The 72,089-nt window shown below is 41.4% G+C and overlaps 1 protein-coding gene across 1 annotated transcript; it reads right to left on the bottom strand.

Moving 5' to 3' along the window:
* Positions 1-31,524: 31,524 nt before the first annotated feature.
* LOC133083693 (malignant T-cell-amplified sequence 1-A-like) lies at positions 31,525-62,302 on the bottom strand. The gene is given in 4 exon segments (XM_061179791.1): positions 31,525-31,577; positions 31,580-31,990; positions 36,111-36,125; positions 62,251-62,302. Coding segments are annotated over 4 exon segments (531 nt in total).
* Between the last annotated feature and the right edge of the window lie 9,787 nt (positions 62,303-72,089).

The following is a 72,089-nucleotide window of genomic DNA, read 5'->3' as shown; positions in this document are numbered from 1 at the left end:
CATCTCAATCGATGCAGAAAAAGCTTCTGACAAAACTTAACACCCATTTATGATAAAAAAAAATTCTCTAGAAAATGAGCATAGAGGGAACCTACCTCAACATAATAAAGGACATATATGACAAATCCACCACAAGCCTCATACTCAATGGTGAAAAACTGAAAGCATTTCCACTAGGATCTGGAAGAAGACAAGGATGTCCACTCTCGCCCCTCTTATTCAAAATAGTTTTGGAAGTCCTAGCCACAGCAATCAAAAGAAAAAGAAATAAAAGGAATCCAAATTGGAAAAGAAGAAGTAAAACTGTCACTATTTGCCTATGACATGACACTATACATACAAAATCCTAAGGATGTCACCAGAAAACTACTAGAACTAATTGTTGAATTGCGTAAGGTTACAGGATACAAAATTAATGCACAGAAATCTCTGGCATTCCTATACACCAACAATGAAAAATCAGAAAGAGAAATTAAGGAAACACTCCCATTTACCATTGCAAAAAAAAAGAATAAAATACCTAGGAATAAACCTGCCTAAGAAGGTGAAAGGCTTGTACTCAGAAAACTATAAAACACTGATGAAAGAAATCAAAGATGACATAAACAGATGGAGAAATATACCATATTCTTGGATTGGAAGAATCAATATTGTGAAAATGACTATACTACCCAAAGCAATGTACAGAGTCAATGCAATCCCTATCAAACTACCAATGGCATTCTTCACAGAATTAGAACAAAAAATCTTGCAATTCATATGGAAAGAAAAAAGACCCCAAATAGCCAAAGCAATATTGAGAAAGAAAAATGGAGCTGGAGGAATCATGCTCCCTGAACTCAAACTATACCACAGAGCTACAATAATCAAGACAGTATGGTACTTGCACAAAAACAGAAATATAGATCAATGGTACAGGATGGTACAGGTACCCACACACATATGGGCACCTAATTTATGACAAAGGAGACAAGAACATACAATGGGGAAAAGACAGCCTCTTCAATAATTGGTGCTGGGGAAACTGGACAGCTACATGTAAAAGAATGAAATTAGAACACTCCCTAACAATATACACAAAAATTAACTCCAAATGGTTTAAAGACTTAAATGTAAGACCAGACACTCTAAAACACTTAGAGGAAAACATAGGAAAAACACTCTTTGACATAAACTACAGCAAGATCTTTTTTGACCCACGTCCTAGAGTAACAGAAATAAAAACAAAAATAAACAAATGGGACTTAATTAAACTTAAAACTTTTGCACAGCAAAGGAAACCATAAACAAGACAAAAAGACAATCCTCAGAATGGGAGAAAATATTTGCAAATGAAACAACAGACAAAGGATTAATCTCCAAAATATACAAACAGCTCATGGAGCTCAATATCAAAAAAACAAACAATGCAATTAAAAAATGGGCAGAAGACCTAAATAGACATTTCACCAAGGAAGACATACAGATGGCCAAGAGGCACATGAAAAGATGTTCAACATCACTAATTATTAGAGAAATGCAAATCAAAACTACAATGAGGTATCACCTCACGCCAATCAGAATGGCCATTATCAGAAAAGCTAGAAACAATAAATTCTGGAAAGGGTGTGGTGAAAAGGGAACCCTCCCACATTGTTGGTGCGAATGTAAATTGATACAACCACTATAGAAAACAATATGGAGGTTCCTTAAAAATATAAAAAGAGAACTACCATATGACCCAGCAATCCCACTATTGGGCATATACCCTGAGAAAACCATAATTCAAAAAGAGACATGTACCACAATGTTCATTGCAGCATTATTTACAATAGCCAGGACATGGAAGCAACCTAAATGTCCATCAACAGATGAATGGATAAGGAAGATGTGGCACATATATACAATGGAATATTATTCAGCCATAAAAAGAAACGAAATTGAGTTATTTGCAGTGAGGTGGATGGACATAGAGTCTGTCATACAGAGTGAAGTCAGAAAGAGAAGAAAAAGTACACTATGCTAAAGCATATATATGGAATTTTAAAAAAAAACAAAAAAGGTACTGATGAACCTAGTTGCAGGGTAGGAATAAAGAGATAGACAAAGAGAATGGACTTGATGACACGGGGTGGGACACGAAGCTGGGGCAAATTGAGCTTAGCAATGACGTATTTACTCTACCGAATGTAAAACAGTTGGCTGGTGGAAAGAAGCAGCATAGCACACGGAGATCGGCTCGATGCTTTGTGATGACCTAGAGGGATGGGATAGGGAGGATGGGAGGGAGGCTCAAGAGGGAGGGGATATGGGAACCTGTGTATGCATATGGCTGATTCGCTTTGTTGTGGAATGGAAACTAACACAGTAATATGAAGTAAGTACACTCTAATAAAGATGTATTTTAAAAAATGATATGACTTTGAGATTGATCACATATTTAATAAAAAATAATGATTAAAATAACGATTAAGGAGGGAGGAGCAAGATGGCGGAAGAGTAAGACACGGAGATCACCTTCCTTCCCACAGATACATGAGAAATACATCTACACGTGGAACTGCTCCTACAGAACACCCACTGAACGCTGGCAGAAGACGTCAGACCTCCCAAAAGGCAAGAAAATCCCCACGTACTTGGTCTGAGCCGTGTGGATGAAAGTCTCTTGGTGCTCCAGCCAGGCATCAGGGCTGTGCCTCTGAGGTGGGAGAGCCAACTTCAGGACACTGGTCCACAAGAGACCTCCCAGCTCCACGTAATACCAAATGGTGAAAATCTCTCAGAGATCTCCATCTCAACATCAAGACCCAGCTTCACTCAATGACCAGCAAGTTACAGTGCTGGACACCCTATGCCAAACAACTAGCAAGACAGGAACACAGCCCCATCCATTAACAGAGAGGCTGCCTAAAATCATAATAAGGCCACAGACACCCCAAAATACACCACCAGACGTGGACGGGCCCACCAGAAAGACAACATCCAGCTTCATCCACCAGAACACAGGCACTAGTTCCCTCCACCAGGAAACCTACACAACCCACTGAACCAACCTTAGCCACTGGGGACAGATACCAAAAACAACGGGAACTACGAACCTGCAGCCTGTGAAAAGGAGACCCCAAACACAGTAAGATAAGCAAAATGAGAAGACAGAAAAACACACAGCAGATGAAGGAGCAGGGTCAAAACACACCAGACCTAACAAATGAAGAGGAAATAGGTAGTCTACCTGAAAAAGAATTCAGAATAATGATAGTAAGGATGATCCAAAATCTTGGAAATAGAATAGACAAAATGCAAAAAACATTTAACAAGGACGTAGAAGAACTAAAGAGGAACCAAGCAACGATGAAAAGCACAATAAATGAAATTAAAAATACTCTAGATGGGATCAATAGCAGAATAACTGAGGCAGAAGAGCAGATAAGTGACCTGGAAGATAAAATGGTGGAAATAACTACTGCAGAGCAGAATAAAGAAAAATGAATGAAAAGAACTGAGGACAGTCTCAGAGACCTCTGGGACAACATTAAACGCACCAACATTCGAATTATAGGGGTCCCAGAAGAAGAAGAGTAAAAGAAAGGGACTGAGAAAATATTTGAAGAGATTATAGTTGAAAACTTCCCTAATATGGGAAAGGAAATAGTTAATCAAGTCCTGGAAGCACAGAGAGTCCCATACAGGATAAATCCAAGGAGAAATACACCAAGACACATATTAATCAAACTATCAAAAATTAAATATAAAGAAAACATATTAAAAGCAGCAAGGGAAAAACAACAAATAACACACAAGGGCATCCCCATAAGGTTAACAGCTGATCTTTCAGCAGAAACTCTGCAAGCCAGAAGGGAGTGGCAGGATATACTTAAAGCGATGAAGGAGAAAAACCTACAACCAAGATTACTCTACCCAGCAAGGATCTCATTCAGATTTGATGGAGAAATTAAAACCTTTACAGACAAGCAAAAGCTGAGAGAGTTCAGCACCACCAAACCAGCTTTACAACAAATGCTAAAGGAAATTCTCTAGGCAAGAAACACAAGAGAAGGAAAAGACCTACAATAACAAACCCAAAACATTTAAGAAAATGGGAATAGGAACATACATATCGATAATTACCTTAAATGTAAATGGATTAAATGCTCCCACCAAAAGACACAGACTGGCTGAATGGATACAAAAACAAGACCCATATATATGCTGTCTACAAGAGACCCACTTCAGACCTAGAGACACATACAGACTGAAAGTGAGGGGATGGAAAAAGATATTCCATGCAAATGGAAATCAAAAGAAAGCTGGAGTAGCAATTCTCATATCAGACAAAATAGACTTTAAAATAAAGACTATTACAAGAGACAAAGAAGGACACTATATAATGATCAAGGGATCGATCCAAGAGGAAGGTATAACAATTGTAAATATTTATGCACCCAACATAGGAGCACCTCAATACATAAGGCAAATACTAACAGCCATAAAAGGGGAAATCGACAGCAACACAATCATATTAGGGGACTTTAACACCCCACTTTCACCAATGGACAGATCATCCAAAATGAAAATAAATAAGGAAACACAAGCTTTAAATGATACATTAAACAAGATGGACTTAATTGATATTTATAGGACATTCCACCCAAAAACAACAGAATACACATTCTTCTCAAGTGCTCATGGAACATTCTCCAGGATAGATCATATCTTGGGTCACAAATCAAGCCTTGGTAAATTTAAAAAAATTGAAATCGTATCAAGTATCTTTTCCGACCACAACGCTATGAGACTAGATATCAATTACAGGAAAAGATCTGTAAAAAATACAAACACATGGAGGCTACACAATACACTACTTAATAACGAAGTGATCACTGAAGAAATCAAAGGGGAAATCAAAAAATACCTAGAAACAAATGACAATGGAGACATGACGATCCAAAACCTATGGGATGCAGCAAAAGCAGTTCTAAGAGGGAAGTTTATAGCAATACAAGTCTACATCAAGAAACAGGAAACATCTCGAATAAACAACCTAACCTTGCACCTAAAGCAGTTAGAGAAAGAAGAACAAAAAAACCCCAAAGCTAGCAGAAGGAAAGAAATCATAAAGATCAGATCAGAAATAAATGAAAAAGAAATGAAGGAAACAATAGCAAAAATCAATGAAACTAAAAGCTGGTTCTTTGAGAAGATAAACAAAATTGATAAACCATTAGCCAGACTCATCAAGAGAAAAAGGGAGAAGACTCAAATTAATAGAATTAGAAATGAAAAAGGAGAAGTAACCACTGACACCGCAGAAATACAAACGATCATGAGAGATTACTACAAGCAACTCTATGCCAATAAAATGGACAACCTGGAAGAAATGGACAGATTCTTAGAAATGCACAACCTGCCGAGACTGAACCAGGAAGAAATAGAAAATATGAACAGACCAATCACAAGCACTGAAATTGAAACTGTGATTAAAAATCTCCCAACACACAAAAGCCCAGGACCAGATGGCTTCACAGGCAAATTCTATCAAACATTTAGAGAAGAGCTAACACCTATCCTTCTCAAACTCTTCCAAAATATTGCAGAGGGAGGAACACTCCCAAACTCATTCTACGAGGCCACTATCACCCTGATACCAAAACCAGACAAAGATGTCACAAAGAAAGAAAACTACAGGCCAATATCACTGATGAACATAGATGCAAAAATCCTCAACAAAATACTAGCAAACAGAATCCAACAGCACATTAAAAGGATTATACACCATGATAAAGCGGGGTTTATTCCAGGAATGCAAGGATTCTTCAATATACGCATATCAATCAACGTGATACATCATATTAACAAATGGAAGGAGAAAAACCATATGATCATCTCAATAGATGCAGAGAAAGCTTTAGACAAAATTCAACACCCATTTATGATAAAAGTCCTGCAGAAAGTAGGCATAGAGGGAACTTTCCTCAACATAATAAAGGCCGTATATGACAAACCCACAGCCAACATTGTCCTCAATGGTGAAAAACTGAAACCATTTCCACTAAGATCAGGAACAAGACAAGGTTGCCCACTCTCACCACTATTATTCAACATAGTTTTGGAAGTGTTAGCCACAGCAATCAGAGAAGAAAAAGAAATAAAAGGAATCCAAATCGGAAAAGAAGAAGTAAAGCTGTCACTGTTTGCAGATGACATGATACTATACATAGAGAATCCTAAAGATGCTACCAGAAAACTACTAGAGCTAATCAATGAATTTGGTAAAGTAGCAGGATACAAAATTAATGCACAGAAATCTCTTGCATTCCTGTATACTAATGATGAAAAATCTGAAAGTGAAATTAAGAAAACACTCCCGTTTACGATTGCAACAAAAAGAATAAAATATCTAGGAATAAACCTACCTAAGGAGACAAAAGACCTGTATGCAGAAAATTATAGGACACTGATGAAAGAAATTAAAGATGATACAAATAGATGGAGAGATATACCATGTTCTTGGATTGGAAGAATCAACATTGTGAAAATGACACTGCTACCCAAAGCAATCTACAGATTCAATGCAATCCCTATCAAACTACCACTGGCATTTTTCACAGAACTAGAACAAAAAATTTCACAATTTGTATGGAAACACAAAAGACCCCGAATAGCCAAAGCAATCTTGAGAATGAAAAATGGAGCTGGAGGAATCAGGCTCCCTGACTTCAGACTATATTACAAAGCTACAGTAATCAAGACAGTTTGGTACTGGCACAAAAACAGAAATATAGATCAATGGAACAGGATAGAAAGCCCAGAGATAAGCCCACACACATATGGTCACCTTATCTTTGATAAAGGAGGCAAGCATATACAGTGGAGAAAAGATAGCCTCTTCAATAAGTGGTGCTGGGAAAATTGGACAGGTACATGTAAAAGTATGAAATTAGAACACTCCCTGACACCATACACAAAAATAAACTCAAAATGGATTAAAGACCTAAGTGTAAGGCCAGACACTATCAAACTCTTAGAGGAAAACATAGGCAGAACACTCTATGACATAAATCACAGCAAGATCCTTTGTGACCCAGGTCCTAGAGAAATGGAAATAAAAACACAAATAAACAAATGGGACCTAATGAAACTTAAAAGCTTTTGCACAGCAAAGGAAACCATAAACAAGACCAAAAGACAACCCTCAGAATGGGAGAAAATATTTGCAAATGAAGCAACTGACAAAGGATTAATCTCCAAGATTTACAAGCAGCTCATGCAGCTCAATAACAAAAAAACGAACAACCCAATCCAAAAATGGGCAGAAGACCTAAATAGACATTTCTCCAAAGAAGATATACAGATTGCCAACAGACACATGAAAGAATGCTCAACATCATTAATCATTAGAGAAATGCAAATCAAAACCACAATGAGGTATCATCTCACACGGGTCAGAATGGCCATCATCAAAAAATCTAGAAACAATAAATGCTGGAGAGGCTGTGGAGAAAAGGGAACACACTTGCACTGTTGGTGGGAATGTAAATTGATACAGCCACTATGGAGAACAGTATGGAGGTTCCTTAAAAAACTAAAAATAGAACTACCATATGACCCAGCAATCCCACTACTGGGCATATACCCTGAGAAAACCATAATTCAGAAAGAGTCATGTACCAAAATATTCATTGCAGCTCTGTTTACAATAGCCAGGACATGGAAGCAACCTAGGTGTCCATCATCGGATGAATGGATAAAGAAGATGTGGCACATATATACAATGGAATATTACTCAGCCATAAAAAGAAATGAAATGGAGGTATTTGTAATGAGGTGGATGGAGTTAGAGTCTGTCATACAGAGTGAAGTAAGTCAGAAAGAGAAAAACAAATACAGTATGCTAACACATATATATGGAATCTAAGGAAAAAAAGGTCATGAAGAACCTAGTGGCAAGATGGGAATAAAGACACAGACCTACTAGAGAATGGACTTGAGGATATGGGGAGGGGGAGGGGTGGGATGTGACAGGGTGAGAGAGTGTCATGGACATATATACACTACCAAATGTAAAATAGATAGCTAGTGGGAAGCAGCCGCATAGCACAGGGAGATCAGCTCGGTGCTTTGTGACCACCTGGAGGGGTGGGATAGGGAGGGTGGGAGGGAGGGAGATGCAAGAGGGAAGAGATATGGGAACATATGTATATGTATAACTGATTCACTTTGTTATAAAGCAGAAGCTAACACACCATTGTAAAGCAACTATATTTCAATAAAGATGTTTAAAAAAAAATAATGATTAAAAGAGAGATCCTCTTGTACAGTATTCTTGAAAATGGTGTCCCATGGATGTTCAAATAAAATGTCAGATAAATGGAATTTTAAGGGGCGTGTGCAGCAGATTTTCTATTCTAATAAACACCATTATTGATTTTCAAAAGTTTATTTTCGGGGCTTCCCTGGTGGCGCAGAGGTTGAGAATCTGCCTGCCAATGCAGGGGACACGGGTTCGAGCCCTGGTCTGGGAAGATGCCACATGCCACGGAGCAACTAGACCCGTGCGCCACACCTACTGAGCCTGCGCGTCGGGAGCCTGTGCTCTGAACTAGAGAGGCCGCGACAGTGAGAGGCCCGCGCACCGCGATGAAGAGTGACCCCCACTCACCACAACTAGAGAAAGCCCTCGCACAGAAACGAAGACCCAACACAGCCAAAAATAATAAATAAATAAATAAAAAAGGTTTATTTTCGAATGCAAACAATGAATTTCAAAAATACTTATTTCATGATACAGTAAACAGGAAACCTGGCTCTTAGGAAAAGAAATCTACCTTTATTCTTCCTAAACCTTGCAGAGCAACTTTACAAAAGTTCAGAATTTTAGACAGTATTTTTAATAACCCAGCCTTTTTGAAAATATACAGCCTAATCAAGGATCTAGAATTGACAATGTTTTAAATGTCAACTTTATTTTATGAAGTGCCAACATTTCTTTGTAAACTAGTAGCAAAATTTTGGAATTATACAATGTGTAAACCCTTATTTACATTTAATTTTTAGCATCAGAAGTTTTATTTTGCAGGTAATTTAATTTACTTATTAAGAAGTAGAAGTCTATGAAGGTAAGGACATAGTATTATTTACCTTTCAATCCTCATAACAGTTCAAATTCTGAAATATTGGAGGTCCTCAGAAAATAGTTGTTAAAAAATGAAAATTTGATTAAGGACTGAATAAGGTGATTTAGATGATCTTTCTCCTGAATGCCACGTTTATGTGGTTGATTCCAGAGTCACGTTTTCCCGTAAGATCAGATGGATGCTATAGTCTTTCCTGTGTGTTTGTGTGTATATGTTTTAATTTTTATTTTTAGCACCAGTGGAAGTCCTACAACTTGCTATTTCCATTGGACAGTCCATCATCAACATCTTTCCAAGTCAACATCTTTCCACCTATAGATTTACCTCATTTAAAAATATCAATAACTAAAACACAAATTGATAATATTGCATTGTGTAGACATACTAAACTTTCCTTACCTGGTCCCTCTTAACGGCTATGCTTTCTGAATGTTCTGTTTTTATATTAAATAATTCTGATATCAGTAATCTTATTACACATGTATTTGCACAAATGTTCCTCACACACCAGTTTCTTATCATTGGACTTTGCTTGTGGAATATGTAAAGACGAATTTGTGGTCAAGTTTATCATTTATTTCTTTGATGGTTTCTGGACTTTTAAAAAAAATGCTTGACAAGGACTCCAGTTTGAAACCACAGAATAAAAATCATTCATACATATTTTCTACGAGTACTTTCATGGTTTCAGTTTTACAGTCCACGCAGCCCAAGTCCCCGCAAAATCCCTAAGTGCTCCCAGGAGCAGGGACCCGCCTGAGCCCTCTGGGCCGCTAGGGCGCCCGCCCTGCCAGGAATCGCGTGGGGAGCGCTTCTCCGCGGCAGCCTCCCGGCGACCTCTTCCCAGTCCCACGCCCTCTTCTTCTGTTGCCCGGGTCGCTTCCCGCGGTGCCGATCCAGGAACTAGCTCCGAGGCGGACGCCCCGGGACGAGTTCGGGCGTTTGGGCGGCCCGCGCTGTACCCTCGCCGGCCGGCAATCGGGATCCATCTCTCGGACTTTCCCACCGCTTGTCGGGCGCCAAGCGGCGGCCGCTTTGAGACCGTCCCTTCCATCCGGAGCTTCAGTGACCTTCGCGAGGGCTGAGACTCAGCCGCCGAGCACGAGGTAGAGTTCCGGGAAGCCGACGACGCTAGCGGCGACGGTCCCGGTGGCGCCGAGGCGTGGGCGCTTCATGTTGTCGCCGGAGATTGGCCGAGCAGGTCTATAGCTTCTGAGGCTGGCGCTGAGCTCTGGAAGTGGTTGGGTATACTGGCCGGGTCGACCAGCACCCCGTGGTGCCCCTCGGGCCGTGGGGACCGCTCGGGCTGTTGTGTGTGATCATGAGAGGGTGTCCGTGCCCGGCGTCGTCCTCCGTGCGTCCCGGTGTTCGTACTTTCTCAACTTTCCCAACTCGCCTGGAGGTTGGGAACAACACGGATGTACGCAGACATCGCCCAGTTTTCAACAGCCTCCCCCGTGGATGCCGATCACCCTAACACCCAAATGTTTACGTTTCTCCCTGTAGTGAGGATTGGCCCGGTTGGCCGAAACGAGGAGGCCCTGGGAAGGCGACCCCGGGCCTCCCCATCCTCCTTTCCACGGAGCCGCGAAGCCCCAGGCCAGAGGCCGCCCGGCGGGGCGTCTTCGCCGCCTTGGGCCCGTGTCGGTCCCAGTGCCGTCGCGGCGGTTGGGCTGCTCCCCGGTGGCCACTTTCATTTCTCCAGGTTCCACGCGAAGCGGCCACGGGGCTCCGCTGAACAGATCTCCCGCAGGTCGGGCTGCGCCTACGCGGGGAGCGCCCGGGGTCTCCTCTTCTATCTGCCCCGCGTCGAGAAACGGGACGGATGGTGGACTGGGTCGAGCCGGGGTGTCAAGGTGGCGGCGGAGCGCTTTTGTCGGTGTGCGTCACGGATCCTTCTGGGTGAGGTTCGCATCAGTGATACTCACCAGGTGGCTGCTTAGGCGAGGTCGACCAGAAGGTCCGACGGCGATATTGCAATAAAAAAAAAAAAAAAAAAGTAATGATTTTTTTGTGTTACAAGCTAGATTCACTATAATGTGGGCATTAGTTAAAAGAGAAATCCTGACACTGATAGTAATGAAAATTACAATTGTCGGTGTTACTCAAAATTACAGTAATTATTACCATTGTTTGCAGTTAATTTTGAAAACAGTGATTCAAGTTTCTTTATGCACAGAGTATGTGATTGAAGATGATGAAAGAGGGGTTTTGGAATGCAGAATTTTCTAAATCTTCCTGGAAGTCGGGGAACCTCTCCTCCAACCACAAGGCCCTGCGCCATACCTTGCAGCAAACAACGTGGAAAACCAGAACTCAACCTCGGCAGCAATAGGCCTCAAGTGTCAGTGTTTGGTCAGTGACTCACAGCTTCCTTATTTTTCATCCTTTCCATTGAGAACCAAATGGGGGAAAGTTGTACAAATATCAATATGTTCCCCTAAGCGATCACGTGGGATGCCCATCCTCCTGTCAGCCCACCTCCAGCTTCCCCACTTCACAAGCTGTGAGCAGGACATGCCTCCCTAGTTTTCCACCAGAAGGCTTCCCCACCCCTATGCCTGCCCTGAGTCTCAGCCGAATGTGACTGGTGGTGGCTGACTCCCGTGCTCTATAGACAAGTTCTGAGTAAATAGAGCTTGTTCTCATTTTGGGAGTGGCGGGTCTTTGTTCATGTGTACAGAGCTTAGAGTGGGAACCAAATCAAGCAATGAGGATAATATGTGTTTCCAATTATTTTTCAAAAACATTTTACTTATTAATCACCGGTTTTTAAGTTGAGATAGAAATCATATATCATAAAATTCTCTTTGAACACTCTACAGTTTAGTTATTTATTGTCTATTTACAAAGTTGTGCAACGATCATCACTATCTGTTCCAGAATATTTTATCTCCCTACAAAGACACCTAGTTCCCCTTAACCAGTCACTTCCTGTTCCCCTTTCCCATAGCCGTAGGCAACTAAATGTGTGTTTTTCATCCATGTGGATTTGTTCTTTCTGTATATTTCCAGTACATGGATTTGTCAAATCTGGCATTTATGTCTGGCTTCTTATACAGTGTCATGTTTTTGAGTCTCATCCATGTTTTATTATGTGATTAATTCGTCTCTTTGGCCTCAGAACTTTCCTTTATAAGTCCTTAAGATACACACACAGGGAATTCCCTGGTGGTCCAGTGGTTAGGACTCCACCACCTTCTCTCTATCAAGGGCCCAGGTTCGATCCCTGGTGGGGAAACTAAAATCCTACAAGCTGCGCAATGAGGCAAAAAGAAAAAATACACACACACACACACACACACACATACGTGCTACTATTGTTTTAATGTGGAAAATAGAGTACCAAAATTGCTATTATAACCATTTTATGCAGACAGTTCCAGGGCCCCAAATTGCCCCACCAAACCAGAGCTGCCAGCAAGCACAGAGGACACCAGCCCAGCTGTGCTGCCCTTTCTCAGAACTCTCCACACCACCCACCCTTTCCAAGACTCCACCAATTTGTGCCACCACCCAGTGACCAAAGAGGTGACCACCTGTGCAGGGGAGGGCGGCAGCAGTGGCAAAGGGAGACAGGGATGAAAGGAGAGACAAGTGGCAAAGCCTACAGCACCGGATATCCCAGTCGGTCTCACCACCAAGTACTAACCAGGGTCAACCCTGCTCAGATTCTGAGCTCAGAAGCTGGCAGTTGACTTCATTGTGATGCGGACCTGCATGATGGCAGCCCAGACCAGGCACCCAATACCCCATTCTGTGCAGCCCTGCCATGCCAGCTCCACTCCCCAGCCCATGTCAGAGCCTTGTGGCCCTAGCCTCATGTGGGCATAACTGCTCCTGACACACCCTCAGCCATCTGGTGGCCAGGCCACCAGGCTGTGACTCTGACTTCCTAGGAGATTGTTTTCAGTCAGGGTATGTGGCCAGTGGCAACAGGGCTGAGCAGCTGGAAGTGACTGGAGGAAAGCCCAGTCTTCTGTAATTCAATGCTGCCCTGACACCGACTGACAGTGTCTCTCTGATGCCTTCATGTTTCCATCTGGATATTCCACACACAGCCGTGTTGCAGGCTAGGATTCCAGGGGCAGCACTAACAGGGCGGCAGCATCCCTCAGTGACCAACGCCAGGCACCCGGCCTCCATCACCTCTGGACGTTCATGTACGCAGTCTCGTTATCACATTCCTTAAGATTAAAAACAGGGTATCCAAGGCACCGAAGACTTGTCCTAGGTCAGGCAGAGGGCTTTGAACTAAAGTCTAGTGAACTCTAATGTTGTCCCCTAAGGCCACGCCATCTGCCAGGAGACACGTCCACCTCCAGGTAATCAAAATCAGGCTAGTTCAGTACAAAGAGGGACAGGTGTGTCACGGTGGGTACGGGGTGGAAACTTCGTCCCTCTGCTTCTGTCTCCCTACTTGCTGCTGCCTGGGGAGCCCAAGCCAATTCCTCCTCAATATCCTGTGTTCTTATATCGTCCTGTTTTAACTCAGACACCACAGGAGAATGCCTGACCCTCAAACTATAATTTTCTCAATTTTGATTAGTACAACCATGAAATGTTTGCAAAGTGTTAAAGTACACAAAAGATAAAAATCATCCAGGTCATTGAAGTTCTACATGAGGTGAGGGTGAAATAAGAACCGTTGGGCTCCTAGTACTGGAAGAAGGGAAGGAAGAGGAAGAAAGAATTAAACTTTGGTGAACTTACTCTACACATGGCCAGTGTTTAAACCTTTTATCCATTCAGTTATTTAGTCATCACAGTTTTTTAAGATCCTTTCTCTCTCTGGCCCATTGTCTTCACAGAGCTCACAGGCAGAAGAGTTACTCAAAGCATGGTCATACCACTGGTGGGGGGTGGGGGGTCCCAGATGCGGCCAGAGGCAGCAGGAGAAGGGATGTTGATCAAGAAGGGCTTCGTGGAGAAGGTGACATCTGAAGAGGCTCCTCAAGGATGAGTTATCATCTAGCCAAAGACTGGCACTGAGCAGGACCCAAGTACAAGATCAATGAATGAGTGGATAGATACACTAATATATGCCACCCCCCTAACACAGACAAGGAGGTCTAGCCCACTGAGAGTTTGCAAACTTGGAAACAGGGCACAATGGGGGATCAGTGGGGAGGGGCTACAGCGTGATGCCTGCCTCACTCCTTTTATGGGTGTTTTGACACCACGATGCCCTGTGTTCTGCCTTCTCAGGGAGACCTCATCGGTCCTCTGGTCTGGGATACTGCCTGTCATTCCCAACAACACCTGCCTGTGTGGCCTCAGTGATCCCATGGGTAATTGTGCTCATCTCAAGGGGACCTATTGACGAGGGAGAGGGTGGTGGGCAGCTCAAGATAGAAAGTTGGAAGGAGAGAATGACAGAGAGTGCTGCAACAATGGGATCATGGGGTGGGATGCAAGGGGGGAGGTTGGGGCAGAGGTCGTGTCTTAGAGCTTGACGGTGGTGCCATCAAGGGATTCGCTCACTGATAGGGATTCAACAAGAGGAGACAAGGGGTGAACTCAGTTTGGGACCTAAGACTTTAAGAAGCCTGGGGGAATTTCGGGCAGAGATGACAGGTGAGCTATGCCTAGGAAATGAAGGTGTGACAGAGGGGCAGGATCAGAGCTTTGACCCAGATGAGATGGGGAGGAAGTGGAGCGGAGGGGGACTGAGGACACTGAGGAAGTTTATTAACTACAGTCATCATGGGGGTTCAGTCCACAGCCTGCTAGTTGCTAACAGAGTGCTGGGCCCAAATTCACATGTTTTCATTTTGAATCTCTGGAGTAGAATTTGCTGAAATAAATCACTGGAATTGAATTTATCAGATTGGTGTGATCAACCTCAAGCTAATGAGCTAGGAAAATGAAATCAAGGCTTCCAAATAAAAGCAAAACAGACTGAGCACAAGACAACGATTCCAGCTAAAAACTAAGACTCTCAAACATGCAGCCCATGGTGACTTCAGGGCCTTTGCACTTGCTATTCTCTCAGCCTAGAACACGGTGTCTTCTACATGTTAGCTCCCTAAACTTCTTCAGGAATTTTCAAAAGTTTACTTTATTTTTCTTTATGGTACATATCACCTCCTGATATTGTGGACCTCTATTTTTTAATCTGTTTTCCCCATGAGTCTGTCACCTGCATGTGAATTGGGTTCTCCCTCCACCTGTTTCACCCACTGCTATCGTCTGGTGTCTGGACCAGGTCAGGCACACAGTAGGGCCTCAGTGAATGTGTGCCATGTGCTGGGTGAGTCAACACTGAATGTATAGGGGTGACAGCTGGGGGTCATAGAGAATTGCCCTAGATCGAGAAAGAAGGGGTCAGAAGGACAATCTCCTGAAGGTCTTGGTATTTGTTCTTCAGGAAATTTCTCACTTTTACTATAAAGGTGCAAAATTAGACCCAGGGAAAGCAGCTGCTCTCCTGATGTGGGGACAACCGTAAATATGCTATGCTGCTACTTCCCAGAGCTGAGGTCTCATGGGTGGGTGTCAGGTCCAAGTGTCTCAGGGACATTTCACATCCTCCTAATCTCTCCTCCCATTGATGTAAGAAACTCCATGTTCAGGACACCGCTGACGACTACCCTCCACTTGATGGAGGCTGGGCAGAAGTAGCAGCATTTCCAGCCCGGAAAGTCCTCCTTCCCCTGTCTAGAACTTAAAAAACTCTTTCCTCCACCCTCAGTCCATCCAAGCCCCACCCATTCCTCACATCCTGCATCTCCAAGAGAGTTTCTGCATCTTTATTCAGCAAATGAGCCCCCACTAGGTGTTAGGGGTTGGGGCTCATCCAGGGACCCAGACCTCATGTGACGAGTCCATGGTCCTCGTGCATGGATAGAGAACCCTCCTGTGGGCGTCTTCTGGGACCGCTAGGAGCCGCCTATCTTTCTGTGGTCTCAGATTCTGAACCCTGCAAAGCTGAGCCCTGATTGTGCTAACTCCTACCCACCCATCCCCTCAATCTGAACATCACAGAGTTGCTCTTGTGTATTAGACAAATCTCAGATCCTGCTTAGACTCGCAAGGCCCTTAGTAACACAGCGCCAATGAAACAGCAATCTTGTCCCTGGATGCTCCCTACCAGCCCCATTCTCCTCTGCTTCCTATTGTCCAAAGACCATAAAAAGTTTTTTGGTATGTTTTGCCCAGTTTCTCAGTGTTTATAGTGAGGACAAGTCCCACACCATTTCCTCCTTCATGGAAGGTTCTGGAATTGTCTTTTTTCATGTGCTTCACCTTCTGGACTCCAAGAGCTCAGGTAGACTGTATTGGAACCTGGCATCTGTTGCTCAGTTGTAGCATTCATCACAGAATCTTCGTGGTGGTTTATCTGGAAAAGGCATCCACCTTCAATTCCTTCCTTCCTTATACAAAACAAGGCACCCTACCCCGAGGAGACAAGTGGTCTGTTTCTCCAAACTCCTACATCTGGCCTGGCCTGTGACTGCTTTGACCCATAGAGAATTATAGAGGAGACTTTGGGCCACTCCTGAACCGGCCTTATAAGAGATCTGGTCACTGCCCCTTTCTTTACTCAGACTGCTGCTGATACACTCTGGTCCCTGGAAACACAGGCTCTGCTGTGAAGAAACCAAGCCACGTGCGGAGGTCACATGCACACTCTGGCCCACAGCACAGGTGACCCCCAGCCAGCCCTGTGAGTGGGCTGTTGGAGCCTCTCGGTGATGCCGCCCCATCTGCCCTCCAACTGCAGCAGCACGAGGAGCTCTAAGCAAGAAGCACGCAATTAAGCACAGACAGCCCACAGAACTAGCAGAGATAATAATAAATTATATTTCAAACCACAACGTTTTGTAATAGTTTCTTACATAGCAGTAATAAACCCGACTGATTCTAGGACAATCTCTTAAAGGAAAATATAACCTTAAAATAAACTATAAGCTTGATTTAAAAAAAAAAAAAGGAAAATAAAATTCGACTGAGTAAAATTTTAAAATCACTGGCTTTATTTGAAGATGTATGAATCAGGCAGCATCCAATTTAGGAGATGGAAAGAGGTCTGAGGAGTTGCACAAAATGAAAGACGCTTATAGGCAGAAGGGAGCTGAAACAAGGAAGCTGTACTGGGCAAAGAATCCTGTGGGTTTTTGCAAGCTTTCTTTGCATTAGGGGATGCAGGGGTCTCCCAGGCAGATGACTTAGCTAGTGCTGATCAGAGGATTCCTGATCCACTGGATTAAGATTCCGTTTCTGGAGTAGCCAAAACTGCATTTAAGTCGCAGTTTGATGATATTGTTCTTAGTAAGCCACTCCTTTGGGCCTGTTGTCTTGATTTTAACTGTCCCCTGAGGGCAGCAACAAGGTTCATCATTGTTGGGTGCTTGTGTTAAGCACAGTGAGTGGCATATTCATTACTCAAAATGCTGATCCAGCAACTGCTGTGTGTCAGGCCGGTGCTGGGGGAAGGGATTCCCAGTCCCAAGGAGATAGAGACTCACCCAACAAGGAAATCACAAAAAGGCGCGTTCCGGGCTGTGATAGGAGCTGCTCATTCAGTGTTTATGGAGTCTCTACCTCGGGCTCCTCACTGACCTGGGCTGTAGGCAACGCAGAGAATAAAACATACAAAAACAAGAACAATTTTGAAAGAAACAACCCTGCTGCTCCCATGGAGCTGACGCTTTGCAGGGGGACAGACAGTAAACCGAACAGCCTGTAGAAGGGTCGGCGCTGTGCAGGGAAGGGCAGGTCTCAGGGGAAACAGGAGAGCGGGGTGGGGGAGGGGCTGGGGTGGCAGAGAGAGGGCACAGCGGTGGCAGAGGAGCTCGCAGGTCTGGGACCCCGTGAGGACAGTTCCTCGGGGTGGGGCAGCCACACTGGGTGCTGACAGAGCCGGCCCTGGGTGCTGAGCAGGATTGAGGTGGGTGATGGTTGGGACACGTGGGTGGGAGTGGCTGCCACTGCAGATGCACAGGCAGGGGACCTGTCTCTGAGGAGATGACGTTTACACTGCGCCCTAGTGTGGACCAAGTTCCTAGGTTCTGTAAACCTGACGCTTTAACATCTCCTCACTTGCACAGGCCGGGCTAGCCTTGTTCTAGACAATCCTTTGCCAGGCCCGGGTCCCCTTGCCTCAGCCTCTGGGTCCCTCTTCTCCTGCCTCCCTGAATTCAGACTAATCCAAGGCCTGCTTTTCAAATGCAAACCAATTCATCCAGAGTCCTCACCATCCACCTCCTCTGTGGCTCTCACGCTCAGGGCCACTGTCTCCCTTCCCTCATCACCCAGACACCAGGGACAGCCCCTGACATCCTACAGGCTAGTCAGTCCTGAATCTGCTCACCCTCCTCACTGTTCTTTCCTGGCGAATCACAGAAAAAGCACTTGTCCCAAATTCCCCTCGCTCCCTCTGCCTGCTGACCAATGTGTGGCCTGTCGCCTCCTCTTGGGAGCTGCAAGTAACCAACCATCTTTTCAGTGACAGTCGTCTAGTGATCCGTTAGCCTACTTTACCTCATATTCCTTATTAATAAACTATATTTTAAACCAGTCCCAAAAGAAAAGACACTCTGTAGATAATTAAGCATGAACAAATAAAGAACAAATGAACTATGAAACTTTTTACAGTGTTCTCAATCACTTTAATATTTTATTATATATTAGGTTGTCTTTTCAACATAAAATTTTGGGGTCTGTAAGGCTGGAGAGTATATGAGAAGTTACATGGACAAGACCAGACACCTGGGAAATCCCATACACCTGCACTTGAATGGGGAGCTCAGGCCAAGGCTTGAGTTGAGTCCTGCTTTGTGGGTGGATGACGCAATTGGAATTTTTTGGTTTTCCAAATTAAGCTCTTAAATGTATTGGTTTAGCACAGGACTTAGTTCTAAACTCATCTTTCCAGCAACATTCAAGTTACAACAGACGTAACATGGACTGTGCCCTGAGTTATTTATTTAGAATCTGCACGTATCAGCAGGGAAACAGCACAGCACGTTTCAAAACAAGCTATGTGTTTAGGAGAGCGCCGGGGTGCACGCTCTGGGGGAAAGAACAAGACCGTATCCCCGGAAAATATTAGCTCCAGATTCCTTGTGTAGGGAGCATCCATCTTCACCCAGTAGATTTCCGGAGAAGCGCCTGGAGAGGATATTGGATTGTTGCTGAGCTTGGCTGACCCCCACCACCCATGAAAGGGAGAGCTGAAAGTATCAGACAGCTGTGGTCCTTGGAGCAGCCTGACCCATGGGAAGTGCAGAGAGCAGCGCCTTCCAGGATTTCTGTATTGGTTAGAGTTCAGTTGCTGCAACACACCACCCACCACCACTACGTAATTATGCCAAACAGAAGTTTACATCTCTCTCACATTCTGATCTGGATGCAGGCAGTCCGAGGCTGCTCTCGCAAGCCTACTCCAGGAAGCTTCTCTGTCATCCCTGATGCTCTGTCATCCTAGGGGAGTTGGCCTCCTCCGGCGTGGACATGGGGCAGGATGGAGCTACAGTTTCAGTGTTTACATTTGTGAAATAGGAGAGAGGGAGAAGGAGAAAGTAAGGCCTGCCTCTCCCATGTAGGAAATATCCTAGAAGTTGCACAAATTTCTTTCCTTCCATCTTGGAGGGAGAGCTTAGTCGCACAAGTAACCCAGCTGCACAGGAGGCCGGGAACATCTGTAGTCTCGGGCAGCCCTGAGCTCAGTTAAATATCGAGTGTTCAGTTGCTCTAGGAGAGAAGTGGGCCAGGCTGTTGTGAGCGAAATGGATGTCTCTGCCCCCCCCACACACTTTTCACTGTTTTCTCTCATCACCCACCCACACCCTAACAGAGTTCATGTTTTTTGAGAGTTTTTCCAGGCAAATCACATTAATTCATATTTCAGGACCCAGATGAAAATCATCAGCCTGTGGGTGCTTTTCATTAGACTCGCTTGCAAATTGCTGATGGAACTCCATTACTAACAGTGTCTCTGGCTAGGGGAGGCGACAGGGCAAGGTAGTGGGAGAACAATAGTAAAGTACAAAGTGGGAGCAACAGGGTGGCAGGAAGAGGCTTCAATCCCCAGGAAGAAAATAAAGAAAGGCACGCTCCTGTATTCAACTCCCAAAATAATTTTGTAGGGAAGAAACAGATACAATTAACTAAAATCATATCTAAACACTTAAAATTATCCTCCTTAGAATTTCCCATTAGTCAGAATCTCCATAAGCACTTCATCCAGATGTGAAAGTAACTTTATTTATTTATTTATTTATTTTTCTATATCTAACTAGCAAGGTGTCAGTAAAAACTGCAAAGGTAAAGGTGGTGCGGATGCAGTGAAATCAGCACTCTTAGATGTTGGATTGGAAAAATGTATATGGTACCTTTTTTTCTGGAGCATCATTTGGTAATATGCATTTAAAATTGTAAAATACTTATGGTGTTTGAGCTAGTAATTCTACTTCTGAGAATACATATAAAGAGAGAGTGGCATAGACGTATATACACTACCAAATGTAAAATAGATAGCTAGTGGGAAGCAACTGCATAGCACAGGGAGATCAGCTCGGTGCTTTGTGACCACCTAGAGGGGTGGGATAGGGAGGGTGGGAGGGAGGGAGATGCAAGAGGGAAGAGATATGGGAACATATGTATATGTATAACTGATTCACTTTGTTATAAAGCAGAAACTAACACACCATTGTAAAGCAATTATACTCCAATAAAGATGTTTAAAAACAAAAAAACAAAAGAAAATAATCAGAAATGCTGGCAAAGATTTAGGTACATGTGTTTACAAAATAAATGGAAAGATATTCCATGTTCATAGATTGGAAGAATTAATGTTGGCAACATTTCCCTTCTCCCCAAGGCAATCTGCATACAGATTTAATGTAATTAAAATAATTAATGTAATGTATCAAATTTCCAATGGTATTACTCATGAAAATAGAAAAAACAATCTTAAGATTTCTGTGGAACCACAGAAGACTCTGAATAGCTAAAGCAATCCCAAGAAAGAAGAACAAAGTTGGAGGAATCACACTTCTTGCTTTCAAATTACAATGCAAAGCTATAGTCAACAAAACAGTATAATACTTGCATCAACATAGACACACAGACCAATGGAACAGAATGGAGAAATTTAAAATAAACCCCTGCATGTACAGTCAACTAATGTCTGACAACAGGGTCAAGAATACTCAATGGAGAAAGGATAGTCTCTTCAGTAAATTGTGTTTGAAAAAGTGGCAGCCACATGCAAATATATAAAACTGGATCTGTATTTTATACCACTCATAAAAATCAACTGAAAGTTCATTGAAGAAAAATTTAAGATCTAGAACCCTAAAACTCCTACAAGAAAGTATAGGGGACTGGCTCCTTCACACCGGTCTTGGCAATGTTTTTTTTTTTTTTTTTTTGGATTTGACACCAGAAACAAAGACAACAAAAGCCAAAAGAAACAGGTGGGAGTACATAAAATTAAAAGGTTTCTACACTGCAAAGGAAACCATCAACAAAGTGAAAAGGCAAACTATGTAATGGGAGAAAGTATTTGCAAATATCTAATAAGGGGTAAATATAGTGATTGTATAAAAACCTACACAAGTCAATAGCAAAACAATAATAACAAAAAGAAAAACAATTTAATTAAAAAATGAGCAGAAGAACTGGATAGATATTTTTCCAAAGAAGACATGCAAATGGGCAACAATACATGAAAAGATGTTCAACATCATGAATCAGCAGGGAAATAAAAATCAAAGGCACAGTGAGATATCACCTCACACCCATTAGGCTGACTGCCCCCAAAAGCACAAAAGAATGAGTGTTAGTTAAGATGTGGAGAAAAGGAAATCCTTGTGCACTTGTAGGTGGGAATGTAAATTGGTGCAGCCACTATGGAAAACAGTATGAAGGTTTCATGATTATACCACAATAAAACCGAAAAAAAATCTATTTTAAAATGAAAAGCAGGAACAAAAAAACCAAAACCACAGGGCTTGTAGGGAAATGAGTTTAGGGCCCAATACTCAAAAACTGTCATTGGTACATTAAAAAATAAGACCCTGCTAGGGACTGAATGTTTCTGTCCCCTGAAAATTAACATTTTGAAGACCAATTCCCAATGTGATGTTATTTGGAAGTTATGTGATGTTACTTCAGGAAGTAATTAAGTCAGGAGGGTGGAGCTCTCATCAATGGGATTAGTGCCCATATAAAAAGACAGCCTAGAGCTTGCTTTGTGTGCTCTTCACCCAGAGAATAGCTCTCCAGGAAACAGCTCTCACCAGACAAGTGCTGCCACCTTGATCTTGGACTCCCCAGCCTCCAGAACTGTGAGAAATAAATGTTTGTTGTCAAAACCACCCAGTCTATGGTATATTCGTTACAGCAGCCCAAACTAAGACAAACCCTATTAAAAATAGTAGTGTAATTATATGTGCTAAATCGTTAAATATTTACCCACAACAAATATGGCATTTTATCTTGAAAATGGCCTGCAGTTTGCTGGTTAATCTGGGTGTCATAAGGGTTTCAGTTTGTGGATGATTGTGAAGCAGTGAGAAAAGGATGATTTGAAATCCCATAAAAAGCTGTAACGTCTGATGTGAGTGGGGTAGCTGTTTGAGGTGTGTGCAAGTGTGTGTTTTGTGTTTTTCCACCTGGCTAGGTTCCTCTGGGTGCAGCTGTGCATCCATTCACCAACTGTTTCTGTGGACAAAATTACATGTGAACACAAGTGAGATTCAGAATATGTTCAAATTGTTCCCTGTATGTCAGGTACGTTAGGGAAATACCTTACTGCAACTCTGACAATGTATTAATATCTTTCTCCAACATGGCTATGAAAGAGCATATATGGCCTTAAATCTGGAGATCCCTAAGGATCACGAACTGCAGTTGGAGGAATTGAAGCAAAGGGTCTTTAACAATTATTTGTAAATAATTAATATAACACATTATGGAAAAAAGGAGTACTAAGGTGTAAAGCCTACCTTGGCTTCCATGTTCCGTTGAGTCATTTTCTCTTAATGAATTCAGTTCGCAGATTATGTAATCAAAAAAACTGTAGGCTTTTGTATGGTTAAATATAGAATATTATAATATAATTCTAAGGTAGTATGAGCTCCAATAGGTGTGGAGAACAACATTTTGAAATATGAAAATCCATAAAGGAGGGTTAGTAGTTCCATAGGCACTATAGTCCCTGTTCTCTAACTTTAGATTTTGAAAAGTAATGACCCTGACTATCTGAAATGGTTAAAGCCAGTTTTTGAACATTTCTTGTTCTGGAGCCCCACACTGTCTTAACAACATCTTCAACTTACTTTGATTAAACAACTCTAAAATAAATGCACTCCAAGAAATATCAATAAATTTTTACCTAATTAAAAATAATCACATATATACAGACCTTCCCCCTGCCTCTTTGGAGCAGTTTCTCAGAGCTCTCTGAAATGCTGTCTCCTGGGCTATTGTCCTCCTTTTGCCCCAAATAAAACTTAACTTGCAGCTCTCACGTTGTGCATTTTTTTTACGTCGACACTAGTTTATCTTTTTCTGTATTGGAACCACACTCTTAATTTAGCTTTATATATATAATTAGTAAGGCACGTTTCACTCATTCTTTTCAAAAAATTTTCTAGCTTGACTTTCAGCTAAATCTTAATCACTTTCTTAACAACACACTAGGATTTTGATTGGAAGTTTATGAGATTAAAATCGAGAAAGGTAGTTATCTCTATAATATTTGGTGTTGTACAGAATCATGGCATTTTCTCTTTTTTTTTTTTTTTGGTCTTTTTAAATGGTATTTTGTAAATTTGATGTTTTTCTACTTATTCATTCCCTATAGTCCTTTAAAATATGTTTATTTTAAATTTTAGTTGCTTTTTATGGGTGAGATTTATACATATGCTTTCTATATCTTAAAAGTAGAAAGTCAGTTGCTTTGTGCATTTTTTTAATGATTCTTGTCCTTTGAACTGTTATATTTTTAAGGATTTTCAGCGTCTTTTCATTAACTATTGAGAAATCTCATAATCTCTGAAAATGTCCTTTAGCATTCAACAATTCATGTATTATTAATTAGTATTTTAATAAAATAGGATTTTTAAAATTGGGGTATAGTTGCTTTACAATGTTGTGTTAGTTTCCACTGTACCGCGAAGTGAATCAGCTATATGTATGCATATATCCCCTCTTTTTTCGATTTCCTTTCCATTTAGGTCTCCACAGAGCATTGAATAGAGTTCCCTGTACTATATAGCAGGTTCTCATTAGTTATCTACTTAATACACAGTACTGTATATATGTCAATCCCAATCTCCCAATACATCCCACCTCCCTTTTCCCCCCTTGGTGTCCATACATCTGTTCTCTATGTCTGTGTCTCTACTTCTGCTTTGGAAATAGGTTCATTTGTACCATTTTTGTAGATTCCACATATATGCGTTAATATACGATATTTGTTTTTCTCTTTCTGACTTACTTCACTCTGTATGACAGTCTCTAGGTACATCCACGACTCTACAAATGACCCAATTTCATTCCTTTCACTGGCTGAGTAATATTCCATTTATATATGTATTACATCTTCTTTACCCATTCATCTGTTGATGGAGACTTAGGTTGCATCCATGCCCTGGCTATTGTAAATAGTGCTGCAATGAACATTGGGGTGCATGTGTCGTTTTGAATTATGGTTTTCTCAGGGTATATGCCCAGTAGTGGGATTGCTGGGTCATATGGTAGTTCTATTTTTAGATTTTTAAGGAACGGCCATATTGTTCTCCATAGTGGCTGTATCAATGTACATTCCCACCAACAGGTACAATTGGTGTGTGGTTTTGTTTCGTATCATTTATGTCTGATATCAGGGTTAAATTATTTTCACAAAATATAGATTTCCTCTATTCTTCTATTCTTGATTCTCTGAAACTATTTGTTAATTTTGTAGTCAGCTGTTTTTTTTTTTTTACTTGCATAGCCCATACTTGATTTTCAGAAGTAATTGTTGAAAATTTTTATTTTATATCCTTCCTTGATTATTTTTCTTTGCTTTAGTTGTTTTAAATATTGGTCTTGAGAATTCATATTTTTCCAGAAAGTAGTCAATTTCTTGAATATTCTAATGTATATATACAAATATATATCTATCTGACCTGGGGTCTCACACAAGGTCCCTAAATCTCTTGGAGTTTCCTGGGTTATAGAAGTGGGGTTTTTTCCTATGTTTTTTAAAGTGTTAATTAAAAATTTTTTTTTCTGGTAGGAAACGATTACTTGCATATCACTTAGACGTTTTCAAGTCTTATTTTTAAGGTTTGTTAGTACAGTTCTAGAGTATCCTTTAGTACAGTCCTAGGGTATCCTTTATTCTAGGGCTTGTGATTAGTTCCACTTCTAATATGCACAATTTCTTGTGTCTTAACTGAATGCTCCATGTGTTCAAGGAGGTTTCTTCACTCTGGCTGGTGAGGATTTTCAGCCATACATAAACTTTGGAAATTATTCAATGTAGTTCTCCAGTAATTGTTCTTTCCACAGAAATTGTTCCTGCCCCGACTTGTGAAATTCCACCTGTGTGTGCTCAGATTGGTAATCGACAGAGACTCAGAGGCATCATCAGGCAGTTGTGGAGTTTTCTCTCTGGGTAGCTCCCTCCTTTTGATGCCCTGCCCCACAAATTATCGCCCCCTGGACCTCCCAACTCACTGTGTTCTCTCCCTTGCTCTTCCCGTTGGAGTCCCTGCCTCTCAGTTCAGCTGTAATTTCTGGCCCATTTCAAGTACTTGCCTCCAACTCTGCCTTCTCCTGCTCCTATATAAAGGCTCAGTAGCATCTTCTCCTGAATGATGACCATGGATGAAACCTAAATCCTCTTCTCCTTCCCCAGCTACTTTAAACTCCCCTCTGGATGTTTCCTCTCATCCAGGCTCAGTGAGTCACAATCATCCATGATCCATTTTTTCATACTCAACAAGATGTCTGGCCATGTTGAGTCTGTCTCCAGTGGAGTGGGTTGAGAATGATGGACAAAGAGAGACGGGCAGACAGCAGTTAGAGACCATGTCAGGCTGTTGTGGGCATGAGAATGAATGACACTGCTAAGAAGAGGAACAGATTATAGGGAAGTCACAAGGGTAGAAGAGGTTAGAAAATGTTTTTAAACACAGATTGAGGAGAAATCTGGTAGAGGAGAAGTTGAATTTATAATAAAATAAAGAGAAATGACCATTTCTAGGTTCCTCAGAAAAACTCAGTACCTGCTATCTATCTTACTGGTAACATCTTATCAAATGCTATTTCAGTTACAAATACGTGAGGCTACAAATCCTTCAGAAACTATCCTATACATATCTTAGCAGTAGAATAACATAAGCCAAAGTTATGCATTGCAGCATTGTTTGTAATGTCAAAAGATGGTTGAATATTAGTGTTTATCCCAATGTTGACTGGTAACATGCATTATACTACATCATCGACTCAGTTGACTGCTTTGTAGGAAACACGTCCTGATAGAAACTTTTTTCCCCAGATATTGTCAACTGAATATAAGGAAGATATAATGAAACATTTTACACTATTTATGTATTAAAATGTGGAGTGAAGGAAAAATAGCAATTCACATTTGCTTGTATACACATAAAAAGACACTCTGGAATGATACCTGGGAAATCAACCACAGTGGCTGACTTTGAAGACAGGGGGTCCTAGGCAAGGGCAGGGGACAGAATACAATATAAAGTATTTAATATTTTTAGGGTCTTGAACATTTTACACGTATTATCAACTTCTCAGAAATGTGGACATGAAAATTTTTTTAAACCTCTAAAGATTAAAAGTTATAGCACGATTTCTACCAACTGAATGAAAGTCAAATTTGTTTTACCAGAAAGATTATCCAGCTTCTCTAAAATGTCTACTCATGAGAATTTTCTGGTTGCTTTTGCTTATTTTCTTTCACTTTGGAAGCAGTTTTCTGATTCATAATCCTTTGTGTTCTTGTTTTCAAAGAACATCTACCACTGCTAACTTTATGGGTTAAGCATGATCTAATTTTCTTCCCTTTTGTCCCATTTTTCCCTATGAAAAGGCTCTGTACATTCATTATCAGTTGAGACAATACTTAGATAATTCATATGGCTGGAGGACAATTATATGCCTTAATACTTGAATTCTTTCTCTGCATCTGACATATTAATAATGCCAGTAAGATATTGTATAAAACCGTTGACTTTATTATAATAAGAAATATTAGTCAGGAGACCATATCTTAAGACTGATTGTAACACCAGCAGCCATGTTGACAGTGAAGAGATGTGACATGGGAGGGGATATTTCATGTGGGAGAGAGGAGAGCTCTCTTTAGAGGTTTAAAGGGTGTTTAAAAACATGTAGAACTAGGCCCAGTGGATGGACCCTTTGGGAGTCACTCCCCAGGGATACATAGGACAGAGTCCTGAGCATCACTAGTGTCGCACAATGCGGTGGTCTGGAGTGGTGGCTGTGGACCCCTCTGTAGATCAGCAGAGAAGATAGTTGCAGCCTTGTGTCTGTACAAGCCTGTGCAAGGCGATCTGGCCTTCAGAAAAAGAAATTTGACTAAATGGCATATGGTCTCAGCTCTAATAATAAGATCTTTTCTTGAATCAATTTCTTTTTCCTCTCAACTTGTCAAACCCAGAGTAGTTATTCTGCATGAGACCATTCTCTTTTAATTCCATTCTTCAGTCTCAAATTTTGTAGCTTTTCTTCAGTAAGTACCTGTCCATCTGTATTCTTTAGACAAGATAAGCAAGAGGGTCATTTTCTTATCAGACTTTAAAGGAAAACAAATACCTTTACAATTAGACTTTCTAAGGTTCTAAATTTATTTCATGTTCCCACAATAGTATCTTCAATCCTGAGCTTGTGGCATTTTTACCAACTTCAGAGATGACTCTGGGGACTGAATTTGTGGAGGGATCTCACAGACCACTGGGATTTTGAACTCTTGGCAGTTAGATCTCCGTTTATAGAAGTGTTAACAACCAATGAAGCAATCAGCATACGGTCCTGGGTTAAAGGGGTGACAGCCAGGAGAAGACGATCTATGGATGACAAAAGAGATCGGCCTTCTGACAAGCAGTTGCATTTCATTGCGAGACAAACAGAAAGTGCCTGCAGATACAGAGATGCCATCAGCAGGGAGCAGGATGGCTTCACCCACATCTGTTGTCAACAAAACCGTCAGAAGTCAGTCATTCCCTGTGCTGATTTGTGCTTCCTGTTTCTCCACTCCCTTGTGCTTCGAGCCTGCTCTGCTGAGTTGATGTTCTCCTCTGTGCTTTTGCTAAATCTCCTTCTGGGCCAGCAGGATGTAGGAAGCAGAGGTGCAGTGTGGAGGATCTGCTTCGTATAACACGTCTGACCGCCGTGCAGCTGGGACAGTACGTGTGCTGAGCGTCCACCTGCCTTCCCATGGGTGTGGCTGAGATGGGACGAGAGGTCTGAATGGGGAGGGTGGTAGGGGTGCCTTTGTTTTCTTTCACTCCCAGGTCAGGAGCTCTTAATCTGAGGGGCTTAGGGAACCCAGGAAGCCTGTGGTCTCCCTGAAGTCATGTATAAAATGTGTTTGTGCACAGGTTTTTGTTCAAATAAAATTAAATGCCCTGGATTTACCCCTTCAGAATATTTTATCACTCTTCCTAGTCTGTAGAGATCCTTGTGCATTGGAGCAGAACATAGCTGCAGTGATTTCAACACATTTCCATTGTGAACAGTACGTAGTAAAGTAAGCTTTCAGAATCAAGAGCGACTGGTGGCTGAAAAGGTTTAAAAACATTCTATGAAGTCTCTAGAATCAGGAGTGTTTGACCTGCACTCTACTGGAACATTTTAAGGTCTAATACTTTGTTTTCCACTTGAGAGCAGCTAGGTCAAGTTCTTTTTTCTCCCAGACAAGAAAACCTAACTATATAAAGTCTCTGTGTCTGGCCATGGTCAAAGGACAAAGTAGTTTAAGGCTGGTCACAGGCAGACTTTTATCATTACCGGAAATTAAAGTAGCAAAGAGTATTTATAACACAAAACACTAAACGCATTTCATTATTGGATAATCTCGATCTACAGAGAGGGAAAGTTTCTTCCTGTGGTTATTTGTAAATACTTCATACAGATCTATTTAAATGGCTTTGTGCTCTTCTAAAAATACTCTACCGTGATAATGGCCAGGAGTTAATGCACTTATGCACCGAACTATTTAGGTTCCTGGCCAAGTGTGGTAAGCTGGTTAAAAAACAACAACAAACCAAACCAGTGAACTGATTTTTAAACTGGATGAAGGTGCCACCTACTGTCCAGTCTGTAGAAATGAGACGGGAATGTAACCTGAGCCTTGTCTACTGAGAGCCACAGGAACTAGGATATGAAGGTGAATTAGACTCACGTCTAATTATACTTTCTAATTATACTCTATTAATAATGAGTTATGTAAATAGTTATATTTATACTCTCTCCCCAACATCCCCAATATCAGGTTACAGAAAATAAAACATTAGAAAATTATTTTAAATTGTGGCAGATGTAGGAAACAGTATCAGGCTATCATATGCTTTCTGTAGATCCAGATTATCCAGTAGCAAAATGCCATTAGGGTTCTGCATCAAACATGCTCCTTGCCATTTCAACTCTAGTGATGACCAAAGCCCAGAGCCCCCTGAGTAGCGGCTCTTGCTGTGGATCGACTGTATTTACTTTACACTGTGTTGAACAGATGACAGAAAAAGAAAAAGCTCTAAGAAGGAGGAAGATTTCAGGTACACAAAATCGGTATTTTTAAATATTGATCTGGGAGTTTTGTTTTAATGGACCAATCCATGATAGAACAGGCCCAAACGGGTTTTCAGAATAAAATGTACATTTTCTTCCCCGGAGAGATACTGGCAGCCACGTTAATTAAACATGTGTTTTCTAGGAACCTGGCATAAATTCTCACTTGTTTTAGACAAATAACTGATTTCCAGCCTGGCTTAAACCCAGCGAGTGCTCAAGGAATGTTCTAGTGACTACTGTGCAGCGAGGGTTTCATTATTTGTGCTTCGAGGGTGTTCTGTCTTTAATCCTTAAATAAAGACCCATTCTCTTCCACGAAACTTACTATTTCACTTGACTCTAGGCTGTATGACAAGACATTTCTATGTAATCACATGTAAAGTTGTGCGTGTGTGCGTGTGTTTTTAAATACAAACAGTGTACACTCTTGTTCAAGTTCATCCTGAGTTCCAAGTACACACACACACACAAAACTGGATAATTCAGAGTAAAAGTACAATTTCTCGTTCACCCGTATCAAGGTATCCATGGTTCATTTGTATATATTCTTCCAACTTAAAAAAATTTTTGCAAATATATTTTTATTTACTCACAGATAATATAGTTTCATTTTTACTTGTCTTAAATACTCTGTGTTGCCTCGAACCTTGCTTTTGTCATTTAACAGCATGACTTTGAGGTGTCACCATTTCCTGTTTTGGGGTTTTCCACTGCTATTTGAGAACACTGCAGAAAGCGTTCCACAGAACCACATAATACTGCTATAAGCATATCCAGGTTCATATTTCATTTCGATCTCTCACCTTCATGCTAATAACAATATGCATAATTAAACGTTTCTACGTTTTCAAAGATAATTTTCTTTAAAGTGAATATAAAGCCCATTCACCAAGCAGTTTCTGTGGTGTCTTGCCTTATTCTAGTCTCGTCGTGAATTCCTTAAAACTTTGAGGCGAAAACTTCGGTGTAAACTTTAGGTTAAACTGTAGGCTGTCTCTAGCGCAGCTAATTCCATTACTGACATCGGTGGTAATAACCGGTTTTCAGATTAATCCTACTAAAAATATCTAGCACATTAATGACAAAAACAAAGTTATTACAAGACAGTTCATAGCATGAGGCTTTGGAAGTCCGCAGGATCTGGGAGCTGCCTGTCCATGTGTAGTGGCTGAGGAGTCTCCTCGTCTCTCTTCTCCACCATAAAGGGCTGAGAGGGGCTCTGACTCAGCAGGGATGCTGGAAAAGAAGCCCCCCAGCCAGTTCAGCGCCCCTACACCTGACTCTTCCCCGCTCGGTCGTGTCCACACGCTCACATGAGGGCACCTCAGCTGACACACTGAGAATTCAGTCCCATCTGTCTTTTCGCAGCCCCACCAGCACACTGGCTGGGTCATAAAGCTCTTTCGGGAGAGTTATAGCCTGATGGCCAGGAGAGGACACAGGGGCAGCTCGTCTGCGCTGTTTCCAAGCAAGGCGGCAACACTTGTTTTTTTGTTTGGTTCTCTTTTCTGCATGTGTTGAATTTATTCAACATAATCACAGGGGTGTTGTCGTCAGGCTGTCACACACACACACAAACACAGATATTGCACCGCATCCATGTGGAGCCCAAGTGCATTCCTTCTGAGGCTTATTTACATGCTTGTACGTGCCACAGCCCATCTTTTCAATAATACATGTTTCAATGCCAGTTGCTGTGTTGACTTTCTCAGCATCATCTGCAGACATCTTCACGACTGCAGCACCCAGAGCAAGCTGTTTTCCTTCTGCCTCAATTGCAACAATCCTATCTGCTGCAGCGGAGCAAAGCTTAGCTCCTGGAGAAGCTAAGCTTAGACACGTGATATCAACTCCTCTGAGTACAAATTTGATGGCTCCTTTATCCACCTGCTGGTGTGGAAAAAGGGTCTTTTTTATCTCTTTTTGTGTGAAATAACCTTGGGATTGGATAAAATGACTCTTCTCTTTTTCTAAATAGAGTAACTCTCCAGTCATTGTAAAGATTTCCATCTGTTCATGGCATCCCACTCTTTTAACTGGTTCCTTCTTAGGCATGACTGGATGAAGCCGTGTTTCAATGCCTGGGAAAGGTTCTACTTGTTCTTATTACCCTTAATAGCACTGTTTCCACTGGATGTAGCTGAACACATTGTCTTTTTAATCAATTTCTTAACATGATTCAAGGTGAAGGGGTGATAATAGGGAAGGGCCGGGAATGGGGAAAAATAGACTTAGCAAGGATCCGGCAGACCCCCTACACCCGGAAGGCCAAAGGGACGGTGGCAGCTGGGGTCGTTAACCGCAAGTGACGCATCTGGCCGCACTTTTCCGGCTCTAGGGAAATCTCATTCCGTCTGCTCCTTCAGCTACTTCCTCCAACTATTCATGTGAGCACTGTGGCAATTTGGGGGGCTGTTTGGGGTTACCAATTTCTCCCCAGGGCTGGTAGCTGAAAGGGCGGAAGTTGTGCAGGAAGAAGAGACGAAACACTCATTCTCGTTGCAAGAACAGAATGGAGGGGGGGCACCTGGTCTCCAGAGGGACGGTTGGCCATTTCTTCAGGCTCACAGGGCTCAGAAGAGCGTGGGCTTCAACCCTCAGGGGCATCCTCCTGAATTCCACTACCAAGTTTGGGTCCCTCTCACTGCCCTAACCTCCCACGGGCTAGCAGACCTCTGGTGGGTAGCTGACTAACCTCGTCTGAGACTTGGAGCCTGGCTACTTTAACTCAGAAATTGTTGATGAAAATAGTCAATAAACAATCTATAATAGGAATAGAAAAGCATCTTATTTGAGCCAAACTGTGGACTATAGCCTGGAAGACAACCCCTCAGATAGCTCTGAGGAACTGTCCCAGGGAAGCCTGGATTTCAGTACAGTTTTATATATTGTCAGAAAAAAGGAACATTAAACAAGTCAGGGATACATTCCTTTAAGGTTTCAGGGAAAAAAACAAAAACAAAACCAAAACAAACAAACAAAGAACAGATCCGCCCATACACAGCAAGTCAGCATGGCCTTGGGACCTGGGAAGTGAGGCTTATTACTGAAGGAGTTTCAGCATTGGCGTCCCAGGAAGGGAGGCGTTTCATCTTTATTTTTAACATGGACATTACTACCCTGTCACCTGTGAGAGTTTGCACACCTGGACCATCACCTATTTCAGACACTATGGGTGCCCCACCTAGCCCGTGGAGGTGTCCTTGTTACTGCCAACTGCGGAGCTGTCTAGCTACCAAATCCCTCTCATCACTGCTTTCCCCTCATCACAAGTCAGTTTCTCTAAGGGAATGTTAAGATGGATTTTGGCAAGCAGTGTGCAAATTAGGTGTCACCCTCTGTGAAAGGGCAGAGAGGGAGCAGGATTGGCCAGATGGCATAGTTGAGCAGGTGTCAAACCCTGAGGAAGCCTTGGCTCAGCCCATGGGGTCTCTGAAGCATATGTGGCCATCACAGGTGTTGAAAGTGCCCCTCTGCACTTGACCATTGGGTGTGGCAGCCCTGAGAGGGACCCATGCATGGGTGAGGCTGCTGAGGGGATCTTGGCTGGAAGTTGCCTGTTGATGGCACTCCAGCAGCTGGGCAGTGTGTGTTTTCTGGGCCAGAGTGTGGGTGGCACATCCATGTGCACTCTGAGTGGTGCCCCATATTTTAGAGATGAGTAAGTGGGGAACATGTTAGAGATATTTGGCTTGTCATCCTCACCTTGCTGCACCACCTAACATGCTATACTACCTGATTCTGGTGGTAAACAGTTATGATGATTAAATTTCTTTAACTTCATTTTGAATTATTACTGTAAAATAGATTGTTTCCTAATATTTACTACATATTCTGGTAACAAAGTCACACTATTATCAGTAAAATTAGTTTAGGTTCATTGTGAGTTGTTACCCTGAAGGCTATTGAAATAATGAGGATTCTGTTTTCTCACATTGTATAATCTAAGTAGATACACGCTGTTGATGCAGGCACACAGAGGGGCAGATCTGGGGTAGTATATTAAACAAGCGTGACATTTAACACACTTTAGGTAAAGGCATCTTGGGGCCTTGGGCCAAATACCACTAAGAGATGGAGGGCTACGAGTCTTATCTGCACAGAAGGATCCAAAAATTGCCTGAAGCTACTACACAATGAAAGCCTATTCTTTAGTTTGTCATAATTCCATCACTTGGCAAGTCTTGGTGAGTCATTTGTTGTTGTTGTTTTTGTAGCTGTTGTTTTGGTTTTCCTTGCAATCTACTGGTGTCACTTGAGAAACAATTTTCAGCTGGGGCAATTTTTCCCCAATCCCCCATCCCCAGAGGACAAGTGGCTACATCCGGAGACATTTTCGGTTGCAATGCAGGAGGAGATGCTAGTGGGTAGAAGCCAGGGGTGCTGCTCAACATCCCAGAACTCACAGGACAGCTCCCACAGCAAAAAATTATCCAGCTCAGAATGTCTTTCATCCCCAGGTTGAGAAATCTTGCCCTAGAGCAAGAGCAAAGGGCTGAAACATCACACAATGTGCATTCTGCACTTTTTGAGCAGAGTATTGGACTAAAACTTTTACACAAAAAGTGAATATGCTTGTTGAGGTTAGTGGCATTGTGACAACTCTTGTTGAAAGTCACCCCCATGTGATACTGTACCTCTCATGAGCTTCCAGTGTAGTTGAGCTTTAACAGCCTGACACAAGACTGGAACAACTTTGGTCCTTCCCACTTGGTCTATGCAAATCTCTAGGAGGAGAAGCTAAAAGGGTCATATTATCAGGGGGAAAAGAACACGCAGATGAAACAAGCTGTGAGAGCTTTAGCGCCCACCACAGGCAGTGAGGTATCTGGAGCTCAGCTGCAGTCACAAGCTGTGTGAATCAGCTTAGGAGTAGATGCTTGTGCAGTTTAGCCTCCTTGTCCCCAATAAATGTTCATGCAATGCCTGTTACATGCTAGGCACGGAAATGTCACAGCCCAGTCTCAAGCAGCACCGCTGTAAGCCTGGACACTCAGGACGTGGTATAGGTGCTGTGATAGACACCAGAAGAAGCCTCAGTTGAGGAGAGCACAGTGCACAGACTAGTGATGGCAGAGGGTCTCATTTGTAAACTTTGCAGCTACAAGGATACTGCTCACGTGTGAAGCCAAAGAAGTACCTGATGAATGGCTGATATCCTTACACTGAGTTTACCAAGAAAAGCTGCCCGTCTGGGGGGCTGAGAGACCAGCCCCGTGGAGGACGTGGTAGAGCTGCCGCCACAGCTGCCTGCATAAGGTCTCAAGTGCCTGGTCCCACAACCCACACTGGGCCAGCTTCCTCACCTCACCTCTCACTGTCGTCTTTTTGGCTGAATGAAAACACATCTATATTTGACTTTTCTCTGGCATTTCTCATTTGCCTGGATGGTTAAACAATAACATTGTAAAAGTAGTCAGACAATTTTGACCATATTAGGTATTTTGCAGGTGTTTCTACCTTTAGTCCCTGTTTACTCTGCCATCTGGAATACAATGACAGCTAATAAATTTCCCAGTGACCAATCTTTGCAAATCTGAGTAGAAGTTAGAAACCTCTAAAGCTGGAGTAAATTGAGTGTATGAGAATAGGCTCAATGAAGTTCTGAATATATTTACTCATGCCAATCTTATCAGGGGAGCTTTTTTCTTATTGTATTTTTGGGCTATATCTTAAACCAACGCACGACCTGTGCTTAGGTGGCAAGCCTTACCAACCTCCAATCGGTGCTAGCATGCACACTCGGGGAAAATCAGAGACGCATTTAGTTGTCCTTTCCATCCGACCACCTGGCGGGGGGAGACTAACAGCAGGGAAAGTCTCCAATGACAGCAGGTACTCAGTTATCCCAGCTCTGAAAGGAGGAAGATGGGGCAAGGACGGCTCGCTGGCTGCAGGGAAGGTGTTTATGACTGGCTGTGGGCCTCAGCCTGGCTGATAGCAGGCCTGAGAGCTTCAAGGAAGGGAAAGAAAAGAGAGACAGGAGGTAGGAAACAGTGGAGGAGGGGTAAATTCGCCTCCAGGTGGCAAAACACAAGTGTCGCAGCAGAGACTGGGGAGGAGAGGGAGTCCGGTGGGAGGAGCCAGAGAAGAAATACCTGGAGGACCCTTCCTACCCCCCCGACCACCACTCCAGACGGGGCGCACGGTGCGGGTGACGCTGTTTGCATCCACTCCCCTCACTAAGAGTGTGCGCTTCAAGCTGGTCTTGAGAACACACCTCATTCTTCACTGTGTTTGCAGGTTGGGTCTTCTCTGCATGCCTCTCCCTCACATTTCACTTTGCCATAAAGTCTTCATTTATTAAGGCAAACAGTGTGGCTCAGTGGGCAGAGTTGAGCACCCAGGAGGCAAATCCTGACTCGCAGGTGTAATATATATACGTATTAATGGCTTATTTATATTTATTAATTTCATTTATTATAATAAAAGAATACAACATAAATATATGTACATATAATGTAAATAAAATGTTAAATATTATATATTAATATTATTTTGATATAATAGTATTTATTAATATATCAATAATATATGTTCATATTAATCATACATAGGTTGATTTAGTTAGTGACATCCTTGGCAAGAAGAAAAGCGAAGATTATAGAAATCAGAAGAACTGAGAACTTTGAAGATCTTTGAGAGAACTCCATGCCCACGATGTAAATGGAGAGAAGTACACGAAGGGCTCCTGGCCAGGGCTGCTCACTGCGCTTTTCTAGGCCCCCTGTTTACTGGGTCAAGATTGAATCAGGGCGCCCCAGATGTCTGGATAAAAGCAGGAGCCTACGGGCCGGGGCACAGCCCCCCTGGACAATGCCTGCCCTTCTTTCACCACATTGCAGTGACCCAGCCTGCCCGCGCATCACCTCCTCACTTACACTCCTGTGAACAAACGTTATCTCTTCTCCTACGCAATGAAGTGTGCGTGATGCAGAAGAATTGGCACCTACCAAACAGTGACAAATATCTTAAAACTACGGAGAGAGGGAGAAGGAGAGATAGATGGACAAATAGTTAAGCATGCCACAGTTTTAGACTATAATGTAAAAATTATGAAAATAGAAAGTAATGTTAAAACTGTTTAACTCTCAGCTTTTATTTTTACCAATGGCTTCATTAAACAATTTATCAGTCATCTAAGTACAGTAGATTCTAAATCATAAAATAGGATTTTAATTTTGAAGTACTGTAGTTTTCTACATTTCCAAAATGTACCTTCAAATCATCCAATGTCTTCTTCACCAAAGCAGACATTTGTTGCATATTCAAAGACCCTGTCAGAATGTTCCCAGGAGGTTAGGGAGAAGTTTCCTGGAACATCGTCTGCTCTTCCCCTGTTGCCAGAAGAGTGTTTATAAATGGATGTTAGTTTTGAGAGAGTTTGGTGAACTGGTTCAGCTCCTACACATGCAGAAACTGTTGACCAACATTGTCCAGTAGGTTCAGCCTCCACTTGAATGTGCCCTAAATCCCGAGCCACCAAGCAGGCCAAGAGCCTCGCTGTCCCATTACCCCCTCTGCTTCCACCCACCAGGGTCATGGGCTCACAGGATGCAGAATGGACTGGACTCTCTAGGCCACTCGTCCCCTCCTACCTTTCCCCACTCACAGGCCCAGAGAAACCAAGCTCCTTGCCCTGATTTAAGGAGGAAGGAGATCCAGCAACAGTGCCAGAAGAGGCACATGGGAGGGGCGCCTGCACTCCCAGAGGACTGTGGACTCATCATGTAGGGTTGGGTGGAACATGGTGGCTGGAAGAGACTCAGGACCTGACACCTATGGGACCTCACCTGCTGAACAGACTCAGAAACCGTCTGTGGGCTGTGCGAGCTGAGTAACGGGGGGCGACTTGGATGGACTGGAGGTAGAGAGGAGGGTTTTCCCTGTTGCAAAGCACAGGCTGTGGTCTTTCTGGGCTGGAAATATTGACAGTTCAGCACCTAATGGAGGGTGTTGGTGGAGGTGTCCTCGTAGTAGAGTTTCTTAGGGAGGTGAGAGGAGATTTTAGGAGGATGCAAAACACCTCCGAGAGCCTTGGACCGCACACCCAGCCTTCTGACCCCAGCGGTGGAAGGTAGCAATTTCTTACATTTAAAGCTGTCCCAGGTCAGGGTAACCGATTTCCCAGGGCCTGAACAGTGAAGAATACAGGTGGGTGTTGCTAACGATGAGCAGTGTCCCTGAGCAGCGGACAGACGAGGGTTCCCGAGCAGCCAGAACACAGGCTATTGAGTCAACAAGACAGTCATGAAGGGGGTGAGGCAGACATCATGCTGGAACTCACAGCAATCTTTGCCCTTGAATAAGCCCCCACAGGGGAGTGAAGTGTTGGAAGAGGGAAGGGAAGATGGAGGACTTCGGGGCAGGCACACAGGTGAGCGTGCATGGAACACGTAGCACATCTTAGTTCCTTAGAGGGTTTTTATTGAGAAAATAAGGACAGATCCATGAGGCAACCCTGAAATATGGATGGTCTAGAAAGTCATTTAGTTTTTTCTTGTCAAGCTTTACCTCTTCCGGTGGAAAGAGAAATAAAGGAAGGAAGGAAGAAAAGAATGACAAGAGCTGTCTCCAAGTGTTCACTGCTTCTCCTCCATAGGGGCCTGGCGGGGACCTCAGCAGAATACGTCCTCAGGAGACCAGCACTGTACCTCATGGGGCCGCTGGGTGACTGCAGGTCCCAGGGCACTGCTTCCTTGTCCCAAGCACAACAACTTGCCTGGGGGCAGCTGCCCTCTTCACTAGAGTCTCTCCGTGGACAGAGTTCTCTTTGCTACAATGAGGGGCACTAATAGTGGGGTCATGGTCAGGTTGGATGACGTTGGGAGCTCCAAGGAAGGGCAGCATGGCTGGGCTTGTGTCCTCTGGGCCTACTGGCAGCTCCAGGTGAGTGGGGTAAGTTGGGGTCAGGCAGGAAGCGGTACTTAATGTTAGTCAACTGTAGACTTTAAATGGTTAAAATGGAAAATAAATTTTTAACCAAAAAAACCCAAAAAACAAAAAACAAGAAACCCTGGTGGCATGTGAATGTACGTAAAATCTTATGGCTTAAAAGGAAAAATTCTTAAGCCAAACAAAGGAGTACATTACTGATACATTCTAAAACATGAGCCTCAAAAGCATGACATTCAGTATAAGAAGCCAGACATAAAGGGCACATATTGTATGATTCCAGTCACATGAAATATTGAGAATAGGAACATCCATAGAGAGAGAAAGCAGATTTGTGGTGGCCACGGCCTGAGCATAGGTGGACTAGAAGAGACTAATGGGGATGAGGTTTCTTTTTGAGGTGATGAAATGTTCTGGTATTAGTGCTGATGGTTGCACAATTTTGTGAATAGATTATATATCATTAAATTCTACACTTTTCAAATGGTGAATTTTATGGTATGTGAATTATGTCTCAACTTAAAAAATAGTGATTACTAAATGTGATTTTTTAAATAACATGGGAAACATTATCATGAGTTTTATTTGCTTCCTGCTATACTAAGCTCTGTAGGTATGAAAAAAGACACACACACACACCTCCCGCCAAATGAGAACAAACACTATTTACTCAGAACTTGTCTATAGAGCACGGGAGTCAGCCACCACCACTCACTGGCGCAGCTGCTGCAGCCACTGACCTTCAACACCCACTGAAAGGATTTCAGGGTGGAGAGCAGAAATAAGGCGCTCTGTGCTCGGGGGAAGCTGGCAGGACAGCTCTTCGGAGAGTGAGATAATTGCAGGAGCTGATTTTATGAGCCCAGTTCTTGCATCTCCTCGCGCCTAGAGAACCACTGAAATTCTTCATGGTGATGTCTGCGCCTCGTGACTGGCCGTAACCTGCATGAGACGAGCAGAAACCTTCTGCAAAAAATATATGTGCTCGATTTTGTGTACTCCCCCTTCACCAAAATCACATATATACTGACCTTCCCCCTGCCTCTTTGGAGCTGTTTCTTGGAGCTATCTGAGATTCTGTCTCCCAGGATATAGTCTTTATTTTGCCCCAAATAAAACTTAACTCACAACTCTCACGTTGTGCGTTTTTTTAACCTCAGCAATATTTATTATTTTTTTTTTTACAAATGATTCTGTTTTTAATTTATTTATTTTATTTATTTTATTTTTGGCTGCATTGGGTCTTCGTTGTTGCATGGGCTTTCTCTAGTTGTGGCGAGCGGGGGCTACTCTTTGTTGTGGTGTACGGGTTTCTCATTCCGGTGGCTTCTCTTGTTGCAGAGCATGGGCTCTAGGTGACTGGGCTTCAGTAGTTGTGGCTCGCAAGCTCTAGAGCTCAGGCTCAGTAGTTGTGGCTCACAGGCTTAGTTGTTCCGCGGCATCTGGGAACTTCCCAGACCAGGGCTCGAGCCCGTGTCCTCTGCATTGGCGGGTGGATTCTTAACCACTGCACCACCAGGGAAGCCCCACAGTCAGCAATATTTAAAAGGTACTTCTTAGATTTTTCTCAGTTTCAAGTCAAAATATTGCTGTGTTTGAAATTTTCTCATAATACAGTGACAGTCTTAAATGTTTATACACATAAGCTCATTGAAAAATCTTCTGCAATATTCCAATGTGACTAGTATTATTAAAAATCATAATATTCAGGTCAATACCAAATTTTTATAAGAATGTAATTTAAAACATTGTGAATCACTTTTAGAAGTTCCAGGCACAGTGACGATTTTTAAAATACCAATCATTGCATACTTCATAAGACCATTTAAGATGAAATATATTAAAACTTAAAACTTCAAAAGAATACTTAAAAGGTAAGACAGGGGCTGCTTTTTGTAAATTAAGTACATTCATAGCAAATAAATTTTCTCCTAATACAGAATATGAAGGTTTTTAGCTTAATTTAGTATATCTCCATTCAAAAGGTGAAATTAGGATATCTATAATCTTCTTATTATTTATTTTAAGCCTCTTTCCCGTAAGAATTGATATTTCTATCTGTAGAATCTTCATAGTTTATTTATTTACTTTTTCTTTTGATTTATTTTCAACAACAGAAAGAGTATTCCTATGTATTGTTAAAGTTTTTATTCTCCTAACCTAGTTCAAGGTTACTTTCTGCATTGGTTGTAAACAAGGGGAGAGGTCTTATAATAAGCATGCGTTTTTTCCTATAGTCAAGATTTTTTCTTGGACAACTTTCTTTACAATTTCCACTTTGGTCACAATATTATCCCATTGTGACAACTGCATAAAAATTTGTAATCTATTTATACCTAGATGCTTCTGATTTCACCACAGTGCATTTGCTAATATGATTTTACATTAAATATTAATATAATAGAGTTGATTTTATTCATATATGCTAACATGTTTTATCTAGGTGCACATATATATGAATATTTGCTACATGCCATTCATTTGCATGGAATGATAGCTGATTGCATCTGATCTTTCTGACTGACAATTGGATAGTCTTATGTGTGTTTAAAGTACTACTTAGAACAGACATTAAAGTATCACATCCTCTCATTATACAGTATTTTAAAGGTCATATTTTAAATTGTGGGAGCAGAAATTTTGTCCATGAAGGTTAAGAAATGAATCAGGTCACAAATTTGGCATCGTCATGTTCAGTGGAGGAACATGGCTTCTACGTCTTCGTACATCTGCCACAGTTGCACCTGTATAATATCTGTGACCATGAGCATTTTTATGTCAACATTATCTTTTTCCTATATACCCATAATTACCTGAGGTATATCATATCTATTTTTTCCTTTTACTTCAGTACAATCAATAAAGCTTTCTTTTGCAGTGATGGCATTGTTTTTAACATGAAGGTACCTTGTCATCTGACATATTTCTACATGATGGGCTACTGCTCTTGTACAAAGTAAGGAAAAATACTTTCATTTCATATTTTCATCTGTATTCCAGATCTAACCTGATTTCTTAGGAGCATTATATACTTTTTTAAACTGTATTAAACACAGAAGAACAGATCACTTTTTATCTTTACCTACCTCATTAGCTAAATGGATATAGACATTATAATAACATGTAAGTCTGACAAAATTGGGAAGCATTCCAGGGTTTGAGCTTCAAGTAATTTTTTTTTTTTTTTTTTTTTTTGGCTGTGTTGTGTCTTCGTTTCTGTGCGAGGGCTTTCTCTAGTTGCGGCGAGCGGGGGCCACTCTTCATCGCGGTGCACGGACCTCTCACTATCGCTGCCTCTCTTGTTGCGGAGCACAGGCTCCAGACGCGCAGGCTCAGGAATTGTGGCTCACAGGCCTAGTTGCTCCACGGCATGTGGGATCTTCCCAGACCAGGGCTCGAACCCGTGCCCCCTGCACTGGCAGGCAGACTCTCAACCATTGCGCCACCAGGGAAGCCCTCAAGTAATTTTATGTAATCTTCTAAGAGGTAATTTATTTCTGGCACATTATATAGCAACATCTAAAATCACTTGCAAGTTTGTGTGCCGTTTGAGGTTTCTGATTTTGTCACTTTCAGCTATCCCCTAGGAACTGAGTTTGAATATTTTTAAGAACGCTTCTGATTAGAAAATATCAGGATGAAACATTGAATTTTTGTCGTCACAACTCTGTTCTCATTATTCTAATGTGATATTTGAGTTGGCAGATAATTTGATTTTGTTCCATTAGTATGAAATGTAAGCATGGAAACAAAATTTTTAAAAAGCATTCTTGGAATAAATGGGCCAGTCACAATGAATTATTAGTTATTTTATTTTTATTTTATACATGAACTGTTTGAATATGTTCAGCCATGAAGTGACATGTAGACTCACTCTGAGTCCTGACAGACATCTCTGGTGAGTGACTTCTTAGAAAGTGACCCAGGACACACCCATACCAGTAAAATGACAACAGCCAAAAGAAAGAAAAAAAAGAAAACTCCAAAATAACATAATATATAGTAAATAATTATACACATGTGCATTAATAATTTAACATAAAATATGTAAAATTGGTGTTATTGGAAATTTTCTACTATCATGGGTTATTTACTTCTCTCTGTTATAAATCCTATTTAACAAAATGAAACAGTACAACTAGGTGACAGGGGAAATAAATAGTAATTACTGGTAGGACAATTTAAAAATAATATGTGTTAGAAAAAAAATAAAAATTTTGTTTAATACATTTTCATTTTAAAATTGTTTTAGATTTATAGAAAATTTGCAAGAATAGTGCAGGATTTCACAAGTAGCCCAGACTCAGTTTCCTATCTTATTACAGTTTCATGTCATTAGGGTACATTTTTACAGTTAATGAACTAGTGTTGACACCTGATTCTTAACTACAACCCACTCTGTTTTCCAATTTTCTTAGACGTACCTTTTTCTCTTCTGGGATTGCATTCAGGATATCTCACCCTCATTCCACTTAGCTGCCATTTCTCTTTAGGACACTGTTAGTTGTTAGAGTTTCTGAGACATTTCTTCTCTTTGATGACCTTGACAGTCTCCATTTGAGATTTAACCTGTTGTTTCCCTCGTGATTAGCCTGGGGTTATGTGTTTCTGGAGAAGAACAAATGGAATTCACACTTCATATCAAGGGCACATGCTCTGCAGATGACTTATTGCCCTTGATCACCTGACTGAGGTGGGGTTTGTCAAGTTCCTCACTGTAACATCCATCTTTTCCCCCGTCCATTCAGTGTGTACCTTGTGGAAGGATGTCACTGCGTGCAGGACACATTTAAGGAGTTGGGAAGTTATGCTCCACCTTTCTGAGTGTTAAACGTCTGTATCTATTATTTGAGATTATGCCTGAGTGATTCCTACACTCCCATATTTATGTATCTGTTTTTTCCAGAAAAAATAGCCAGTAAGTTTATGAAATGATGCTCCACCTCAGTAAGATCAGAGAGATGCTGGGTCCAAACATCTCTGCCTTGAATAGTGTCTGGCACATAGTCTTGCTCAGTAAATACCTGTGACTAAGACTTAAAAGATATGAGGGAGGCCATACATAGTGTGCATAGGTGGCAAAAACAGATTCCAGGCAGAGGGGAGAGCAAGGTAAAATGCTGTAAAGAAGGAACATGGCTGGCTTGTTTGAGGAAAGTTGGGAATGGGGGTGGTTGAAGTTAAGTGAGCACGGGATAGAGCCCTTGGGGGTGTCAACAGATTGTCGGCCATTTCAAGGACATTGGCTTTTACTCTGGGTGAAATAACGGACCAGTGAATGGTTTTAAGCAGAGGAGGGCTATCATCTGACTTCCTCTGGATGCTGTCCTACCAACTGACTGAGGGGGCAAAAGCAGAATTGGGGCACCAATTAGGAGACTGCTGCAGTAACCAAGGTGGGAGCTCAGGCAGGTTGTTAGCGCTGGTGATGGGGACCAGTGGTCAGATTTTCGTTGTGGTTTTGCAGGTAGAACTGGGGACAGCTACATGGATATGACACAATGTTGTTCACTCAGAAATGCCTATGCTTGGTTTCATGCTCTTGTATCCATCTTGAAATTTTGTTTTTATTTTTTCCTCCAGACTTATTGAGACACAGTTGATATACAGCATTGTGTAAGTTTAAGATGTACAGTGTGGTGATTTGATACAGATACATAGTGTGAAATGATTACCACAATAAGTATTCTTCCATAAACTCACATGATTAACTTTTTTTTGTGGTAAAATTTTTGAGATCTGCTCTCTTAGCAACTTTCAAATATATAATACAGCATTGTTCGCTATAGTCACCATGCTGTATATTAAAGTTCCCAGAACTTACTCATCTTAAAACTGAAAGTTAATACTCTTTGATGCAACATATGATTTGCAGATATTCTCTCCTACTCTGTATGTAGACTTTATATTTTTTATATATATAAAAAGCTTTTTAGTTTGATATAATCCCATCTGTTGGTTTTTACTTTTCTGGCTTATGCTTTTGGGATCATATCCACAAATTATTGCCCAAACCAGTGTTAAGTAGATTCTTCTTTCTGTTTTCTTCTAGGAGTTTTATAGTATCTGGTCTTATGTTTCAGTCTTCAATCCATTTCAAATTAATATTTGTGAGTGGTATAAGATAGGTGTCCAGTTCCATGTTTCTGCATGTGGTTTTCCAGTTTTCCCAACAGCATATGTTGAAGACACTATCCTTTCCCCTTTCAAAATTTCATTAAAACCAATAAATATTTAGGAATAAACTTAACGAAGGAAGTGAAATATTTGAACTTTGAAAACTACAAGATTTTGATCAAAAAAATTGAAGAAGACAAAACAAGTGGAAAGATATACAGTACTGTGTTCATGCATCAGAAGAATTATTGTTGTTATAATGTCCATGCTACCCAAATGCATCTATAGGTTCAATGCATTCTCTATCAAAATTCCAACAGCATCTTTTAGAGATATAGAGAAATCAATTTTAAAATGTTGTACGTGACCACAGGAGACCCCAAATAGCCAAAGCATTCCTGAGAAAGAACAAATTGGGAGTCATCACACTTCCTGATTTAAGACTATATAACAGGGGCTTCCCTGGTTGTGCAGTGGTTAGGAATCCGCCTGCCAATGCAGGGGACACGAGTTCAAACCCTGGTCTGGGAGGATCCCACTTGCCACAGAGCAACTAAGTCAGTGCACCACAACTACTGAGACTGTGCTCTAGACACCGTGAACCACAACTACTGAACCCACGTGTCACAACTACTGAAGCCCACGTGCCTAGAGCCCGTGCTCTGCAACAAGAGAAGCCACTGCAATGAGAAGCCCGTACACTGCAACAAAGAGTAGCCCCCATTCAAAGAAAGTAGAGAAAGCCCACGTGCAAAAACGAAGACCCAGCGCAGCCAAAAATAAGTAAATAAATAAATAAATTTATTTTAAACAACAAAAAAACTATATTACAATGCTGGAGTTATGCGACACTATGACACTGGCACTAAAATACACACATAGACTAAAGGAACAGAAGAGAGAGCCCAGAAGTAAACCCCTGTGTATAAGCAACAAATATTTGAGATGGGAGTAAAGCCCACTAGGTGGGCAGGATAGTCTCTTTAACAAATGGTACTGGGACAACTGGATGCTACTTATAATTTTGGGGGGAACCTCCATACTGTTTTTCATAGTGCTTGTAGTAATTTACATCTTTACCAACAATGCACAAGGATTTTCTTTTCTCCATGTTCTTTCAAACATTTGTAATCTTTTGTCTTTTGGCTGTAGCGATTCTAACAGGAATGACATGATCTCGTGGTTTCGATTTTCATTTCCCTGATGATTAAAGACGTTGAACATTTTTTTCATATATCTATTGGACATTTGTATGTCTTCTTTGGAAAAAATATCTATTCAGATCCTTTATCCATTTTTAATTAGTTGTTTTTTGTTTTGTTTTGTTTTTGTGTGTGTGGTTTTTTTTCTGTGCAGAAGATTTTTTAGGTTGACTTAGTCCCACTTGTTTATTTTCGCTTTTGCTTTATTGCCTGTCCTTTGGGGTCATAACCAAAAAATCACTATTCCCAAGACCAAGGTCAAGAAGATTTTCCCCCAGGATTTTTTTAGGAGTTTTATGGTTTCAAGTCATACATTTGTGTCTTTAATCTCTTTAGAGTTAATTTTTGTGAGTAGTGTGAGATAGGGGTCCAATTTAATTCTTTTACATTCATTAGACTCTACCAGTTTACATTTCCACCAAAAATGCACACGAGTTGCCTTTTCTTCACATTCTCACAAACATTTGTTTTTTCTTGTCATTTTTATAATAGCCATTCTAACAGGTGTGAGCTGATGTATCCTTGTGGTTTTGATTTGCATTTCTCTGATGATTAGTAATGTTGAGCATCTGTTTATGTACCTGTTGGCCATCTGTATGTCTTTTGGGGAGAAAAATGTCTTTTCAAGTCCTTTAGCCCATTTTTTATTTAATTTTTGACTGCTATTATTTTATGTTACTTATATATTTTGAATATTAAACCCTTATCAAAAAAAAAATGGTTTGCACATATGTTCTCTTGTTCTATAGTTGCTTTTTAGTTTGCTGATTGTTCATTTTGATTAGTATAGTGTATAGTGTTTTGATTACTATAGCTTTGTAATAAAGTTTGAAGTTAGGAATTGTGATGCCCCTGGATTTGTTCTTCTTTGACCAGGTTGATTTGGCTATTAGTGGTGTTTTGTGGTTCCATACAAATTTTAGGGTTGTTTTCTCTTTCTGTGTAAAAATCATTGGAATATTGATAGGGATTGCACTGCATTTATAGACAGCTTTGGGTAGTATAGATATTTTTACAATATTCTTCTGGTTCATAACCATGGAAACTTTTTTCATTTGTTTGTATCTTCAGTTTTTTCATCAGTGTTTTGTCGTTTTCAGTGTGTGGATATTTTACCTGCTTGGTTTAATTTATTCCTAAATGTTTTATTTATTTCTGATGCCATTTTAAATATGATTGCTTTTTACATTTCTTTTTCAAATTGTTAGTATATAGAAGTACAATTCTCTTCACATGTTGATTTTGTATCTTGCAACTTGACTGAATTTGTCTATAACTTGTAATACATTTTTTTGTGGAATCTTTGGGATTTTCTCTATATAAGATTATATTAAATGCAAACAGAAATAGCTTTACATCATCCTTTTCAATTTTGATTTCTTCTATTTATTTTTCTTGCCTAATTGCTCTGGATATGACTTCCAGTATTATGCTGAAAATGAGTGGTGAGAGTGCACAAACTTATTTTGTTTATATTTTTAGCAGAAAAACTTTCAAACTTTCACCATTGAGTATGATGTCTGCTGTGAATTTGTTCAATATGACCTTTACTGTGTTGAGGTATAGTCTACGTATAGCAATTTTTTTAGTATATTTATCATGGAAGGTTCTTTAATTATTGCACATGCTCTTTCTGTATCTATTGAGATAACCATATGATTTTCATATTTCATTCTCTTAATGTGGTGTACCACAAGTTTGATTTACATAAGTTGAATTACCCTTGCATTCTAGGAATAAATTCCACTTGATCATGGTGTATGACCTTTCAATATACTGTTGAATTTTGTTTGCTTGTATTTCACTGAGAATTTTTGCATCTATATCAGTAATACTTGACAATTTTTTTTTCTTGTAGTGTTCTTATCTAGCTTTGGTATCAGGATAATGCTGGACTCATCAAATGAGTTTGGGAATGTACCTCAAAGTTTTTTAGAAAAAGTTTGACATAGATTTGTTTTAATTCGATTTAAATGTTTGGTTAAATTTCCCAGTGAAACTATCTGGTCCTAGCCATTTTTTTTTTCTTTTTGGTAAATTTTTTATTACTGATACAATCTTTTCACTCATCGATGGTCTGTTCAGTTTGTGTATTTCCTCATGATTCAGTTTTGGTAGTTTTTATGTTGCTAGGAATTCCTTTCTTCTAGGGTATCAAATTTGATGGTATATATTTGTTGATGGTCACCTCTCATGAGCTGTTGTATTTTTGTTGCATCAGTTGTAATGTCTCCTTTTTCATTTCTGATTTTATTTGAGTATTCTCTTTTATTCTTCATTATTATAGCTAAAAGGTTAATTTTGTTTTCATTTCAAAAACCACCTCTTGCATTGATGTTTTCTATTGTTTGCATGGTCTCTGTTGTATTTCTGTTCTCATATTTCTTATTTCATTGCTTTGCTACTTGTGAGCTTAGAGCTTTGTTCGTTTGTTTCCTAGTCCCTTGAGAAGTAAGGGTGTCTATTTGTGATCTTTCTTTTTTCTTATTGTAGGCATTTGTTGCAATAAACTCTCTTATAACTGTTTTTCTTGTAGCCCATAAGTTTTAGCAAGTTGTGTTTCCATTTCCTTTTAAGATTTTTTTAAATTTCAAAGATATTATTGTAAAGCTGTTGTAATTTTCCCCCAGTTTTAATGAGATATAATTCAACACAATACTATTTAAGTTTAAAATGCACATGATAATGATTTGACTTCCGTATACTGTGAAAGAGTTATTGCAGTAAGACTAGTTAACATACATCATCTTATATAGATACAAGAAAAGAAAAAAAAAGAAAAAGAAAGTATAGTTTCCTGTGATGAGAACTCTTAAGATCTACTTGCTTAACAGCTTTCAAATATACCATATGGCCATGTTAACTCTATTCATCATGTTGTGCATAACATTCTCAAAACTTATTTATCCTAGAACTGCAAGTTGGTACTTTTGGACTTCATCAAATTCTCCCTCTTCCCACCTCCCTCCTCTGGTAACCAAAAATCTGATCCTTTTCTATGAGTTTTTTGTGAGTTTTTTTTTTTTTTTTTTTTTTGACATATAAGCTTGGTCCTACTTCTCTCACTTAGCATAACGCCCTCAAGATCCATCCATATTGTCACCAATGGCAGGATTTCCTTCTTTCTTATTGCTGAATAATAATCCATTTTCTAAATATACCACAAGGTTTATATCCAATCATCTGTTGATAGACACACGTTTTTTCCATGTCTTGACTATTGTAAATACTGCTGCTATGAACATGGAGGTGCAGATATCTCTTCAACATAGTGTTTTTAATCCTTTCAATATATTCCCATAGATGAAAATGCTGGACCATATGGTAGCCCTATTAAATTTTGAGGGCCTTCTCTAGCGTTTTCCATAGACGTTGAACCAATTTATAAGACAACCAAAAGCACACAAATCATCCCTTTTCTCCACATCTTTGCTAGCATTTGCTAGCAAATCTCTTGTCTCTTTGATGAGTTCCATTCTAACAGTCCTGAGGTGATCTCTCATTGTGGTTTTGATTTAATTTCCCTGATGTGTAGTTACATTGAACACATTTTCATGTGTTTGTTGTACATTCACATATCTTCTTTGGAAAAATGTCTATTGGGGTTTTTGGCACAGTTTTTAATTGGCTTAACTTTTTTGGGCTATTGAGTTCTATGATGTATTTTGGATATCAACCCCTTATTAGTTATAAGGTTTGCAAATATTATTTTTGATTACATAGGCTCTTTTCATCTTGTTGATTATTTATTTTGCTGTGTAGCAGATTTTTAGTTTGATATAGTTCCACTTGTTAATGTTTTAAATTGTTGCTTGTGCTTAAGGTATCATCAAAAATAATATTTAAGACCTGTGTTAAAAAGATTTTAACTGTTTTCTTCTAGGAGTTTTATGGCCTCCCGTCTTACAGTTGTCTTTACCTTATCTTATTTCGATTTAATTGTCATGAGTGGTGTTAGACAGGAGTCTAGTTTTATTCTTTTGCATGTAACTATGCAGTTTTCCAAACACTGTTTAATGAAGAGACTGTCTCTCCACCGAGTGATCCTGACTGCCTTATCAAATATTAGTTGACCTTATATGCATGGGTTTATATCTTGATTCTCAGTTCTATTTCATTGTTGTGTATGCCTTTTTACATGACAGTACCATACTATTTACATTACTATAGCTTTATAATACAGTTTGATATCATGGAATGTGATATCTCCAAGTTTGTTGTTCTTTCTCATGATTGCATTGCATATACAAGTTCTTTTGTGGTTCCTCATACATTTCTGTGTTGTTTTTTTCTACTTTAAAAAATGCCTTTGGATTTTGATAGGAATTGCATTCAATCCATAGATGGCTTTGGGTAATATGGACATTTTAAAAATATTAATTCTTCCAATCATGAACAAGGGATAACTTTACATTTATTTCTGTCTTTTCCAATTTTTTTCATCAGTGTATTGTAGCTTGTATTGTTGCTATCTTTCATCTCCTTAGATAAATTTATTCCTTATTATTTTATTAGTTTTGATGCTGTTATAAATAGAATGGTTTTCTTTTTTCAGATCATTGTTAGTACATAGAAATATGACTGATTTTTGCATTTTAAGTTTTTATTCTGCAACTTTACTGATTATGTTGATTAGTTTTAACAAGTTTTTGGTGAAGTTTTTTGGAGTTTCTATATATAAAATCATGTTATCTTAAATTAGACACATTTTTACTTCTTAATTTCCAATTTTGATGCCTTTTATTTCTCTTCCTTGACTGATTGCCCTGGCTAGGACTTCCATTACTATGCTGAATGAGTGGTGAGAGTGGACTCCCTTGTCTTGTTTCTGATATTAGAGAAAAAGTTTCAGACTTTCACTCTTGAGTGTGCTTTGACCTGTGACCGTGTCATATTTGTCCTTTTTTTAAAAAAAATTACTTATTTTTGGCTGCATTGGGTCTTTGTTGTTGCACGTGGGCTTTCTCTAGTTGTGGTGAGGGGGGGCTACTCTTCGTTGTGGTGCGTGGGCTTCTCATTGCAGTGGCTTCTCTTGTTGCAGAGCATGGGCACTAGGCATGTGGGTTTCAGTAGTTGTGGCACACAGGCTCAGTAGTTGTGGCAGACGGGCTTAGTTGCTCCTTGGCATGTGGGATCTTCCTGTACCAGGGCTTGATCCCCTGTCCCCTGCATTGGCTGGTGGATTCTTACACCACTGCATCACCAGGGAAGCCCCGATATTTGGCCTTTATTATGTTGAGTTACATTCATTTTATACCTAACTTATCAAATGCTTTTTCTGTGCCTATTGATATTATATTTTTCCTTTGTTCTGTTGATATGATGCATCACATTTATTTGATTTGCTAGTATTTATTCAGAATTTTTAAACCTTTATTCATCAGTGTTATTGGCCTGTAATTGGCAGTGTCCATTTCACATCATAATATCAAAGTAATGCTGACCTTGTAAAATGAGTTTGGGAGTTTTCCCTGCTCATCCATTTTTCCTCTTTCTTTTTTGAAGACTTTGAGGATTGGCATTAATGCATTTAATATTTGGTAAAATTTACCAGTGAAGCCATTTGATCTTGAGTGTTTCTTCATTTGAAGAGTTTTGATTACTGATTTAATTTCCATACTACTAATTGCTTCATTTAGGTTTTCTCTTTCTTCCTAATTCACTTTTGGTAGGTTGTATGTTTCTAAGAATGTTTCCATTTATCTAGGTTGGCCAGTTTGTTAGCATGTAGTTGTTCAAAGTAACATGTTATCTTTCTTATCTCTGTAGTAGAGTTGTAATGTCTTCTCTTTTAATTGTAATTTTGTTGATTTGGGTCTTCTATCCTTTTCCTTGGTTAGTCTAGCTAAAGGTTTGAAATTTTATCTTTTAATGAACCAACTCTTAGTATTGCTAATCTTTTCTGTTGTTTTCCTCTTCTTTGTCACATTGATTTCTGCTGTAATCTTTATAATTTTCTTCCTTCTGCTAATTTTGGGCTCAGTTTGGCCTTTTTCCAGGTCCTTGAAGAGAAGAGTTAGGTTTTTTATTTGAGATCTTTCTTAATTCGTAAGGTAGGCATTTGTTACAATAAACCTCCCTCTTAACACTCCTTTTGCTGCATCCCATAGCTTTTAGTATACTGTGTTTCCATTTCAGTTTGTCTCAAAATACTGTCTTATTTCTTCTTAAATTTATTCTTTGATAAATTAGTTGGTCAGGAGAGAGTTTATCAACTTTTTTGTATTCATTAGTGCTCCAGTTTTCCTCCTGTTATTGATTTCTAGTTTAATAATATGGTCAGACAATATACTTGGTATAATTTAAGTCTTCCTGAGTTTACTAAGATTTGATATGTGGTCGATCATGTGGTCTTTTCTACAGAATATTTTTTCTGCACTTGAGAACACTGTGTATTCAGCATATGTTGGATAGAATGTTCTGTATAGGACTCTTAGGATCATTTGGCCTTTAGTGTTGTTCACATCAACTGATTCCTTATTTTTTTAATTGAAATATAGTTGAGTTATAATGTTGTATTAATTTTTGCCGTATAGCAAAGTGTCTCAGTTATACACATATATACATCTGTTTTATATTCTTTTCCATTATGGTTTATCTCAGGATATTGAATATCCTGTTCCCTGTGCTATACAGTAGGACATTGTTTTTTATCCATTCTATATGCAATAGTTTGCAACTACTAACCCCAAACTCTCAGTCCATCCTTTCCCAACCCCGTCCCTCTTGGTAACCACAAGTGTGTTTTCTATGTCTGTGAGTCTGTTTTGTTTCGTAGATAGGTTCATTTGTGCCATATTTTAGATTTCACATATAAGTAATATCATATAGTATTTGTCTTTCTCTTTATCACTTACTTCACTTAGTATGTTAATCTCTCGTTGCATGCATGTTGCTGCAAATGGCATTATTTCATTCTTTTTATGGCTGAGTAATATTCCATTGTATATATGTACCACATCTTCTGTATCCATTCATCTATTGATGGACATTTAAGTAGCTTCCATATCTCAGCTATTGTAAATAGTTCTTCTATGAACATTGGGGTGCATATATGTTTTCGAATTATGGTTTTCTCTGGATATATGCCCAGGAGTGGGATTGCAGGATCATATGGCAACTCTATTTTTAGTTTTTTTGAGGAACCTCCATACTGTTCTCCATAGTGGCTGTGTCAATTTACATTCCCACCAAAAGTGTAGGAGGGTATCCTTTTCTCCACACTCCCTCCTGTGTTTGTTATTTGCAGACTTTTTGATTATGGCCATTCTGACTGGTGTGAGGTGAAACCTCATTGTGGTTTTAATTTGCATTTCTCTAATAATTAGTGATGATGGGCATCCTTTCATGTGCCTATTGGCCATCTGTATGTCTTCTTTGGAAAAATGTCTGTTTAAGTCTTCTGTCCATTTTTTGAGTGCTTTGTTTGGTTTTTTGTTATTGGCTTGTATGAGCTGTTTGTATATTGTGGAAATTAAGCTCTAGATGGTCGCATCATTTGGAAATATTTTCTCCTAGTCTGTATGTTCTCTTTTCATTTTGTTTATGGTTTCTTTTGCTGTGAGAAAACTTATAAGTTTGAGTGGGTCCCGTTTGTTTATTTTTGCTTTTATTTCTATTGCCTTGGGAGACTGACCTAAGAAAATACTGGTACAATTTATGTCAGAGAACGTTTTGCCTATGTTCCCTTCTAGGAGTTTTATGGTGTTATGTGTTATATTTAAGTCATTAGCCGTTTTGAGTTTATTTTTGTGTATGGTGGGAGAGTGTGTTCTAACTTTATTGATTTGCATGAACCAACTTTTCCAACACCTCTTGCTGAAGAGATTATCTTTTCCCCCATTGTCTATTCTTGCCTCCTTCATCAGAGATGAATTGACCATGTGTCTGTTAGTTTATTTCTGGGCTCTGTATTCTGTTACCTTGATCCATATGTCTGTTTTTGTTCCAATACCAGGCTGTTTTGATTAGCATTGTAGCATTGTCTGACGTCTGGGGGGGTTTTGCCTCCTGCTTTGTTCTTTTTCCTCAGGATTGCTTTGGCAATTCTGTGTCTTTTATGGTTCCATATACATTTTAGGGTTATTCTAGTTCTGTGAAAAAATATCATGTGTAATTTGATAGTGATCACATTAAACCTGTACACTGCTTTGGTTAGTATGGACACTGTCATTTTAAACAGCTGCAGCCTGTTCTTACTGTCAGTGGAACCAGCTCCCCTCTGGAAGCAGGTGTCCATGCAGAGCTCTTAGAAATAAGACAGACAACACCACCCACGTGGACTCTTCATAGACACCTCTGACCACTGCCTTTGCTTTCTAGAAGTAACATCTTTAATCAAGTGGGTGGCATCTGTGGATGCGGCAGCCATCACCCTCCAGGAAGAGTCGGTGCCCCTCCTACCACTGAGGAATGAGTGGCCCTGTGCCTCATTCCCACCAAGGGTTCCAGTTTCAGGAGTTTGGGGAGCTTTTGTTTTGCTGCTTTAGTGGATGAGAAATGACACGTAACACATTGTCTTCTTTTCACTTCTCTTCTGATGACTGGGGTTGCATTTTCATCACTTTCAGTTATTTCTAGAATGCAGCCACCTTTCCCAGGTCTGGGGGACACCAGTGAACATGACTTTCTGGGTGTTCCCAGCCACAGACTGTGATCCACATCCAGCGAGGAAACTCCACGCTTTGTGCAACTACTAAGTAGCCGGTGACTGGCTTCTGACCAACAGAATATAACAAGTCATGGGAGGTCAGTGTTAAGATTCATTGACAGAACCTCTGTCACTTCTCTCTCACTTGCTGCATCCTGTGTTCTCTCTCTGTTTCTGTCTGTCTCTCCTATCCCTGGACCTGGGGAAGCCTGCAAGGGTGTTAGTAGCTGCCATATGGAGAGGCCCACATAGGAGAGAACACAGGGAGGTCCCAGGCCTCCAGACAGAGGCACTAGGCTCTCAGCTCAGACTTCATCCTGCCAGTACTGCAGGATGTGTTCTCTCTCTGTTTCTGTCTGTCTCTCCTATCCCTGGACCTGGGGAAGCCCGCAAGGGTGTTAGTAGCTGCCATATGGAGAGACCCATATAGGAGAGAACAAAGGGAGGTCCCAGGCCTCCAGACAGAGGCACTAGGCTCTCAGCTCAGACTTCATCCTGCCAGTACCCATCTCAGTGAGTTTGGGAGCAAATCCTCCTCTGTGGAGTGACAGCTGAGATCTCAGTCCCAGCTTCATAGAGACCTTGAGTCAAGGGCACCCAGCTAAGTACCGTGGGAGCTCAGCAGTAACTAGGTGTATGTATTTTGTATGTTGGGAAACCCTCCATCATGATCTTCAGTAAATGAGACAATTTTTAGCATAGAGCAGATCTACTCAATGTTATGTAAAAACAACCACAAAGATAATGCATATTAATAAAGGTAATAAAATGGACTAAAAACAATAATAGTGAGAATTATGATGATATTATTACTACTGTCAAAGAGAAAAATAAACTTAGAAAGATGGCAGATTCGCGTACAGACTCCTCTAAGTAAATTTCAGGGTATCTATATCAGACGTTCTCTGGGGTAGTTTAGAGTCTGAATCCAAGGTTTGCACAAAGAGATTTGTTCTGAGAGGAGAAAACAAGCAGGAGGGAGTAGAATACCAAAGAGGAGGAGGGTGTGGGTGAACTTGGGAACTTATATGCAAACCAGGGAAGGGGAGTTCTAAGGGACATAGAATAAGTACCCTGGTCCATAGTAAATAGACCTTGTCCTGCCTACCTCAAAACCACCACCAGATTTCAGAACACTGGCCAGTTGGCTAGGGGGCCAAGGCTCCAGGCAGGGAAGTCAGGAGCTTTCTGCACACCCTACATGCAGAGGCCTCGTCTGTGATACATGCTTACCCCCAGCACTGTCTCAGCATCAGCACCTTGCCTGTGCTCCTGCCATTTGTACCTACCTGGTCCCATAAAATCCAGATACTTCGGTTTGCATATGTCACACCAAGGCTATTGGAAGATGTCATCCTAGGTGATCCTAGGTCTGCAGGGAGGATGATATGTTGGCACAAACAGTGCAGGGGCTCCCTGGGGGACTTAGAAAAATAAGTGGTTACTTGAGCAGGCACGTCATCATCTCTATGCCAGTGCCACACCAGCTTTTCCTGGACACCTGAGTGAATTTAGAACGTGTCCCCAGGTTCAGGCATGCCAAGGATACTCTCCTTACTCCTCACTTGTCACAATGTCAGTTGCTGGGCTGAGTTTTAAAATTCGGAGACTGGACTCTAGGAGGGACACCTTCTCTAGCCTTCGCAGGAGATGTGACAGTGGTTCTTGGCCCAGAGTTGAGGTGGAAAATCCTGTGCTGAGTCTGGCAGGACAAGGGTGTCTTCCAGGGCTCTTGTATTGGTCCCACTTTCTGGTCCTTTAAGAGGACTTAAACATTGTTCTAGAGGCTCAAGAGAGTCAAGAGTGTCCTCCCTGGGGCTCACTTACCAGTAGCAACTGTCCCTTCCTCCAGTGGTTAAGTCTGAATATCTCAGGAGACTCTCTGACCAACGAGTACCCATAAGTACAGCAGGATCCAGGAATCACCATGTGTATGTAAGTCTGTTGAAAACCCTCCACAATACACTTCATTACATTGGATACATTCATGAGCAGAGAAACTTAATAAGAAATGCAATAACAACAATAGTGACAAATAATAATATCAATAGTGATTACAATCATAAAGGTATTAATTGTACTACTACCAATAATACTAATAAACTTAAGGGCTGAGGGATGTCAGACTTTCCTAATTGAATGACAAGTTTCTTGGGGTATTTTGGAATCAGAGTCCTAGGTCAGCACAGGCTTTGGAGCCACAGTCGTAGGTTTGCTTAGTGAAGGTATAAATAGAGCAAAGATAAACAGTAGCAGGTAAGAGCAATCCATGGGAGGGCATGGGCTGACTTAAGTCTCGTATTCCAACCCCAGAGGAGAGAACTATGTAGAAGAGAAAAGGTGATCCAGGGCTTTCCTGACACATGGAGCCAGCAAATCTCATGAGTTCTGACGACTGGTGTCTGTGGCTCTAACCCGGGAAAGAAAAGCAGGACTCCAGATACACCTTCAATACGTGAAAAAAACATGTAAAATGTACATGGAGCTTCAGCTCTATCTCTACCCCCACTGCCTGGCAATTGACAAAGTGGCAGATCAGGGGTAATCTCCATTACCACAATCGCACGTATTCCTTACTAGTCTGCCACCAACACGCAGAATAATGCTGAACACAGATAAGGGCTATTTTATCTAACAAACAAGTAACTTTATGTTGCTAAGTAATTCTTCTGCTCCGGGGACTATTATGAGGTTTGAACACAGCAAAAATACATAACAGCTTGTATCTTCCTTTCTACATGAACTCCAGGTAATAATCTCATGCGTCTTATGTTTATTGAATTCTGTTAGAAAACAATGTTAACCACATTATGAAAACGTTGCTTCCTTCCTGGCTGAGACAACTAGGCAGCCTGCAGTCTGTCTTTCCTCTTGGGAAAGAACAGCAGCAGCCAGAGAGTTTTACTGTCTTTGAGTGATGTGTCAGGTGACAACCTTCAGTGTTTTCCCCCTTCAGGGTGCTCGAACCTGGGCTGCCATTGATGCCCTCACACTTGAGCCTTGGTGTCTTTTCTTGCACTTGCATTGCACGCACTGTTCTCAGCACAGAACTTTAAATCCATCCAGCATTTCCCACATGTATCAGGGCATCAGCTCTACAAACCAGATGTAATTTCCCAGTTGGAGCAAGAAGAGTAGGTGTGGAGGGAAGAGGAGGGTTTCCCCAGGCTGGGGTCCAAGTCAGCTCCAGACACATGTGCTCAGTGTGGGGAGGGAGCAGAACACTTGGAATGTCAACTGGAGGTTTGCTCGACTAAAGGATATTTTTAGAAATGTATGTGAAGCCATGGAGTCAAATTATCCAGATTCTGTCATTACGCATCACACATCAATTTTTCTTCACGTTTTCCCCTCTACTTTTCACCTCAGAGAAGCAAAATTCCTGTCCTCCTGGGAGTTAAAATTTCATGTTTTTGTCTTTGCCATGGTCTCTTTAATAATGTTTCCTCTCATATTCCCTGTAGCGTCTGAATTTATTTTATTTTTCTTTTACCTAAACACTGAACATTTTATTAACATTTTTCTAAACCATGTTTCTATTCCCTGGTGTATTCCTCAAATTCATGTTCTTTCCCCATGTAATGTACTTTTCAACAATTTAATCCCCCTAATGTCACATGTGTCATTTCTTATTTATTTAATTTAATTTTTATTTTTGTCTTATTTCAAGCAAAAATTGTGACCATTAAAAGCAAGAAATGAAATCCAGGCAAGTTATTTTCCTGGTGGACTAATGTAGCTGTAAGAAAATAGTACATTTCTTCATGTGTGAACCCTGGTCATCCACATGTGAAACCTGGGAATGAGGTAAGTTAGGAATTCAGCAGACTCATATATCTCAGTTACAGTGTAGTGTAAACACTAGCCCAGCATAAAGTATTCACTTTATGGACTAAATTAGACTGAATTTTGATGATAGCTAGTAGAAATGCTACAAAGGGGGGATGTCCCTGCAGAAGATTTACATACTATGTGTATGTAACTGACATGGAGATAATTTTAACTGGAGACTATCATTGAATAGACTTACATACTCATGAGTTTTCACAGCATAGAAAACACTTTTACTGTAATGAATGAAGGAAAGCCCTCAGAGATATTTAATTCCTTAGTCAACGTTGAATTCTCACACTGGATCTATCAATGGTAAAATCAAACTGAAAAGCCAGAGTTCATTTCAAGATTCTCAGACATGGGAAAACTTTTATCAAGAACGTTTTACCACACATTTCAGCTATGAATTCATAATTTTGGCTAATAACCTATTATTTTTTAAATAAGTAGAATAAAAATATAGGTTTGTTAAGTAATCTTGGAATGATAAATATAAAATTTTGTAAAAATAAGTACTTTTTTAAATAGGTTAGTGTTAAGAAATATATATTAACAAAGTTATATGTGACAATTATTATGATCCACTTAATTGTGATCGTCAGTAAGATTATCAGTTGCTTTTTCTCATCAGAAATTTTGCAGGCCAGAAGAGAGTGAAATGATATGTTTAAAGTACTGGGGGAAACTACCTAACAACAATTCTATATCTTACAATATTATTCTTCAAAAATGACGAAAATGAAAGACAGTCTCAGACAAAAGCTGAAGGAGTTCAGTACCATAATACCTACCCTTCAAGAAATGCTAAAGGGAATACTTCAAGTTCAAATGGCAGGACACCAGTAACTTGAGGCCATATGAAAATATAAATTTATCTGATAAAGGTAAATAAATGGACAAATAGAAAAAAAAGCTATAATTTTGACTTGGAACTACACTTTTTATTATTCTAGGATATTTTCTAAAACCAAAATATTAAAATAATTATAAATGTATTGGTATTGTGTGATCGTTTCCCCTAAAATTCATATGTTAAAAATATAACCTCCAAATGTGGTGATATTAGGATGTAGGGCCTTTGGAGGGTGCTTAGGTTATGACGGCAGAGCCACCATGAATAGGATTTGTGTGCTTTTATTTATTTTTAAATATGTATTTATTTACTTACTTATTTGGCTGCATTGGCTCTTAGTTGCAGCACGTGGGATATTTGTTGTGACACCCAGCCTTCATATCTAGCTGTGGCATGGGGACTCGGTAGTTGCAGCACACAGGCTCTCTAGTTGTGGCAGATAGGCTCAGTAGTTGCAGCACTTGGGCTTAGTTGCCCTGTGGCATGTGGGATCTTAGTTCTCTGACCTGGGATTGAACCTGTGTCCCCTGCATTGGAAGGCAGATTCTTAACCACTGGCCTACTAGGGAAGTCTCGATATAATGAAAAGTCTATGACTCAGAAAAAGACCTTTACCTAACCCCCTTGATCTCACACTTCAGCCTCTAGACCATGAGAAATAAACTTCTGTTTATAAGCTAACCAAGCTGTGGCATTTTGTTACAGCATCCCCAAATAACTAATTCGTACCTCTACATTAACAGAAAACAATGTATAAATATGTGATTTGTGACATTAATAACATGTAATTAATGTGTAATGTAATAGGAGCTGTAATAGAGATTTTGCATGTGATTAAAATTATGTTAATATCAGTTTAAGCTAGTTTGATAGGATTTTATATGTAATCTCCGTGGTATCCACAAATTTAATATCTATAGAATATACACAGAAGGAAATTAAAAGTAATTCAGTCAGGGGACTTCCCTGGTGGTCCAGTGGCGAAGACTCCACGCTCCCAATACAGGGGGCCTGGGTTCAATCCCTGGTCAGGGAACTAGATCCCACATGCCACAACTAAGTGTTCGCATGCCACAAAGAAGACCAAAGGTCCCCCATTCCACAACTAAGACCTGGAACAGCCACATAAATAAATTTTTAAAATGAGTACAAAAAGTAAGCACAAAGGACGTCAGTATGGGAGAAAATGTGGGACAGAAAAGCTCTATGACATTACAGAAAAATTGGCAATTAAAAGTCATTCCATATCAGTTTTATATATATATATATAGCTTAAACTCATCAGTTAAAAAACAAAGATGGACAAGCTAGACATAAAAAGGGTCCAACTTATGTTGTCTACAAGAGACTCACTTAGAAGTAAGGACACTCATATGCTGAAAGTGAAAATATGGGGAAAGATATTCCATGAGAACAGTAAGCAAAAGAGAGGAGTGGCTCTACTACTTCTGCTGCTGAGGCTGTGGCCCCTACTTTGCAGGGAGTAACCAGGGTCGGGTGCAGGGGCTGGGGTGCCCCTCCCACCCTCTGCACCGTGAGCCAGGGAAGTCAGAGGGACTTAGTCCCCCTCCCAGGTTCCATGCTTCCTCCTATGAGAATAGTGCTAATCAATAAAGACCAGCGTATAAGCTGATTCACTTTGTTATAAAGCAGAAACTAGCACACCCGTGTAAAGCAATTATACTCCAATAAAGATGTTAAAAATAAAGACCTGGGGCAAAGAGATGGCCCCGTGGAGAATGCCTATGTCGTAAGTTTATCTGTTGTCAGGTTGGCTTGAGAGAGAGCAGGAGCTACATGATGTGTTCTCTCCCTTCAAGTCGATTATTTTTTCTTTCTTGATGCACGCACACACCCACACACACAAAACCATTATAAAGACCATACACATAAAATGCTAATGGGTTGGTCTATGAGCTTGAAAAGCTCATATTCAATAATCCATATTACAAACAATGCAGCAATGCATAACCTTGGCATGCATTATTCTGCTGCTAGCAAATGTGTAGGATATGTTTCTAAAGGATTTATAACCTGGAGTGTTTTTAATTGAGAGCATTTGATAAGATGTTAGATACTCTGTTGCTGAATCCTTCTGCGGAGACTAGCAACGAGCCTTTTTCTTTAAACTGCAACCTATCAGGATCTATCCCCCACATGTGTTTAAAAATGCTTTCCAACCTCTTTTACCTTCAGAAACCCTCCATAATCTTTCTTCTGAGCACTGCCCTTTATTCTCACACCCATCACAGCCTTACCTGGCACATACCTGTTGTCTCCACCTTGCTCTCTGCCCATTTAGGAGGATTTAGAAATACTGAAACCCCTCTTTGATCATCTTCAATAAATCAGCTACTGTGTGGATCAACTTTACTCAGTTTTATCGCTAATTACAAACAGTGGTAATAATTACAATAATGTTGAGTAACGACGATAGTAGTACTTTCCAGTTCTGTAGGTCTCAGTACTTCTCATTTCACCAATGTCTACACTAATGGCTCTGAAAACAAATTCTCAAGTCACTGAATTTTTTTCTTGCCACGACACCGCTGTATGGCCATCTAGTCGGCCTTGCAGCAGCGGACGCCAGGTAACAACCAAATGGAGGGAAAACCACCGGGAGAGATCTGGATGGCACGCCAGAGAAGGTGCGCACCATCCCTCTGCACTCGTCCCCTCTGGGTCCACCACAGGTCCCATTTCTCTCTCCGGGTTGTCTCCCCGTCCACACGCGCGTTCAGAGGCCATTCCGGGACGAGATTCTCTCGTGGAGCCTCTGACAACCGCGCCCACCCAGGACCGCACCCGGCCTCGGGCCTCCTCCGACCATCACCAGACGCCCCAGGCAGCTCCCCATTTCCCCATTTGTTAGGTTTCTCCGACCACCAAGCCGCAGGCGGGACCGTGGCCGCGCCTGGAGCGCCCTCCCCTCTCGCCCGCGACTGTCCGTGTCGTCAACTGCGGTGAGGGCACCTGTGTGTGTTTGACACAAGCGCTTCGCCGACTAGGCCAACAGAAGAGGGGACGCCGGACGCTCCCCCGTAGACGCACTTAGGCCTGCGTGGGAATCCCGTCTGCCCAGCCCCTTGACCGCTTCTCGCGGATCTCGGAGTAAGTGGCCGCCGGGGAGGATCTATGGCGATGGGACGGGACGCACCGGATCCCCAAGGCGGCCTGGACGCAGCACCGGGCGCCCTACTGGCCGGGGCGTCGCCGTCCCGTGGGAAGGAGGACGGGGAGGCCGGGGTCGCCCTCCCAGTGCCTCCTCGTTTCGCCATCCGGGCCGTACGCACTGCGGAGAGAAACATATTTGGGAATTAGGGCGAACGGGATCCAGAGGGAAGGCCGGCGGAAACTTGGCGCCGTCCACGTCCGTAGGAGACTTACAGACACCCCCAGGCAAGACTTGGAAAACGAAAGTACGACCACCGGGACACACGGAGGACGACGCCGGGCACGGATACCCTCTCCTGACCACGTGCAGCAACCTGGGCGTTCCCCGCGTACAGAGGGCACCAGGGCGTGCCGGTCGAACCTCCCAGACCACCACTCAATGACTTCTAGGGAGCACAGCGACGGCCTCACACTACACAGGTCTGCACGTCCAAATCCCGCGAGAACAGGAAGCGCCCATGCCCCGGAGACCGGGACCCAAGCGACCCAGCCAAGAACGTCTCGCCCTCCACCGGCCTCAACACACGGTCCCGTGTCGTTCCCCACTTCCGGAGTGGGACGCTGGGGAACCGAGATGATAGAAATCGAGCGCTCCTAAAGTGACTCAGAAGGACGGACCATCAAGCTTCAGGCGCTCCGGAGGGCTCGGAAGACCCTCTCCCTTCACAACGCGGCGAACGGCCCAGGTCGGGTCGAGTCCGGTCGGTCCCCGCGGCTGGAGGGGCACGGGCGGATGCTGGTCGACCAAGCCAGGCAACCAGCAAACTTCACTCGGGAGCGCGGCGATGGTGACACCCTCACAAACCTGCACGCCCAATCTCCAGCGACAGCAGGAGGCGCCCACGCCTCGGAGCCACCGGGACAGTCGCCACCAGCGTCGGCGGCCTCCCGGAACTCTGCCTCGGGCGCGGCGGCGAGTCTAAGCCCTCGCGAAGATCGCCGAAGCTCCGGAGACAAGGGACGATATAAAAGCGGCCGCCAGGTGGCGCCCGAAAACCGGCTCGAACGTCCCCGGGACGGATCCCGAAGGCCAAACGGCGAGGGTGAAGCGCGTGCCGCCCAAAGGCCCGAGCTCGTCTCGGGGCGTCCGCCTCGGAGCTAGCTCGCGGCTCGGCACGACACGGCGCGACCCCAGCAGCAGACGGGAGACGAGGAGATGGGAGGATGTTGCCGGGAGGCTGCCGCGAGGGAGACGCGCTCTTCACGCTATTCCTGGGCCGCCAGCCGCTGTAAACAAGGAAAATTCTGCGGGGGGATGGACTGCGTGAACTGTAAGCTGAAGCCATGAAAGTACCAATAGAAAACACGGATGACATTTTATTCTGTAATTGCAGAGTGGAGATGTTACTAAAACATAAAAAACAGGGCCCAGAAGCCATAAAGGAAACGATTGATAACTTGACCACCTAATTGATCTTTACATATTCCACAAGCAAAGTCAAATGACAAGAAGTGGGTGGGTGGGAACATTTGTGCAAATACATGTGTAATAAGAATAGTGATATCAGTATTACTTAAGAACAGAACATTTAGAAAACAGCCATTAAGAGGGACCAGGTAAGTAAATTTCAAATACATTCAGACAATACAGTACTATCACTTTGTGCTTTGGTTTATTGATATATTTTTAAATGAGCTAGATCTATAGGTATTGACTTGGAAAAAATGTTGATGACAAACTGTTTAATGAAAATAGCAAGTTTATATACATATTTTGAAAAAAGCAAATGGAAAAGTAAAGGATTGGAATAGGTAAAGCAACTTTGAAAAACAAGAATAAATTCCTCCTTATAGCCTGTGGTCAAGAGCCAGAAAGATGAGTGTGTCAGAAACAAACATGAGCCACACTTCCTGCTTTTCTGCCCCCTCCTTGTGCAGTCCTGGGACAGGCAGCTGGCATCTCAGCCCCTCAATGTCTCTCTTCCACCGACACCCAGAGCCACCTACAGGCAAGTAGAACTTTCACTCTGCAGGCCTGGGCTCCCTATGGCCTCAGCCTGTTTCCTCATATCAGGATCCCCTAGCAATTCACTTGGTTTGCCCAGTCGTCCATGCTGAGGATTGCTGGCCCCAACCTACACCTGTGCAGCGTTTCTCTCCAAAAGCTTTGAGCTGATATCCCAAGGAAAGAACATTCCCCTTGTATAACAGGTATGAGCCAAGGGGACAACTGGAAGTTCGCGTCTGGATCCATACTATTAACTTTGTGTGCACTCAACTCCCAAAGACACAAGAGCGACAGAGGGTCCACTGTATTGTTAGCGCAACATGGCCATTGCTTTCTTAAAACACACAGGCTCAATCAGCAAGTCCAGATGTGGCACAAAGAAAAAAGAAATACACACACACACACACACATACACACATATCGGCAGGTAATCCGTACTCCTGCCAGGTCTGAGAATGGTGGGAGCAGAAAAGAGATCATTGTTGCCATTTCTTGGGTCCCCTGCTCTGACAAATCCTGGTTGCTGTATTGATGTCACTGGCGGGGAGTGAGGGCTTGGAGCTCCCTAATCTGTCATTTGCTGTCCAGTGCCCTACATTTCATTCTGTGTATCATACACTTTCTCCTCAATACACAGTTACAATTAAGAAAATAATAATCTGCATATGTTACATTCAATTTTCAAGATTGAACAAATGTGAAGAACACATAGGGAGGGACTTCCCTGGTGGTGCAGTGGTTGAGTCCACATGCCAATGCAGGAAACATGGGTTTGATCCCTGGTCTGGGAGGATCCCACATGCCGCGGAGCGGCCATGCCCGTGAGCCACAAATACTGAGCCTGCGCGCCTGGAGCCCGTGCTCAGCAATAAGAGAAGACACCACAATGAGAAGTCCGCACACCTCAACGAAGAGTAGCCCCCGCTCGGCGCAAGTGGAGAAAGCCCGTGCTCAGCAACAAAGACCTAACACAGCCAAAAATAAATAATAAATAAATAAATATATTGGAAACTCTTTAAAAAGAAAAGTACACATAGGATAACTGAGTTATTGTGAAGAAGTTTAGGAAGGAAATTTTATTTATCTTCTTTTGTAGATATAAAAATGTTCAAATATACTCTATAAAAAGTTTAATATTTAAAAAATTAGAAATAGTAAATAATTCCTCATGACTCTTTATTGCCAAATACCCACCTACACCCCAGCACCTTTCACACTGGACTCACCTAATGACACATCTGCTCCCCCCGGTCTGGAAACTTGTTTCTCTCATCACTATCACCTGTGTTCACCACACACCTAAGGCCGTTGTAGTCATTCACATGGTAATGAGGGAATTTTTCTTTACTGAGCCTAAGGGCTGTATTTATTGTTTTTAGTGAAAATCTCTCCCATCTGTTCTGTGAAGTCACAGCCTTAATGGAGTCTGGAACAATTGGGTGTAAATGACGGAAGGAGATTATTTCCACATCAGTCTCCCTAACAGGGTGTTGAACATAACTGGCATTAGTATTTCATGGGTGCACTTAGAAGATCCAGGCCAAAAGGAGAAACCTGACCATTTGGCAAAAGATGGACCAATTCAAGAATAAAAATAAGTCTCTCCTCACCTGTTATTTCATTGTCAAAACTCAGCCACCACTTATCCTCCTCTGCATCCTCATGCAGGGTCAGATGAAAAACTGAGCAGATAAAGATGAGGAAAGAGAAAGCAACCAAGAGAATCCAGGCATTTAAAGCATTGTTAGGTACGCCAGGCATGAATCCCCAACCACTCACCTGGGAATGAGCCCTACCACCTAACCCAGAGGTATGTGTAGATATGTTGAACTCCCCTCTCTCCAGGGTCAACAATAAGGCAGTGTAAGCTATTGCACATAATCAAGACAGTAATATTTTCATTTATACAATGAAAATCCTTGGGTGTTGTACTTTTATTAGAGCTACTTTTTCAGAGTTATTTCATTAATGTTCAGTTCCTAGGATTTACAGCAGACTCCAGGAAACCCGCACAATGATCAGTTGGGGAATGTTGACTCCACAGAAAGAACAGCAGTCTCAAATGTTTCCTGAAATAATTCTTGATCAAGTGCGCCAGTATTTATTCTCCAACACCCGCCCCACTGCTTCAGAGCCCCATCCTCCCTGCTGTGCCCTGTCCCCACCTCCCTGATGCCCTTGCCCTCAGTCACCTTGGTTCCTCCCCATGTGGGAATCAGGCAACATGAGAGCCTCAACCCTATCGCTGCCCTCCATGACCTTGGACATGTGACAAGGCCACTTTGAATCTACTTAATGGTGGGGAAAACAATCCAGGGGCTCATGTCTTGTTGGAAGGTCTTGTCACACAAATCAAGACTAAAAACCCCTTGCACAGGAAAGCAGCAAGAGTATGTAAATCATAAGCCCACTGTTGGGTACCACAATCCACACAGAGAAGATGTGCTCAACAAATATACAGTGAAGTTTGATTTGGGGTGAAATTTAGTTGACACATTCAGATACATTAGTGAAATAGTAGGTGGAGTTCTGTCCTACTAAATGTCATGGGGAGAAATATTCTTCATTTCATAATTTTTCTATAGGAAAGTATGTGTAAACTGTCAAGTGCTACCTAAGTCAAGGTTAATCATTAACTACTACGTAGAAAAATACAGATAATGTGTCAGGAACAGGGGTGGATTACAACTCTTTGATCCTGAGATCCGGAAAAGAGAAAACATTCCTTTTGAGTCCCTGTGATTGAGATTTCCCTACGTTTGCTCATTTATCTTTAGTAAAACCCTGTTACTTATAGATTAGTTACCTTTTAACAAGTAACATAAGTTAGGTTCCGAAATTTTGCTTATGTGAGAAAATCATACAGCTACACAATGACAGAGCTAGAATTCAAACGTAGCTCAGGCTGTTTCTGAGTCTCAAATTCCTAAATATGCTGGTGTTGAGGTGTGGATCCCAGATTCAAGTTTGACCTGGATATGTCACCTACCAAATCAGTGGTTGGAATCCTCCCTGTTATCACAACACTTCCCCTCCAGTCTGTTCACACAACGACTACGGTGCTTAGGTTCTCCCAACACAGGAACCCTCCAGTGCACTGACCCAGCCTCCCGATCAGTCCCATGTCTCCTGAGTTTTATGGAACAATTCTTAGGTCTCTCTGACCTCTCAGCACAGCTGATGATCAAGACTCCAATCAGAGATGACCAAAAGTCTCCCCTTCCTATGGCTTCATCTATCATATGTATCACCCAATGAGTTTTATAAATATCTGGCATCCTACCAGAACGTGATCATAAATCATTCTCCCATGCTTTGCACACACGTGGAATGTTCCCCTCATTTTTTTGAATCCCTGAAATTCTCACCTTCCCTCACTTTCAACAGTGTGCTCACCTCCTACCATGCAGATGAAGTAGATAATTTGAAGAAATGTTTCAGCTCACTGTCATGAAGTCAACACCTATTCCTGCATCTTCACCCATTGGAGATGCCACTCCTGTTTAAACTGAAAGTCATTTCTACGCCTGGATAAGCCCATTTTTCTCAAATATATCCCCTTTTCTCCTGCTCTCTGGAGAATGTTTTATTATTAATTGTAAACTGAAACTCTTCTACCAACAAACACCCATCACTTCCTAGTCCATTCCCTTTCATCCTTTTCAGTTTCTTCATTCTTGAAACAAAATCTCTGAACCAATTTTTCTCTAGTTCCTGCCCAATGTATTTCCTCCTTCCAAAGTAAACTGAAAGAGCAGTGCAGGATTAGTGACAATCTCTGGGCGCCCCTCCCACAGTTTGATTTACTAAGGGTGATCTCCCTGTTACTATTGGACTGTGTATACATAAATTTTTATAACATTATAGTTATCTCTCTGTAATTAAATCCAATGAATGTTTCTCAGTATTTTACTTGGACCCAAGCAGAATTGGACAATGACCTCCGTCAGGAACTTTATATTTCCAAGGTCCTCTGATATCGCAAACTCCCCACTGCCTTTTAACTAGTCAGTTCCTCCTAGTGTACTGTGCGCGGTTCTCCTCAAACAACACTATTTCAACATCTCAAGACTCCATTGTAGCCCTCTTCTCTCTTTTTACTATATACACCATCTGCAAAAACTGTTATAATTATTCAGTCTTCGACTGTTACCACTATGATAATAATGCATAAAAACGAATGCTAGATTTCATTTCTGAGGTGTCATCCATACTTGCAAGGGAAGCAGGCACCTACAATGAAATGTATATCAGACAGAAGCCAGCAACTTCCTCCCCAAATAAAAATTACTTCTCCTCTCGTCCGCAGTCTCAGATAGCGGCTCCACTAATTATTTGGGGCTCAGTCATTGACATAATGTCCCAGAACCACACAAACAGAACCAAACATCGATTTTATCTCTACAATGAGCGCCCTCGTCTCTGTTCATCTCCTCCCTGATATCCACATACATAGTTCCAGCTACACTTATACTGCTTCACCTTCAGGTTAAATGTCAGTGCCTCAGAGATTCCTTCTTTAAATTAGTAGCTAAGTAACTCTCCTCATCCTGTTGTCTTGAATAGAACCTACAGGCAACACATCTAATATTTCATGATATCTCTACTCATCTTTTTTTTTTCTTCTTTTTTTCCTGTTTTCCTATCTTGACTAATTGCAGAAAAGTCAACTGTAGAGTCATAAAGCAAGTTTCTCTTGACTATTACATATGAATTGTAAATCTACAGAAATTCCATGTACACAATAACCTAATCTACTCTCAGATGGCCTGTGATCAAAGGTCTTTAATCAAATTAAATAACTATCTTTAGATTAAAAATTCCTTGAATAATAAATGACTTTGATTCCTCCTGGGGTAATTTTTCTTTAGTAATCACCAGAAACAAAATGTGTTGGAAAACTGTGTTTGTGTCTTTACTTAAGTATGCAGCTACCACACTCCTGAGTTCAAAGTTTTAGTCTCTTTCTATAGAATCAGGCATAGAATTGTCTGTGGGCTCCTGTTAATAGATCTGATAACCTCATATATTTTATAATCATGAAGAAAGAACTCCTTTCATCTGGGTGCCAATCAGGATAAATCTAATCCAGGAATAACTTCCCTAACACAAGCTTTTCCTTCTCAACAGTTTAACCACTTAGATACATGTAAGGAAAGTGTAAGTGATTCCTTTAATTTGCTAATATTCTAAAAGCCTCCAAAAGCAATCTTGATGCCTTGGGCCAGATGTCTCACTGTTTTGTGAATTGTGGCCAATTCTGGAAAGAGAATTTGCAGCAAGAGGATCAGTCTTTATATAAATGGGTTTAACCTACAAACAGTCCCTCAGGCTGAGTTTTGTGTGGTTTTCCATAAAGACTGGTGTTTTTTGATGATACCAAACATTCAAGGAAGATATTTTTAGGGCTTTAAAGCATTTGTATTTTAATACCATGGTAAATAATACTTAAATTATAATCAATTACATGAAGTTTCCAAGGATGTAGGGGAGAAAAGAATACAATTGGAAAAATTGGGCTTGGCCAAGGAAGAGATGATTCTCCAATTCCTATGGGCTTAGGAGTCAACAATGAGGAATATTTGCAGATTTTGTGACAGTGAGCTGAAGAATTTCCTCATATTATCTGATTAATCTGTCTAGTAGAAGGTGATTCCCTTTGTGGAAAGTGAGGAAAGAACTGAGAATGATTAAAAATCAAAAGATATGGAGAAAGTCTGAAATAATTGTGAGGCATAGAATAAGACTTAATTATGTAGATACAGTACAATGGCCAGAGATATTTGAAAGATGTTGGGAGATTTGTGAACCCCACCAGATTTAATATGCTAGTTAGATTCAGTCATGGAAGAAGCAGGTAGTTGGAGCCCTCCAAGATTGGAATCTTGATCAGCAGATGTGATGAATTTGGAAGGAATATGAAAAGAGGAATATGGAAATTGTTGGTCTTCATAACTATATGTTGAAATTACTTAATTTGATTAATTTGGAATAAACATGAAGACAGGTTGGCACAGATGTTAGGAGAGTGGGGTCAGTGTACTGGAGGTTCTCCTAGCATTTGGGGTCAGGGCGGAAACTGAATAATAACTTGGAATATCATGGGTTAGTTACCTTTAAAAACTCTTTGATTTTTATTTCCTAATAAGTAAATTTGGGATACTGATATTTCCCTTATGAGAAGCAGTAGCCAAAGCCTTCCTAGTTTGGCGCTGGGAAACAAGATTACTCCTCATTTCTCATAGACCACTTCACATTTGCAGGTGGGGTGGTTGTTCACTCCCAGGTAAAGGTTTATGGATTCATGACTGTTATGTCTGAAAACTCTAGATAGGATTCAAGTGTCATGGCTTTCTTCTCTTTCCTTCTATTTGCCTGCTTATAGTAAACAGTGTCTCTGAGAGAGAATACTAGCAGCTGAGTTCTTGGCAATGTGTCCGCAAGTGAGTGGGGACTTGTTCTTTCTCCTGAAATGGTAACTCTGTTTCCACCACTTGGACTGAGTGCTCTAAGTGTATCCAGGAGGGAGTCAAGGCTCCGAGCACTAGTCCTGTCATCTGGCATCTTTGTGAGGATCGTGGAGGAGGGCAAGCACTAATACAGCAACCGTCTCTTTTCCAACATTTACACCGACGTGCTCCAGACTCCATGAAGGCTGTGATGGTAAAGAGGGCACATGAGAGGTTGTATATCTCTCCCCTCAGCCATGGTCTTGACGGGGGTGTGACTCACTCCATAAGTGAGTCTGCGATGCAGTGAGCTCTGTCATGTGATGGACACAAGTGGAGGGATGAGCAAGAGCAGAAGTTCAAGTCCTGGTAAGGGAGGAGGTGTGTGGACGGGTGAGTTCAATACGTCCAGGGTCAGAGGTGCTGGCTAGAGGGCTGTGCAGGGCTGAGGGGGCAGGAGAAAGAGAAGAAGCCCTTCAGCAGGACTGGCCCAGAGGGCACAGTGGAGCCAATGTTGCTTTTTTTTTATCCAAATTTTAATCTGTTTTCTCAGAATACAATTGACTATTTTGAAAACTCTAAAAAGTCAAAACAAAATACTCCCCTTCATTCTTGTTCCAAACCAACCATTTTCCCCCTGTTTAGGTAACCTTTGTTCAGAAACTGGAAGCACTTTACAGAAAACATTTTTTTCCTTAATTGGTGCATTGAGGAGGATATAGTAGGTAGAGGAAAACTTAGAAAACTGTGGCCATATTTGAAGCTCTGGATAGGCCTGCACCATCGAGAGTCTCCTATTAGTCTGTGAGCAGGGAAGACAGGAGGAAGCTACAGGAGACACAATGATAGTCAAAGCGGTGAGGTCCCAGGAAACGAGGAGGGAAAGAGGGACCTCAACCCACAGGAAAGGTCAGTCGGGGATCATTTTACCGTTTGGCAGCCCCGAGACCACTGGCTGGTGAAGTTGAGCCCGTCTGTCCTCATATCTGGTGATGAATGCATGGTATGTGTCCAGGTTAGGTAGGCAGCAACTCCGGACCCCAAGTTGTATATACAGTCTGTTCACTCACACA

The sequence above is a fragment of the Eubalaena glacialis genome, unplaced genomic scaffold (assembly GCF_028564815.1).
Source record: "Eubalaena glacialis isolate mEubGla1 unplaced genomic scaffold, mEubGla1.1.hap2.+ XY scaffold_56, whole genome shotgun sequence".
In the NCBI taxonomy this organism is placed as follows: domain Eukaryota; kingdom Metazoa; phylum Chordata; class Mammalia; order Artiodactyla; family Balaenidae; genus Eubalaena; species Eubalaena glacialis.
The sequence above is the reverse complement of the archived record's forward strand: the minus strand, read 5'-3'. Positions and strand labels throughout refer to the sequence as shown.